At 36.0% G+C, this 60,948-nt stretch overlaps 1 protein-coding gene across 2 annotated transcripts; it reads left to right on the forward strand.

The window, feature by feature from the left end:
• Positions 1–11,508: 11,508 nt before the first annotated feature.
• PSMD14 (proteasome 26S subunit, non-ATPase 14) lies at positions 11,509–60,685 on the forward strand. 2 transcript variants are annotated; one of them, XM_074145152.1, is made up of 13 exons: positions 11,531–11,625; positions 15,106–15,157; positions 17,332–17,419; positions 20,397–20,448; positions 35,391–35,462; positions 35,779–35,898; positions 37,012–37,082; positions 38,039–38,189; positions 50,722–50,829; positions 54,184–54,258; positions 56,583–56,708; positions 58,000–58,062; positions 60,257–60,682. In XM_074145152.1, exons 4-13 carry the CDS (start codon positions 20,401–20,403, stop codon positions 60,353–60,355), a joined length of 933 nt encoding a protein of 310 aa, XP_074001253.1. In that variant the 5' UTR covers positions 11,531–11,625; positions 15,106–15,157; positions 17,332–17,419; positions 20,397–20,400; the 3' UTR covers positions 60,356–60,682. The 2 variants fall into 2 exon arrangements, with proteins under 2 accessions (XP_074001254.1, XP_074001253.1); XM_074145153.1 differs by lacking the exon at positions 15,106–15,157 and having other exon boundaries at positions 11,509–11,625; positions 60,257–60,685.
• Positions 60,686–60,948: the final 263 nt, after the last annotated feature.

The raw sequence follows: 60,948 nt of genomic DNA on the forward strand, positions 1-60,948 counted from the left end.
CTACTCTGGAATTTCTGAGCTTTAAAGACCTATATTGACCAAATATAGACCAATAAGACCAAATAATACCAATAAGACTGGTCTTATTCCTTGGGCATTGTAGAATGGTTTATGCCAGGATGGCTTGGGTCATATAGAACAAGTCTGTAACTCTTAAAAGGGAAAGACAGAAATATTCACAGTATTTCCTTGTGTTTGAAGATCTATCTTAACCATTTTTTCTAAAGAAATATACACTCCATGCAAACATGAAATAAATTTGTGTGCAATACTGCATAATAATACATGCCCTCCCCTCCTACTGGCATCAGCCAACATAAAATAAAATAAAACCATCGTTCTTTAGTAAGCTTTATGAAACAGCACATTTAGCATGCTTAGCTGCTTCTACAAAAAAAGCACCCTGCTTATTCAACTGGCAAAATGACAAAAACCTAAAGAGGCAATAGATCTCTATGCCCAAATTTAGACAGAGTGGATTCTGCCCCCTTAAAAATACCACTTCATTCAAAATATATAAGGGATAGCTGCTTTCTCTGTCATAAGAAAGACTTCATATTATTTAAGATTTTTATATATGTATAGTAAAACATAATGCTAGAAGCAACAAGGAACAAAACTTACCTACATTATAACGGCACATAATTATAACAACAGATAAGTAGAGTAAGAAAAACCTTACTCCATTCACGACATGAATATAATCCACATCTGTCAAGTATATCTGAAGCCAGTTTTAAATTACAAGGGAAGTATCAAAACTAGCTAGAATTTTACTGGTAAGCAGTGAAGAAAATTTAACAAATGTTCAGGAAATAAAGAAGAGCTGAAAGAAGTACCATAAAATTAAAAGGCCTACACCATGTTTATATCATAAATAGCTCACCAACTTTAAGTCTAGTGGTTGTTTGAAAACTACCTGAAATATCAGGTATTTTCAAATAATTATAAGCATGATTACTTTTCACACAGTGGGCAGCCTATTCTCAGGCTTCAAGACAGTAAGGGTGGTTTGCATTTACAAAATTCTTTGTCACTTAAGTATTTGTGTGTATAACAACATCAGTCACACAAAAGTGCAGATCTAGATTGGATAACATCCATACTATCAGCAAGATAAAAAGTTACAATAGCTTCAAATTGTTTTCTCAAAAATTAAAACTGGAAAACAGTTATTTAAAAAATGTGTCCCATGCAGGGGGTCAGAAGACATGGTTTAAAAGACCTGGGCTCTGTATCCAATTTTGATGATTATTTTAACAGATTATTTGGTAGTCTATGTGTGATGATCGCTACTGGGGATTATTTTTCTCTTACTTGAGAAACAAAACCATAAAAAGTTGTATGGAAAAAATCTGAATGAACTGGTTTTGAATGTTTTTCAGTGGGATGGAGATCCTTAAGGTTACCACTTATGAATACCATTAAGAATACATTTTGCTTTCTTCCATTACAAAAGAACAGAGCTAGTTTACCCACTGCTCATTTAAAGAATATTAACTATTGCTGTATTACTACTATTATAGAATCCTAGATCTATTACAAAGGACAAAGTCAATAGGTTAAGTAGAGCACAAAATTTGACCTTTAAAAATATTTGTAAAGTTTTCCTGTTTTTTAGAGAGAGAGAGACATACTTTGCTGAGTGGTTAATGAATTCAGATAGTGACCGTTTGACCTGGGTTTTTGAAAGTAATTAGCAGCTCCAGTTACCTGAAAGATGGAGCTAAGATGAGCAGGCAGTTTTAAATCAGCGCATTTCTAATTAAAAATGATGTTATTTACAGTCACTCAATAGAAGTTGTAAGCATCTGTGCTCATAAAGGAATATGGAACAAAGGACTGATGATTTTTAGAGGCTACCCACAGTTGCTCAAAACAGCAAGTGAAGGATGTTGAATACAAACGGTAATTGTTAGCTAGATGAGATTATCGTTCTTGCTTAAGCTTATTTTTTAGGTCATTTAATTAATTTCTATATCCAGGTTTTGTGGAGAAGGGAAACTTCTTCCCAACACTGAGCATAACACTAAACTGAAAGGAGCAAATAATTATATTAGCTTGTTGGACAAACACTGAGAAGGATTCTACAGAAAGGCCAAGGCAGTGGGAGTTTTAAGTATACAAACAGTAGTCAAAACCCCCAAGCTCCTAGAATACACAAAAATACTATTACAAGGCTCTGATGCCATGAAGTAGTTTCTAGGGAGTATAATTACTGTAAGAAAAAGATTCTTGAGACTAACAATTGCATTTATTCCACCTCAAATTCCCTATTGCACACATGCCATATGAATCATCATACTATGTATATTTCAGATATTTTAAACATTGTAATTTCATGACCTATATATGAAAACTACTCAGACTCTAAAGCATTTTCAAAGCTTTTTGCGATCTGTGGACTGTGGAAAAAAAGTGTCTGTGCACTAATTTTTCGTCCTCAAACTCTGCTTCTAAAGCAATCTGTGAAAGGCGATTAAGAACAACAGTCAGTATAATCAACATGTACAACATATCTAAAGGAGCCCAGTGACATTTTTTACGACTTCATGACTACTTTTATGAAAAGTATTACCGTATACTGACATAAATAGTTTGTTGAAATAAAACGAGACAAAGCGAACTTTAAGGTTTGGGCTAGTATCAACAAAGTCTGAATATTAATAAAGCTAGGTAGCAGATACTGAAGTCTTTCCTTGGACTTCAATAACTGGCCATTTACATCATGAAGTATGTGCATGAAGGTCTCCGGGCTATTAAACATGTTACATTGTTTTTATCAGGTAGATTGAAAAATCTGTAGTCTCAACACAAGTTAAGATGTTTTGCTACTAGATTAATTCAAATCCATTATCTCATAAAGGCTCCAAACCACATTATAGATTATGTACTATATCACATTTTAACAACTCAGCAACTTAGATACTGGCCATACAACATTTTTAAAAACTTAATGAAAACTTAATTTTTCATTTATTTAATTATACAAGCTTTTGTATTTACTTTACTTTTCAAACATTCTGCTTAACTGGATCTAGACTCATTTTTACCAGTGAAACAAAATATAGTCATTTAGACGGTGCAGTGATGACTAACGCTTTAACAGCAAGAGTAACCAAGGGAGTCCCTTATCTTTAGTCTGTGTTCATTAGCCCAGTCAGAGCTGCCCAGTGACTTAGGCAACACAGGTTTTTTATTTGGTTAGCTCTTATAATTTATCCGTTAGTCACTGTAGGTCAAGACACACCTAATTTCCTTTTTAGGAAAGGAACTTTTAGCAGAGGAACTAAATCTGAAATAAAACCATAAAATAAAGTTTAAACTAAATAAAATTTAATTTAATTTAAAATTAACATCAACTATTCACAGAACAGATCAATGATGCCTTAAGTACCTGATACTGAGAGATGCCTTATCAGTTCTCAGGAACTCAAAAGACAAATATGCACATTTTTTTATTAAAAATATTATGTGCAAGTGTAATATTCGCATCTACCTTTTCTGCAAGGGATAAACATGTCTTACTGTTCAATTATCTTAGCAAAAGATATCTAAAATAGATCATATTTTCCACCTCCTACCTTTGCAGAGAAAAGGCTTAGGTTCAATTGATGCTTGGACTGAACTCTGGACCTGGAATAGGATAAAAAAAAAACCAAAAAACATGTGTAGTAGTTCAAACTAAAAGAATTAGGACTCCCTAAATGAAGAAAAATTCTGGAATCATATAAATGGAAAAAAAATGGCTGAAAATAGAAATCTGGGCAGTATTAAGAGTTTCTTTAGATCGTTTCTACAATGGAGATTCAAACTGCCACCACATGGTCCCAAATATTCAGGCCTCCAAATACCAACTGTTACAACATGTAATTAAAGTCAGTGTACAGCCTTTAATCAACTGATTCAAGATAGCTAGTGAGAAGAGATAAATTGCTACTGTGTTTATTTATGGCACATAGCCAATACAACTAAAATAAACATCTTGCTTTACCTGAATAGTTTATTGCCAATTGTAAGTACTCTGCCTATTCCAATTACATTTCTATCAATGTTTGTAAGGAGCTTGCCTATTCAGCAGAATAAAATCCTGAAAAAATGGTATTTCTGACAATTCAGGTACTACAAGAACGAAACAAATCTTTTCTTATGTACTTGTACTATTTTTACTGTGATCAACACAGAGAACAAGACATGATCACAACTGTACAAATTGTGCATAGTTAGGAAACAATTATGCTGTATGTTATTTTTCTTTTCCTTCTACTAGTGCCTCATATTACAAAAAGCTGAACTGACTGAAATATGATGTATATGTTTAATTAATAGCTATTTTCTAAACAAACCGAGGAGACATATCTAAATTTATCCAGCTAACTGTTTATAATTTGTATTATCTCAGAAAATTTCCAAACACAGTAAAGATCCATCATGCTTTAGTGTTTGTAAGCATAGCAGAGAATATCTACTAAGTAGGACATGGAAGAAAGAGTCAGGGCAGTGAAGGGGAAAAATGCCATGGGGTGTATCTCGGTGAACTGCAGGAACTGAAACCCTCCTAAAGAGAAGAGTCAACATGACCTGACCAGTAGTTTGCATAACTCTGAAGAGAAAGTCTATGTGGAAGTCACGAATTTCATGTGTAAGTTAGATATGTTATTTTGTATTTAGCTCCAGTTTCTATTCAAATAGAAAGTACAGGTTCTTTCACTTTGTAGGTAACAGTGTAATCACAAATGACGAATAGAACATTGCTCTGTAGAGGCACCAGGACTGAAAATACCTTACTCTCTGCTATACCACTGTGATTATTAGAGTAATGTGAACTTTACGGATTTAATTCATTTATGGAGAGCACTGTGGAATGAAGCTATGTAGCAATTCTTCATTACTTTTGTTTTATCAGAGAATTTCCAAAATCTATAAATGGCATCCCTGTTTGTGAGGTAATTTCAAAGGAAAAAGTTCTGGCTGAGCAGAAAATCTGTTTTTATTGAATAGTATCATCCCCACTATCCCTTTAATATGTCATTATAATTACTTTCACTGTTGTCACCATTATGTCCTCCAGCAGTATAGTCGTGGATAGCTTTTCTTTAGCATATCTTTACAAGTTGAGTTGAAAGCAATCTATTTTCTGCAAAATGGCTGCTTTCATTGTATACAGGACACTGAACCTCTTGTGTGGGACCTTTTCACCATGTTGTGATTGATTTTACATCTATTGAAAACAAGTCTGGTCTCTGCCATTTGTTTACCCTTGTATTCTCTCTTTATGCTTTGGTATGCATTTTTAATTAGATACACTCCAGTTCTTTCACCACTAGCTAACACTTTTATTTGGGAAGCAGTCTTTACTAGCCCTGCAAATATCCGCTGTTCTTTGCAATGTCAAGTCCTTTTCTCACCTTGCTTTGACTTGGTTATCACTTATATCACAAGTAATTCATCCATCTGTTAACTGCTCCAATTCACATTACTTGGCTTTATTTTAAAGATCTTAACAATGGTCAATGGTCTCATCTGGCAGCTGGTTTCTTGTAAAAAATGTGCCTTTCCCAAGTGACATTCTTGTGAGGATCAAAATATTCAGTGAATGGGTTTTATCTAGCAGTTTACAGGTCCCTCAGGCTCCCCATAGAACATATTGTATATACCCAGTGCTTTGGGCATGCCATGTGTAGCAATGTGGAGGACTTCACCTTCTTCAGTTTCATTTCACTCTTCTCCAGCTTTCTGCCATGTCTTCTTTCCATACTGTGGGTTAATTCTTGCCACAAAAAAAAAAAAAAAAAAAAAAAATCTGACACATATCCTGCATCTCCATGAATGTTTAAGTTTGGAGTGTGCCTTTAAAGCAAAACTCTGTTCTGGTGCACTTCGGTGCTTTGGTTTGCCCCGTGATGCTGTCTGGGAGCTCTGGAAGTGGATTCTTTCATATGAAAAACTGCAGACCAGGAACGTGTTTAACACACTTTGGTTGTAAATGGGCATTCACCCTATGGGACTCAATTAGAGCTATCCAAAGTAAAAAATGCCGGAAAGAATACAGTGTGTTTGCCTGTTTAGCCCTACAGATTTGTTCCTAGTAGTCTGTATACTACTTCCTAACACAGACATAGCCACAGAAGTGAGTGAAATTGTCTTCATTTCTTTACTCTCACTACCTGACACTGGTGAAAATCATTATACCAGTTACACAGCACTTTTGTAAAGGAATGTTTCAGTCCAACAAGAGAAATATCTTAAGTACTAAAGGAAGTGTAAAATTTATTTTTATTGTGTCACAAATAAGGGGAAAAACTCCCACTGAATAAAGAAAAAAATAAGAATTAGGTGGAACATAGTTCCATCCCACAGTAATCCAGAAAAAAACCTCAGTATGTCCACTTTACATACCACCTTCCTCTTAATTTACAGTCTTCAATTTACAGTCTTCTAGACAGTTATTTAAATAATCTGTCTCTCACGGAGTAGCACCTTTGAAATTGCCAGGGACACAAACCCACTTCTCTGTTTCCTCATAAAAATTTTCCACAGACACCCCCAACACAAGCATTTCCAGCAAGACTGATTTTTTCTTGGCCTTATCTTCTCCAGATGGTTTGTAGATAGTTCTCACAACTCAGCCATCACTTTAAATAGACATAAAAAGACAAAAGTCCAGTTTCCTTTAGGACTATATATGAAACTTGTATTGGCTGGTGGATACTGAAACTTTCAACATAAACAAGATGTTTTGGCTCCAGTTGTGTAGGGAGATATTATGGCTCACTGTAGGGAAAGTTTGCTTCCTTAATATTCCCTGCCTTCTAAGCTGGGATGGATTACATCCAAATATATTGTTATCATGCTTCTCACCCAAATTAATCTGAGTTTATACTTGTCATACTTTAATGGACAGGTCTATGTTTTGGAAGAGATGAAAATAGTTTTGTTTGCATGTTTTCAATAATCATATGCTTCATGGTTAATGAAGCCTCTTTCAAATCTCTAACAGCCTTCTGCAGCTAACTGTAGAATTGTTGAGAAAACTTAAAAAAAAGTAATCTTACTTTTATATACTATCTTTAACTCATCTTGTAAAATTTTATCCATTGTCTGTGACAAGATCTGTTATTAATCTGGATGCAGCAAAGAGTCGATCAGGCATTTTACAAGCTGCTGGGGCTGTCACAGAGGTTATCGTAAGCACTTCTAACTGTTTTGAGTGCTTGCCAAGTATGACAGAAAAAACCGTTTTCCCATACACAGGTTTGCCAAGACAGAGCTCCAGTCCATTCCCAGGGTAAAAGGCTGCAGCTTAAGAAATTACTACTCCTCTGTGTTACTTTTTCAGTGTTTGACTACCAAACATAGTTCTAAGCAAAAAAAAAAAATTTAAAAATCAACAGTGTGCTGCTTCTGACTCTGTTATTCCCTCACAAGAATGATATCATCTCTTGTACTCCCCAATGCATATTAATTCCCTGTGCTCTGTTCTACAGGCTTGAACATAGAAAATATAACTGTCCACAACTCTAATGTTTTGTCCAATCCACACTGCAGCACGTACTCTAATCCCAGGCTTTCTAAAACTGTATCATCTGTTGGTTTTTTGTTGGTTTTTTTTTTTAAATACTATAACAAAGTCCTGGAGACTTCCTCCTGTCCTGGCACAAACAGCATCCTGTTGGACTCATATATACGATTTGCAAGAAAATTGTGGCCAATCACTCAGTATATTCCTTGTCTTTTACATACAACTCTCCAATTTCGCCACTCAGCTTATAAAATTAAACTCATTACTTACAGAGCTGCAGGAATATTGTTGCTTTAACCCAACCTCAAACAGACTTGCAGGAAAAAAATATACCAGGTAAGCTAGGAGTTAGGAAAAAGTGGTCTGATCTCTTAGCAAGTCTGATCCCTGTTGATCGTTTTACTACAAGCAAGGATAGGTTAATATGGGGAAAACTGAAGGTGGTAAGGGTCCAATCAAAAGAAGCTTTTATCACTTATGACAGCCATCCAAATAAAAAAAAAGGGAACAAATCTTGAACACTTTCATTCAGCACTGCATTTCAGCAAAACAACAAATAAAAATCTTTTATGGATTAGCGCTGGTTAGATGAAAACAATGAAGGATTCAGTAACATGCAAGAGAGTGCCCTTCAGATTAAATGACAATTTGGAAGTGTTTAACAACATATGGTCTCTTTTCTTTGACATACACGATTAAGAATATATCTTTTTTATATCAAAATATAAAATACCATCTGTCATAAGTACCAACTATGATACTGCCTCTATATATCCAATTAATTCACTATACTTTCTAATGTAAATATTTCTCTTATTTTCTCCCTTTTTCTTCTTCTGTAACTATATTTATTTATAAAATTTCAATAAATGTATATATTAAAAAAGTCAATACTATGACTTGAAATGTAATTAGGAATAACAATGAAAGTCTGTTTCACTTTGTATTTTGAAGGAGAAGGGCCAAATCTTCACATGGCTTAAAATGACATAGCTCATTTAAGTGAGTGCGTATAGGTAAATTACTAGGACCTAACTATGTTGCTTTTTCTTATTATACACATTAACCCAGAGGAATGCTGACTTTTCATAAATATTTTTGTTTCTTTCTTTTCTCAGAAGTTTGGAGTTCCTTGAAGACACATGACTGCAGAGTGAGAATCAAAATATAATGAGAATTTCTCATTAATGTGTCAGAATTCCAGTGAACACGGAGGAATAAAAAAGAATTGCTCTCAAAACCACAGTACAAATCAGTAAAATATATAGTGCATTTCAGATCACTGAATTAATACTTAAGCTCATTAATGCAGTCTCAAAAGAAAAGGACCTTTGACCATGTAATTATTTTAATGACTTCTGAGAACATTAAAATATGTAAATGTCTCAAAATACAGTCTCAAGACTGTAGGAGCTAAGTTTTGCCAGGTTAAAACAGGATAGAACATAACAGCCTGTTTGAAGAAAGGTGCAAGTTTTCTTTTGTATGAGACAAACACAGAGATAAACATACACACACATACAGACAGACATACATCTTTACTTTTTTTTTCTGAATAATGTGGCTGTGGGTGCAGCAATAAACTGCACTAATAGGTTTTGCATTAGTAACATGAAGAAGAAATGTCTGACAATATAAACTACATTTTAAGCCTTTAGCTTTTTAAAAATCTTTTGGAAGCTTTAACTCTTGTGATTTCCTCAGCCTAGTAAAGATCTGAAAAGGGATGGAAGAGACAATTATAGGAATGCTGTTTTTCAAAAGATTGCCCCTTTTAAAAAGCAGAATAGTAGGTATCTTGGTAATTCAATTTCTCTTTCTTTTGATTCAGTTTACACATCACAGTATAAAAAACTAAAACATTTGAGTCCGCCAAAGTGTCATGGAAGGGGTGAGTATGTCTGTCTGAAGTGATTTCAGTATAATTTATAATAGTACCTTTTCACCTGTTTCCACATAGTTGTCTGTGAGCAGAAAATGCTGACCATCTTCTAATACTACATTCTCGATCCTTAAGGGAGTTTTCAAAAACAAACCATAATGCTCTTCTTGGTCATTCATGGTAGAAACTTTATACAGTCCTAATAAATTGCTTTTGTAGGTTCTTAACTTGTCCAATGCTTTCTAGATTATTTGTAATATTTTATAGATATAAATGAACACCTAAAAAGTTGTACTGTTTTAGCCATAGTAAGTTTCTGAGGCACTGAGTTAGAATCATACAATCATAGAATGGTTTGGGTTGGAAGGGACCTGATTCCAACCCTCCTGTTATGGGCAGGGGCACCTCCCACTAGACCAGGTTGCTCAAAGCCCCATCCAGCCTAGCCTTGAACATCTCTAGGGATGGGACATCAACAACTTCCCTGGGCAACCTGTTCCAGTGTCTCACCACCCTCACAGTAAAGAATTTCTTCCTAATATCTAATCTAAATCTCTCCTCTTTCAGTTTAAAACTGTTACCCCTCGTCCTATCACTACACTCCCTGAGAAAGAGTCCCTCCCCATCTTTCCTGTAGGCCCCCTTTACATACCGGAAGGCCGCTATAAAGTCTCCCTGGAGCCTTCTCTTCTTCAGGCTGAACAACCCCAACTCTCTCAGCCTGTCTTCATAGGAGAGGTGCTCCAGCCCTCTGATCATCTTTGTGGCCCTCCTCTGGACTCACTCCAACAGGTCCACATTAGAGCCCCAGAGCTGGACACAGTACTCCAGGTGGGGTCTCACCACAGCAGAGTAGAGGGGCAGAATCACTTCCCTTGACATGCTGGCCACTCTTCTTATGATGCAGCCCAGGATACAGTTGGCTTTCTGGGCTGTGAGCACACATTGGCTGGCTCATGTTGAGCTTCTCATCAACCAACACCCCCAAGTCCTTCTCCTCACGGCTGCTCTCAACCCATTCTCTGCCCAGTCTATATTTGTCCTTGGGATTGCCCTTACCCACGTGCAGGACCTTGCACTTGGCCTTGTTGAACTTCATGAGGTCCACACAGGCTCATCTCTCAAGCCTGTCAAGGTCCCTCTGGACTTGGTCAAGGTCCCTTCAGCATGTCACCCGCACCACACAGCTTGGTGTTGTCAGCAAACTCGCTGAGGCACATGTTCACATATTGTCTGAAAAAGTATTTCCTCAGCCTTGTATTTTCCTTTTTTAATTTGCAAAAGAGTTTTTGCTCCTGTGCTAACATAAGGATAACAGAAATTCTAGTTTGCTTCTCTGCATCGTTCATCAGCATGCATGCTTTTATCTGATTATCTCCTATTTGTCGTCTTTGTATGGCAAGAATTCTCACTTTTTTCATTTTTGCTTATGCTGTTTGTATACATATGACCATTCTTATGACTCTTCTTTAAATCCCCTTATTTTCTGTAATGCTGAGAGGGGTACATGTAGTACTGTTCCTATGACAGTAATGATTCTTTTATTGATTTTATGACACATTTGTTGATTCTTATACCATCCTATTGTTTAGCTACCTGAGCACAGGTGCCACTCTGCTGCAATTTGATTCTGCGCTACAGAAAAAGTTAACCCACAGCTCTTTGCAGACAGGCAGTTTAAGTGCTTCAGTTCAGCATGTGCCACTTTCCACTCAGCATCACTTAGACATCGGGTCTCTCAGTGGCCGCAGGCCTCAGGCCGGCCACACCTCACCCTCTGACCTCACCGTCCCTGGGACTGGCCTGCACGGGAGGGACGAAGATCGCCGCGGCTGGCTGCGGCCTACGCGCCCCCGTGACGCCTGGCTCAGGCCTCCTTTCTTGCTCCGCCTCTCAGAGGAAGTCGGACGGCTGCAGCAGCCGGGCCAGAGGACAGTTTAACGGCCGGGGCAGGAGGACGGTTTAACGGCCGCAGCTGCTCCCGCGCGCCAGCGCCAAGCGCGGGCTCCCCCGCGGCACGCGCCGTTGCCATGGCTCCCAACCACCCCCCACCCCGCCCCCCGCTTCCCCTCCCAGGCTGCGGGACCGGAAGCCCCCGCCGCCTGCCCTTTGAACCGGGAAGTCCTCGCGGAGGCCTGGGCGGACTCGGTTTGAATGAAATCCGGCTGATTCACGGCGGCCTGGGCTGAGGCGGCGCGGCCGGAGAGGGCTCCGACCGCAGGTGAGGGCCCGGCGGGACGGGCGCCCTCCTCACAGGGACCCTCGGGGGCTCGGCATCGCCTCCATGGGCCTCGCTGCGGCCGTGGGGCGGCCTCTGCGTTGCGAGAGTGGGGCCCGCCGGGAGTGGGCCCGAGTGCCCGGCAACGAGGCGGGTGGTGGGGACGGGAGCGGCGCCGTCGCCACCCCAGGCAGGGCTGGTAGCTCCGTGGGAGTGGTTTACTCCCCGTGGGGCACTGGCCCGGTCGGGGAGCGCGCGGGGCCGGCGGTGCCTGCTCGCCTTTGTGTTGGTTGCGCTCGAGGAAAGTTTGGGCGCTTTCGGACCGCGGCGGGGCCGCGGACGGGCGGGGCGAGGAGGCAGTCAGGCCCTGGGGAGCGGTGCAGGGGGTGGCCCGCCGCCGGAGCGGGCCGCCTGGGCCTCGGCGCCTCACGGGCCCTTGAGCGGCCCTGCCACTTTCCTGGCCGAGAGAAGCCGCCGTGTTTCCTTTCGGCAGCGCCTGGGTTGGGGCCGCTTCCCGTCCCGTGTCTCGGGACGCTGAGTGTCGCAGGCGGTGCCTCGCAGCGTCAGTTTATTCTGGGGGCAGCAGCAGTCTGTTTCCCATCGGAGGGACTTCGGGGACTGAAACGCTGCTGCCGCTTCTGAAGTGAAGCGTTGCGGCGATCCCCAGCAGTGCGCGGCTCGAGTTTATTATGGAGTGGGAGGGAAGCGAGGGCAAAGCGCTGGCTGGGATACGTGAAGGAGAAGAAATCTTTAATCTGTGTAAGGAAAGATGAAGCAGAATTAAGTAGAAAAGGAGTGATAATCGAAACTAACGGTGCTGTTTCTAGTGTGCAGCAGACTTAAAAATCGTTTTCTCAAAAAGTTTATGTGATACAGTGGGATACTTGTAAACAGTTGACAAATCTGAGTGTGTGCTGATGTCATCTCTTAAAGTTGTACTTGTTTCCGGTATGCTGTAGAAAACCAGGATAAAACCCAAGGATTGAGAATGACTTTTAAAAAAAGTTTTATGCAAATGTATTTGAAAGCTGTACATAGCTGAAACGGTCCTAGGCAAACTGAAAAGTCTGAGAGGTTTGTATTAATCTTAAAGCTTTTACCCCCTGTGAGCCCAAGGTGTACTCTATGCCTTGGATATGGGGAGTACACTTGGAAGAAGATTCTGCTGAGAAGAGCACTGTTTGTGAATTTGTGTTATGGAAACAAGGAAAAGATTTGTGTTTGTGAAGAAATTCAGAAATTTGTTTGCAAATCAATTGCTTCTGAATCACTTGGCATGACTTTGAGCAACCAGGTTTTGCCTGTAGCTTAGTGGGAAGTTTGTGACCCATCAGCTGTCAAAACATCAGGGATATTGATTTGATATCTCTGGCTAAGAAAATGAGAAGCTAGAGCATACTTCAAAATTAAGATTAAATAATACCAAAATATCAATAGGTTTTTAAACTTTCTGGGAATTGATTCAGTTTTGACAGGCGTTGTGGAGTGTATACTAATAGTAGCTACAACTCTCTCCTAAGGTCTGGGATGATGGGAAAGGACAGGTAGTTAGGATACCCTGAAAAACAGAAAAACTGTGATGAGCACTTGCTGGAGTGGGTGACAGGGGGATAGTTCCACAGTAGTTGTGTGTCTACCCCACCTTCTGCAGATTTCAGAGAAATTAATATTTTTATATACAGCTTAAAATTAATTTTGTGGGTTTCTGCAGTGGTGTGATTTGTTAATGAATCTTCCCTTACCTGTAAGTTTGGTGTGGATATACTTAAGTAGCTTTAGAGTAGTCTGCTTGTGTCTGGATTGCTTTAGTAATCCCAGTTCAGCAATGAATGTAGTAGAATTAGATTTACTGTGTTTCTGGAGATCAGAAAGCAGAGCCTGCGAAGCTTAACCTGCCTACTTTCTAGTCCAGCTCAGGTCTATTGAGTTTCAGGTCTATACAGTCCAGAAACATTAGGTTTACAGAGCTGAATACATCACGGAAGCAAAATACTCATGTAGCTGTGACCTTGCACTACTGAGACTGCATTCATTCACAGCATGGTTAATCTGTAGTTTTAATGAACAGATTACTGAGACTTGGTGGTGATCTTTTTTTATGTTTTTCTCTTTTCATACAAAATGTATAGGAAGATAGACTTCCCTCCGCCCCATTGTCACATGTGGAGTCTCTGTTCTGGTTCAAGTTTCTTTCATTCTGTATTTGCTGACTTCACCTGCAGTGAGTTTTTGGGTTTTTTTGGTGAAATGATGTTTCTCTGCAAAATGCAGTTCCTCAACTAATTTACATTTGTAGCTGTTTATCATCCCTAGTGAAGTTGAAATTGTTATAGTTGCAGCAAAAACCTTAATCCATGTTTCTAGTTGCTGTTAATAAAATTGTTAATCGATCCGCTATGTGGAACTTCTCAACAAAGTGCTTATACAAAGCTTAGTATGTAGTCTCAGGTGGAGAAACTGAGTTCCCAGAGATGAAAAGATTTTCATGAAGTCACTCAGCGTACAAACTGCAAAGTTTGGAGTAAACTGCTGTCACCTGAGTCTGGCCTGATATTCTCCCCACTAATAGGGCAGTTTAGTAACAAGTAACAAGTGTTTTTTCTTCCATGTCTGTTGAAGCTGATTTTGACTTTTTTTTTTTTTTTTTTTGCCAACTCAAAAGTTGTCAGTCCAGGAGAACCCTCTTTTATTGAGGGATTGCATCATGGAGTGTTAATGCTGGATCAAAATAGTGCACTGTAGCGTGAAACTCAAGTGTCTCATGCAAAGAGATACAGTAATTTAAGACTGTTTCAAGTTGATTTCAAAATACCTGCTGAAACATGCCAAGTATAAGCACAGTAGCTATTGATTTATACCTATATATACATTTGTGCATAATGCATTTATATAATTTCATCCCTATGTTACCTAAGGAAAAATGTTTATTAAAAGTCAGCATTCAAGTCAACATTTAAGTGTCTTGAAAATAATAACCAACAACTGAATGGTGAACCAGAGCTCTCCAAATGTACAACTCTTGCCAATTACTACAGTTGCCTAACAGTAGTATTATGCATAAATACTAGACATGTGTTTTTAAAAAAAATTATGTTTTCATATCAGTTTTGAGGTGCTCCGTGTATACTTCCACTGCATTATTAATAACCATAGACTTTTCCACTTTGAGGCCAGGACAGTTAAAAGAAAATGGCAATGATGGAGGTTTGGGTTTTTTGAATACCATCTTATGACCAAGGTTTTTTGGCTGATGCATTTCAATCATGGACATACACAAGCAGAGAAGTTACTTAACTTTTTTAAGGCCATCGGTGATCATATTGATTTCTGTGAGTGTATGTCATCCAAATCCTGCAGTGCCCTAAAATACAAATTCATGATGATTTTAACTGGCCGGCTGCGATTTTCTGATACGGATATGATGCATGTACTCACTTTCCTAAAGCCTCACTTTAAACAGAGATTGTTAACTCTTCCTTGCAGACACAAGGAAATATTACCAAAGTACTTTTTGCTGACTTCGGAAGGAAAGGAGGTGAGATTTACTGTGAACTGTTTGTTTATTTTTCTCTGTTTTTTTATATGTATCTGTAAGTATATATGTGTATGTATATAGGGAAAAAACAGGTAAGTGCAGAATCAAAACTAGCCTTTTGTACTTTGCAGAAGAGAGGGGAAAAATTCACAACTATAGGTTACCATGTGCTGTGGAAACCAACAAAGCTCACAGAGATCTGTTTCTTTAATATCCTTGAGGGAAGTGGTGAAGGGAAAGCAAGATACCCGAACGGCTAAAAGTGAATTAAGTTGTAGCTCTGAAGCCCACTTGAGAGCTGGTTGCAGTTCTGTTGCAGCCTGTGCTAATGTAACTGCTGGCTGTTGTGATCCTGTCTCACCTTATCTCCCCTGGATCATTTCCTTGTGCAAAGCTGGCAGAAATGTAGCAACTCTTCTATTGACTTGTGAGTGGAATTCCACCCAACATGTCAGCACTGAGAAACTCGTTCTTTCTCTGCTAACTTTCCAGGAAGATTAAGACATCTTCCTTTGCTCTTGTACTTCTGTCACGGTTTAACCTCAGCCAGCAACTAGGACCATGCAGCTGCTTGCTCACTTTTCCATCCTCCTCAGTGGGATAGGAAGAAGAATAGGAGAAATAAGGAAAAATTGAGAGTTGAGATAAAGACAGTTTAATAGGACAACAATGGAAGAGGAAATAATAAAAGAATATGCAAAATAAGGGATGCACAATGCAATTGCTCACCACCTGGTAATCGATGCTCAGCCAGTTCCCAAGCAGCAATTTCTACCTGTCTGTCCCATCCAGCTCTCCCAGTTTATATGCTGAGCATGATATCATATGATATGGAATATCCCTGTGGCAACTTTGGGTCATCTGTCCTGGCTATGTCCCCTCCCAGCTTCTTGGGTTCTCCTCTTATTCTTGTTGGCCAGAAGCTGCTGACTTCTCATACTGGCCTGCTTAGTAACAACTAAAATATTAAGTGTGTTATATTATTCTCATCCTAAATCCAAACAGCACTATATCGGCTACTAGTAAGAAGAATAACTCTATCCTAGCCAAAACCAGGACAGCTTCCTTGAGATAAGGTTCAGAAGGGTATCTGTTAAATCATCTCAGTTACTTAAAAAAAAGAAAAAACAAAAACAACAAACAAACAAACAAAAAAACCCCACAAACAAAAAAAACCCAAACAACTGAAACCCCCAAAAACACCACCAGAAAACCCAAAGACATTCTTTGGGCAGCTTTAGCTTGAAGAGTGCTTTGACATAAATGTCTTCCGGAGTCTGGATTAGCGTTAGAAGCAATCAGCTCTTCCGAGACCTCTTTTTCTGTTACGCCAAGACAACTGTTTCTGGGATGCAGTGTGAATCCTCTCAGAGAAGCGAACAGGGTTAAACCCAACATTTTTGTTAGCCTATCAGTTTACTGCAGGGCTGCACAAATGGCTGTCCTGGCAGTACTGAAAAAGCAGCATCAAGTTGGTAAGCAGCGGCAGCAGCTTCCTCACTGCTCCTTATGTTACCATTGACATTGAAAAAAATGTCTATCAAATCATGGCCACAGATCATTTCACAGATCTTTTTTAAAACACTGCACTACAAATGATTGAGGGGATGCAGTTAGTGGGCAGTGTTCTCTGGGAGGAGGATAACACGACTTTTAACTCCTAAACTGAATGTGAAGCAGCCTTTCTCAACCTGAATTCAGGCAAACCTAAAGGTCTCTGAGTTTCCCAGTCACACCAACTGCTCTTGCAGAAATAGACAAGAAAACTGTCTGTGCTTGCAGACCGCTCTTTGCCTTTGTGCTTGATAAAATCTTCTAAAATGCTAATATAGGACCATAGTTTCAGTTTCTAACAGCATGTTAAATTATTGATTAGCTTAAATTGTTTAAATGAGTTATTAAAGTACTTTATTCTTCCATGTCATTTTGAGAAACCTGGAAACTTTTTTCAGTGTTACAGATATTTGGGCAAGATACGGCATGTACTGCTTCCAGGGATTATATGATACAAGCAAAGGAAAAAAAAAAAAACAATCAAGCATTCTTTGGGTTATTCTTCAGTGGTGCTTTGTCCTTTTGTAGGTCATCAATGTAACACTTCTTTTTACATGTGCTACTGTTTCTAAATTTTACTGGGTTTCTGCCCTTCCCCTCCTCTCTATTTCCTTCTGTAGGAAAGAGACCTACTGGCGTCATATTTATAGTCAGAAAGTGGGAGCTGCTGCTGAGTTTGTTCTGTGATCATCTCTTGCTGAGCACCAGGTTAGAAATGCATATTTGCTTTATTTGTAAATGCTAAAGTTATCTTAATTAAGGTCTAAAAATTTTGCTCAAGCTGTTTTAAGGTTTACAAAAGCATTATTTCATAAGCAAAATTTACGGCTGAAATAATATTTGGGCACAGTGGATTAACAAAAATTAAAATTAGTTTTCATTTGGATCGCTAACTTAAATTCTTCAGATGTTTATACAGAGTAAACAAATATGTTTAGGTCTAAATATACTATAACCTACTAAAATACTTCCATTTACAAATAAGAAAGTAAAGTATTAGTTGCCAAAACTCTAACCAAAGTCAAGCCATGGAGCTACTGAAATAATTTCCAGTGCATCTAGATTTTCTCTCTGTGCTACTGTCTTGAGAATCTGAACATCTTCATTTCAGTGGCTAGTCTGTGATAGGTGGGAAATGTTACATCCCTCCAATTCTGTGAGACAATGAGATTTTGTTTTTCCAAAACCTGGAAAGTTACTGTTTTAAAGTTAGATTAGACTAATTAGTTACACAAACTGATTATTTATCAGCGTAACTTTAAAACACTAAAATACACTTCTATAAATGATGTACTGTTCTCTTTGGTTAGATAATGGAATAAATTATGTGAATAAAATATTAACTATCTAGAAATATGTACTGCTTTTCACTTGCTAAAGTGAAATAAGAGTTGTTACTTGGTATTATTTCTTAAATGTGGGTAGGTAATACACCTCATCAGCTTATGGAAGCTGCTGTAGTTGCAGGAAAGGCCAAGTCTTATGGTTACCAATTTTAGAGACTAAGAGTTTCTTAGAATAAATGTACAACCATGATTGATTAAAATTATAATTTTGGTAGTTTAAGTCTACTTCTCAGCTACTCTTCAGCCCTCATTAGTGTCATGAAAGATGAATCATTGTGGGTTTCAATAGAGGAGTATATACCACAGAGAGGTAAAATGAAATGTAGTTGGCGTTAATTTGTACTCGTGACTGCTTTGTTGGAGCCATTTACCACGTGCTTACATAATAGCTTTAAACAGCAACTTAACCTTTCTGTGGAAATCCTACAACTTGATTTGGAATTTATTGTAGTTCAGGACAGAAAACTATATACACTTGGTGTGCAGCTTTTGCCTGTAATAAAGAAGCTTGGTTTCAATGAGTGTCTGGGAAGTGTAACCTTTGACCATTTAATAAACTCCTTTTTAATTTATATAGAGCCAAGGTATCTTTAAGAAAGTACTTATTGTTAGTTGAGGCTGAGGTGGTTTGGTTTGCATGTTCTACAGAGTGAAGGTAGTGAGTCAAATGAAGCTAACTAGGAAAGTGAAATTAGCAAATAGAGCAAGTGTTACTGATTCATGTGTCTTAAAATATTGTTGTTTGAAATGAGTGAAATTCCATACATGATTGAAGTAGGAGTTAAATAGTCTTGTTTAGTGATAGGCTTAAATGCTGCCTCTGTGTTTGTTAACAAGAAGCTTAAAATACTTGTTTTAAACTTAGACTGAAATAAAGCCTTAGTATCTAGCCAGTAAAAATATTAGCAGATTTCAGAAGGAATAATGAGATTATATTCACCTTCAACATACAGACTTTTTTATTTTTAATATACGAAGCAAATTTATCTCTTATGGTAAGTTCAAAGTTCTCTTGCATAATCAATTTTAAAGGAAGGTCTTTGAATTGGTATTGTTAATGCAGTCTGTTGAAATTATGTATATAATTCTCTAAGGTGTAATGTAACATCCATTTCGAGGATGAATGTGTTTTGGAAATACCATACTTGCTCTTCTCAATTGCTTTTATATCAGCTGAATGTGCTTTATTGTGTTGTATTAAAACTTGTGCGATTATGATCAGAGTTTCTGATGCTTTACTTTGTATCTTCTATTTCACAAATAAAATAAGCCAGTAAAATCTACTAATTTCTGTAAGCCTCATAACTGGCTTGATTTGATGAAAGCAGTTGTTTAAAAAGTAATATTCAGTAGTTTTTGTTTATTTTATCACTTAGTTTTGTTGTATAAAAGCTAAGAAGTTGAAAAAGCTAAGTAAACAAGATGGAGGTCTGTTACAGCTGGGACAGAATCTTTACTTAGATACCCACAATTAAATAGTAGACTGCTTTTCAACAATAGAAAGTGAATTAACGGCAGACAAACAGTGTAATATTTTTTTTTTTTTGTTGGGTACCTTAACAATTCTTATTCCTGGAGATCACCTATTTGAAAGTTGGAAGATAAAAAAACCCCAAAGATAAAAAAACCAAACAAACACTTTTCTAAGTAACAAGTTTGTTACATTTATTGGAATAATCTTACACTAAAGCAATGGCACGTGCAACACTGGAAATATATTAAATGACTGTACTGTCACTAGTGTTCTAACTATATACACATTAAATGTTTACTTTACAGTATTTCTTTTAGTATAATGAGTTCATTAAAAAAAAGCTTTTGATGCTAATTCAGAGATCCATAATCTGCTCAGTGTCTTTCACATGTAGTTTTGATGATAACTGACAAGCTGTAAGTTAATTAGCGCAGAACTTACTAATGAGGATGCTAAAAATCTTACTTTCACGTTTTTATTGATGCTTTCTGAAAAAATTGGAGTAAACTTGATCGTATATCTAATAAGTTTTAGGCACTTCCTGGATGTAGGTGCTGTTCTTAAGCAACAAAAATCTCCCAATTAACTGAATGATAGGAAAGTTTTGAAAAGTTTGACAAGAGTGCTTGTCTTCAGAAATGGGGATAACCCAAAACCAAAGCAATAAAACAAGGTCTGTTAATTAGCATGGAAGACAGCTTCTTGAATTAATATGTGGTGTTAATTAACAGGAAGTCTGATGTTGTGTTGTAATTACCACCAATATTTTTGACATACTGAGTGACTGAAGGTGAATTATATAGATAGCAATTTAGTAAACACTTCAGAGCTTGGGAAAATTTTTCCTTTGTTTCTGTTTTTCTAGAAATATGGATAGACTTCTGCGACTTGGAGGAGGTATGCCTGGGCTGGGACAGGTTAGTATATAGCTTGTCAATATCTTCTCTTTAATATTAATCAGTTCTGGAGTATTCCTTTTATTATATCTAAAAACAGCATCAAAAAACAGTTCATATTAACAATCCCTGACTCTAGAGATGCTGTGTAAGTGTATGCAAATCATTGCTACAGCCTGACTAGGGTTTTTTTTGTCAATATGAACTCTTGTGTTGGCACTGACTTTACAGAATGTTTATAAACCTTTCATTTGGTGTCTGAACACTTTAAAGTTTGGATTGAAAAGCATTGGAAACACAGAATAAAATTAAAAAATCAATTTCCAATAATACAGATCTTCAGAACATGAAGATTGTTCTGAATGGCTGAGCATAATCACTTTTTGCCCCTTCATAAATGATATATTTCAGTCTTTGAATCATTATATGATACTGAAGTGTATATAAATTTCAGGAGGTAATTTGAGTTGAATTTATCACTTGCAGGTAGTTGTAGCCACCTATGAGTGTGTGTTACTGTGTCTTGTCTTGTTCGCTTTGTCCTCACTTCTGTAACTGCTGAAAGCAAAAAGGCCTCCCTGGCGACTCTCCTGTTCCAGTGGGAGACTACACACACTTAACAGCTTCTCCTACCGCTGGAGCAAGTCCTAGTGCTTTTTTCCTTGGCCAATTGGTGTGGCCAGCAGTCTTCAAAAATTAAACCAAGCTAATCTTATTACATTGTGCTGACTACTGTGGATACAGGGGAAAAAATAATTAGGAACTTCTTTGTCTGAGGCTTGTAGGAAGAGTTATTTCCTTAAGGAAAGGGCTCTAGTGTAACTTCCTTTGTAGTCTTGGCTGGCCGCAGTACCTGACCTTTCTCTGCTTTCCTCATCTGCCTCTGGAGCTCTGTTCTAAATTGAGAATCCAGACTCTTGTTCTTCTGGAGGAATCAGTTCTGTTTGTATTAGGCTTCATGGTGTGTGTGTGTGTGTGTGTGTTTGCTTCTGGGATGACTGAAATTGCTAAACTGACAGTTTTTTGGTTACATGTAGTGTGTTTATGTCCAGTATAATTGGGAAAGGAGTGGTTTAATACTGAAGCATTTGGTGAAATATTGTAAGCTGATTTACAGCCTCTAGGTGTTTTGCCAAATAAGCTGTAACTTTTGGTGCATAATTTTTTTCCTTTTTATAGCTAAAATTCTATTCACGCTCTCTTAGTGAATCTTCAAGCAGCCCTCAGTTATTTTTAGTTTCACTTTCTTAAACAGTTATTTCTCTTGTTCCTCTGAGCTGCCAGCCTGCTTCATGACTCTTCATTTTTTTAACATCTGCGCAGTCTAATCACTCAAGCTTTCACTTCTTAGGCCTCTCTGAACTTGACGCATATCAAAGCTGTTTTTCAGATTTACAGTTAACTCTCTCTGCTGCTTTCTGAATTTCTCAGCTTTAACTTAAAGCTTGCTAGAAAATTGTGGCAGACAATAGAACATAACATTCAGAAGAAGCTCGCTGAACTCCTCTGGCAGCTTTGGCCTGCAAAGCTGCGCTGTGTTTGTTTAAATATGGAATTGTCTCTTAAGTGAATTGATGAGTATGTGTTGGATTAAAAAAAAAAAAGGTGGAAAACTGAATTGCTCTTTATGCAAGTTGCTGGTTTTACTGGGTGTCTTGACTACGTTTGTAGTCTTTTGGTTTATTGAATCAGCAGGAAGACTTTTCAAAAAGAATCATTTTATAATCTTAAAATATGGTGTTTCAATAGACCTTCAAAGCTCACTTCTTTTCTGGATATTGATTGATTGATAGTTGAGGCTGACAGATGATCCAGAGTGAATCCGATGGCTTTGAGATGGAAGAGAGAAGTCAGGTATTTCTTGGACATACTTTGTCCTGCTAGAAAGTAAACAAAGTTATTACCATTTGTTTGCACTAGACTGTTCTAAACACTGTACAAAGCTTTTTGTTTTTCTTATTACTGTGTCACAGTTGTTCTGTCTTTGGTGGTTTTGCTTTTAAGGTTGAACATAGTAAAAACCATCTGACTGAGTCATTCTTGCTAACACAAGAATCATCTGTGTGTATAGTCTCATAGAAAAAGAGAAGCATTTTCAAAGTAGTTTTATAACTCAAATTGGGAATTTTTTTTCTTGTAGCTAGGGCTTCGCCTTGAAAGAAGACTGCATCACATAAGGTCTGCTAACAGTCTGTTTGATTTACTTTGTAACTAATGTTCAAGTAACAGCAAATGCTTGGTCAGCACAGTTCCTATTTGATGTCTACCAAGGAATTCTTTCTCATTGACTTGCCTTAGCTTCTTCGACAGCAGTTACTTGGCTCTTTCCCTTTGGTAAAAGCACCTCTTCTGTTTATTATCTTGTTTGGGGGTTTTGTTTGTTTCTTTTTCTTCATTTCCAAACTCAAGTATGTTGTCCCAAGTGCTCTTTGGATTCATGTTTTTACAATTTTTTTTTTTTCAAGTCCTTTAGTGTCTCGTATTCCACTTGAAAACTGCTTTCAGTGAATTCATGGTCCTTCTAGTTTCTTACTACTTGCTCCTTCAGCATGCTATTGAGTGACTGATTGGCCTTCAGTGTTGAATGTTGTGGCTGGTGCTAAATTCTATTGACCCTAAGCCTGTCATCATATGGCTAATGAACAAATCCTTAAGGACGTGATCTTAAAGTGATGTTTCAAAACTAAACTTTCCCTCCAGTGACTTGTGGCTTAGAAATTTTAAGTCATTTCCTCTCTTTTAGTCTTAGATGGACAAGAACTGTCTTCATGGGGCAGCAGGTGGACAAGAGAGTAGGGAAGGGAATCTGATAGCTTTTGGCATCACATAAGTCATCCACAGTATTTTCTGGTAATGAGCTTGGTCATTAACTTTGTGTTCTTTGTATGGGAAGGTACCTATGTTTAGTTTGAAGTTGATGCCATAAATAAGACCTTTGCAACACTCCTACATGCAAAAATTGTTTGTCTTACATGCTTGGTATTGTAGGCATTTGAGTTTCTGCTCTCATGATATACGTGTAAGAACAATGAGTGATTCAAAAAGATGTGGGGGAATGGTTAAAGTTTGAAAGTGTTGTGAGGTCCCAAACAAAAAGCTTATTACTTTAATTTCCTTTCTGTAGTTCATGGGAGTTCAGATTTTGGCAATGCCCTTGTTTTGCTTCTCTTGTATGGTGTCCTCTGCCCCTTGTCATGTGGTTTTTTTGTTGGGTTTTTTTTTTTAGTTATTATCTTCACTTTCCTGGTTAATTCTTTTCCGTCTCTCCCTGTTCATCCACCTGGAATACTGCCTACCACAGAGTTTCACTAGTGACTTAATACTTCACTTTGCGTTGTACATTTGCTGCAGAGAAATTAACAGGCTTTGTGGGGTACGTAAGAGCATTCTACTTATGTAGCAGGCAGGAATTTGGAGCAACACTCCTCTTCATTCTGTACACAGAACTATTGTTTGCTAGTGAAATCAGTTTCACATATGCCTCTATTAGGCAATCCTACTGGATACGTTTAAGAGTGTGAGCAAATGAAGTACATTTTTAGCAGAGCTCTCTCTCCCTAGCACTTTTAGAACAATAATCCAAGCTATACAATTTCGTGTCCATGCTAACACATCCTGTCTATTTTTCTAAATCCAGATGTGCTTGGAAGCAGTGAAATAACTAATGAGACTTTTAAAATGGTGTTGAAATAATTTTTCATTACTTGACGAATTTTTTTAAAAAATATTCTTTTACGTTGCTCTGTTGATGCAGACAACTGTTCTAGTGCAATAAGTGGAAAATAAAACTGATTCTGTATTTCTGAATTAACATATTCGATGGCAGAGGAAAAGGGAAAAAATCCAAATGGGAAGGGAGGGAGAGACAGAGAAGTGACCTGTGTCTTATAAGGAGTGTTTACACCTTGACTTGGAATATAGAAAATAGAAGTGCAGATAGCTATTTTATTTGAATAATGGACTTGCCAATTAGCCATCAAGTGCTTCCATCTGTGAAATAGTTGATCAGATGGGTTAGCTGGGATGTTTCCAGATTAGGGCATTGTAAATGGCACTTGAAAACTGTCACTTTGATTATGAGGTTTCAAGCATTGCACTGCTTGATGCTGTGGAACCTTTTTCCCTCATATTATCATGGTTTTTTAGAACATGCTGATCCCATTTAGTAAATCTGTGGCACCGTGGGAACTTGGGAGACCTGCCACTGATCTAAAGTTCTGTTTCATCTGCTGATCTAGCCAGGATGGTTATTAGAAAAGAGCACTACTGGCTCAGTATTTTGTGGGGCTTCAGAATAAGAGTTGGTAATCTGGCAGGCAAAGGAGGGTCAGGAGTAGTGTAGATCATACCCAATTAACAATTAAATGCAAGTTTCCTTGAGTTACTTCATTTAGCTGATGTGTCTCTTGAAGTAAATGAGGTGCTCTCTCTGCCTAATCTGCATCCTGAGATTCCCTATGTAAAAAAAAACAACCAAAAACCTCAAAACCAAACCCAGACAAACAGCCCCATCCTTCCCCACCCACCCCCCAAAAAAAATTCCAAACCCTAAAAATCCAACCAGAAAAAAACCTCAACATCTTGAAAATTGTTCTGGTTAATTGATTCTTTAAACAGGCTAGGTTTTAGTTTGAAGGGTGCAAATGTATTGTCTTTAATGAATTTCTTTTTCTTTGGAAAGCTGTAGAGTGTTTTGGTATCTGTTGCACCTGCATGACTTTTTGCTTCCTGTGTCTCCTGAGTGTATTTGCTTTATGTGGTTTGAATTGTGGTGATACACTATTGTCTGCTTCTCACATGTATTTGAAGCTCCAGATACTCCTTCTGAGAATAGTCTACCAGGGGAATAAGTCTGAATTATAGCTCTTTAAATTGTGCATCATTTCTGTGCCATTGCTTCTGAGACATTTTCCAGTAAAGTTCTCAAGTACTAAGAACGTTCGTATTTCTAGAATTTTAACATACCTCCCAGTAGGTGAAATGGTGTCCAATTTGGGTGGGTTATTCCAGTTGTACTTTTTTTTTTCCTCGGAAGGTATCAACCCATTTAAAGAGTAGAAGAACTTTCTTGGTGACAAACATTTTTCATTCATTAAAAATGTCTAACATCAACTCCCATAAAAAAGTTCAAAAGATGTAATGGATTGCCTGTGAGATGTAATTGATTGCCTGTGAGACTTTCTATTGCCTGTAGGAAGTCTCAGTGTCAGTTTATATATCCAAAATACATTATTTTGTTTTACGGAGAAAAACCCAACACCTTAGATACACTAAACTGTGCTTTCATTGACTGGGATGAGTATTTTACTGCATTGGTTAGTGTTTCAACACAGGACTATTCAACCAAAAGCTTCATATAAAATTTAGGGTACTGGTGTGGCCTGGGTGTGCTTACACTGGAGATGATGGTATCTCCATGAGTAGTGGAGGCTTATTTGAAAGTTATTGGGGGTTGTTAAAGGCTGGGTATAGTTTTCTACATTTGAAACACAGTTGAGTGATTGTAATGTGATTTATATCCGAAAGTGCTAATGGGAGAGGGGGAGAGAAACATGCTAGAATTGGGTTTAGGAACAGTCCTATGATTGTACTTAGAACACATTATGTACTTTGTGTTATAAAAGCTCCCTTAAAGTAGGATGGGCTGCACTATCATAAACAAAACTAAAAATAATAAAGCTAGTGGGTTGTGCCTGAGCATTATCAGTTTCCTCTGAAATACTATTTTCCTATAAACTCTGGAGACTGTTTTTAGGTGCCTTCTCTTGGCCTCAGATCTTAAACTTCCTTATTTCTAATAATTAGGCAATTAGCTTTGCTCTCCTCAATTTAATTGCCAGTGCAGTCCAGCCGACTTTCCCCAGAAGAGACAAAGGAGCTTGGACAAGGAAATGAGTGTAGCCATAATAAGAAAGAACAGGAAAAAAGACTAAACAAGAGCAGACATCTTTGCCTTTTGCATTACACCTGTTCACTTGAAATGTTCATTTCTGTAAACAGGAAACAGCCTCCATACAGTGATCAATTTAATTTATTTCTCTTAGAAATTGTTTCTTCTTTCAGAAATCCCCTACTATTGAATATTAAGTTGCAGTGCTACTATACAGCACCTTTGAACAAGGGCTTCTGTTGTCTTCCTGCGGTGTAAAAGAATCCTCCTCAGATTTTCCTAGAAGTTTGAAGTGTTCTTCTTGTATTAATAGTGGTGTGTGGTTTATTGGTTTTGTTTTTTAAAAGTGTTGCAACAACTAACCTTCCTGCATATTGCCACTGAGTCTCTCAGTTCACCTGGTTGTGTCCCGAGGACGGCCCCTTCACAACAGAGAGCTTGTAGCCATATAGAACCTGCTGCATTCTTTTACATATTGAGTAATCCCTTTTAGCTGCTCTGCTGCACAAAGTGTATTTTTAGGGTGACCTCAGACAGCACCCCCTGAGGGCTACCTTGCTTTCTTGGCAGAACTGTCTAGAATAAGGTAATTAAAAATCTGCATTAGAGCAAGACTTCTGGAGGCAGACAAAATGTATAAACGGTGACTCGTTATTTGCCTTGAGGCTCATTTCTAAATCCCGATACCTTCTGTAATGATGATGGGAGTAGATAATGGGTTAGTCCTGGTTTTATTCTGGAGTGAAACTGAGCTTTGTATTTTCTGGATTTTCTTTTCTTGCAGTAGCTTGAGGTTGGGGAAAAATAGTAGTTCTTTTTGAAAACATGTACAACGTTACTGAGGATTTGTTTTGTGTCCATGATCCTATGGCTTTTTGCTAACCACAGCATTGTCATAGAATTGTAGAATGGTTTGGGTTGGAAGGAACCTTTAAAGGTCATCTAGTCCAAATTGTCCTTATGCTTGATAATAAGGAATATTAATTGCAGTGATGCAGCATACCTTCCTTTGCTTTTTGCACGTCTCAATGAATTTGTAGATTGTATGAGGTAAAGAGAAAGGAAACACTAGAAGCAGGAAAGATTACACTTAAGTGGCCATTTCATGCAACGGTTGTGTTGGGAACATTGCAGCAAGTCCAACTATTGCAAATTGTGTCAAGGTGATATATGTAAATAACTTCATATCATGAATACATGTTAATATTGGGTAATACACATCTATTTCTAGAAAAAATTAGATGAAGTAGAATGACTTTCTGTAAAGCACGTTTTAGTAAAAGTAAGCTTAATCTGACCTCAAAATAAATTCAACTAGCATACTAGCTGGATCCTGATAAATATATTTTGTTCCTTAGTAAACTTTAAGCCTCAGTCTTAAAGAATATTTTTAATGGTAGTATTGGAAAACAGGAGTGCTGTTTTTTTATAAAAGACCTTTTTGCCAATTTGGGGCAATTAGATGAACAAAACGCATTGCATTCTACAGGTATATGGGAAATCCTGCATGTGCCCATGTTGGTGGATTAATATACATCTGTAAAACTTGTAGTGGTGCAAGAGAGATTATTGGTAGATGGATAGGATAGAAACATAAGATAAGTCTTTGTGGCTTCCTTTCTTTTTTTATTTTCTTTAACTATAAGTCTGGCCAGGTTCTCTGCGGTGTATCCCAGTGAATTAGAGATTATTTTTTGTTTCAAGTTCTGCTTAATTAAAAAAAAAGCCAAACCACAGAAACAAAAAACCCAAACAAACAGGAAAGGTAGGTAGTAAAGTTTTGGCTCTGCACTGATGAGGTGTTTGCAAACTGGTGTTCTCAACCCGTTTAACCAACTGCTCAAAGCTATACAAACTTCTGTGTTCTGTAATTTTGGTTTCTGAAGAGGAGTGGAGATGGGAGACATTGTGTATTTCAAGTCCATCTATATTGCTGTTTATGGAGTTCTGTTGTAAATGTGAACCTGGATAAACTTTTTTTAGGAGGCAGGATTTTGTGGAACATACTGAGGTGTTTTTTTTTAATCTAGCCTGTTAAGGTTTTTTGGCAGATATTTTTAATTTAAAGTAGCAATTGATGCCATAATATTTCCTTAGTATCTCTACTCCATTTTGGAGGCTATGAGACTGTCTACGAGACTAAACATATTACTACAATTTTTATTTCATCTGACATATGGTGTAACAAGACAACGTGATCCTTTCAGAAATCTAGGCTGTTTGTTGAGACATGGTGTTTTGTGGTCTGTTATGTATGCTTGATTATAATTGGTATAAAAATGGGCCTAAACATACAAACTGTTTAGACATAATGCTAGCTTCAAAATATAATCCTGTTGATGTGGAACTAACTGTAAAATTATGTGTGTACTAGCTTGAAAATTGCAATAAAATTTCAAATTGCTACTAATTAGTGTGTGATTCACAGTGCAAAAATAATGTATTTTTCCCTTTTTATGGACTCTATGACTTTTTGAATTTTTTTATGAACTGGATCATTTTCTGTGTCATGACTGATCATGTTAACTTCCTGTACTGCAGAAAATGCAGTACATGGCTTCTGGTGCTTGTCATGACAATGTTGCTAGAACCATTGAGAACTGGGAATATGGCTTAGTCCCTTCACCCCTTTCACTGATGGAATACAAGTTGGCATTTTCTCTAGGTGTATTGTCTCTGCACAGGAAAAATTGTTCCACAATCACAATTTTGTTTAGATTGTTAGGCTTAGTAATGTGTGAAAAGCACTGTGCTGATCTAAGAAATCTTATAGTCCTTTATGTCACTATATCATCAGGTTATACCACTTACTGACAAAGGGGAAGTCGAGAAGAGCAGTGGTACTCTGGTGAACTTCTAAGGTCTTTTTATTATCACTAATATCTCTGCCGCTTCTACACACTTGCTTGAGTTTGTGTCCTCTCTGCAGGTAGTATTCTGTAATGGTTTTTTTCTCTCGTACAAATCTATAGGCACACTATTGGGTTTACCTCCATGAAATAATAGTTTCAAGCTCACTTTAAATGCCCGATCTTTCCACACATCCTTTAATTATTGTTTTATAACGATTGTCATTGTATTCATGTCCCAGTTGCCCTTCTCCCCCACACCCCATAAATGTCATGATTATCTGAAACACTTCTTTTGGAGGAGGTAGAGAAGGGAAGTGAAGAAAAAATGGGGGGTGAATGGGTGAATAGTTTTTAAATTCAAAAGTAATGCAAGTTTTTTGTCTTTTTTTTAGTTAATCTTTCTCAATTGTCTTGAGATATAACAGCTGAAAATATGTACTGAAAGGGTTAAGTCGGCATGAAAGAATTCATTTCCACTTTAATGACCTAGCCTTGCTGGGTTAGGACGATGGGGAACATGCTTCTGACTTGTACTCCTATTGCCAATTAACACCTCCTATAACAGGTTGCCTCAGCTAGTCATTGAAGCAGAGGCAGTAGAAATAGTTTACATGCAGCTTGTTTTTCACACTAGTTGTTTAATACTCGCAAAATTAAACTATTAAAAGGTTCTTTCTTAGCTTACTGGGAAAGAAATAAACACTATAGCGGTCAGTGTTCGCTTGTGTGTCCTATGTTCATGTTTAAATTGTTCCAATTGCAAAAATAATAAAAAAAAAAAGTAGTAGTGATTGTAGCCATCCTTATATTTTACACAGAAATATGTTGTTTGGTGCAATAAAGCTAAGATTTGCTCTACAGCGCTTTAGTTCACTGCCTTTTTATTACAGTTGCTTCTGCAAAACGGGGTTTCTTTGTTGAAACAGCTATAATGTATTTCAAAATGATCTTTTGTGCTATTAACATGACACCAGAGCAGTGTTTGAGATCCATTTAAACAATAGACAGTGCCTCAATTTGTGGAATATTTCTCAGTTGCTTGTGTAATTAATTGAGTCCACTTTCTGTACCTATTTGAATAAATGTAAAATAGTACAAATAAAGAGCAGTGCTCTAAAATGACACTTTAGTTCACATTTAATCAGCAGGTATTTTAATAACATGATAAAATTGGCTAAATAATTGATACCAGTTCACACTAAGAGAAAGGTGGAGTAATATACCTACAAGTGTTAACAAATTTGCTAAAAGGCCTGAGTAGATAACACTTCAAGGCGTTAGTTTTTATCCTGTTAGAATGGCAAACACCTTTAACACTTCATCAACAAGGGCTGCCCAAGTAAAGGGCTTCTTTTTATATTGGATCATCTCTTTAACTCTTTGAAACAAAAATAGTATCATGCACAATTTAATATTACAATGTAATCTTCTGTTCATAACTTGAATGTGATTCTTTTTCCATTGCAAGTCTTACTGAAAAAAAATAAGCAAAAGTGTATTTTAATAGTGGTAACTTCATTTTATCAAATATTATTGAAATTGGGATTCTGCCACTCTAAACAAAAACAAAACCAGAGTTTGGTTGGGTTTTATGAGATGGCTGGCTATCAGGCAGCTCATTTCATTGACTGACAACATGTATAGTTGATTCAGAAGAAACATCCATTTTCAGTAAGTAGCACAGTAACAGTATTTTTTTTAGAACAGTTTTTGAATTTTAATAATTACTGTATCCAGCTTATACAGTAATGCCTGGGAAAAAGAATGTTGAATATTCATTGCAGTTTCTAAATCCCATTTTTCCAGTTCCCCAAGAAATTATCCTATAAATCTGTGGGCAGGCAGAATGAAGGCAGTATTTGCTGTTTTGCAGTGAGATGGACAGTCTTACAAAGCTCTGTGCAGTGGGAGAACTGTCTGACCTTCTTTGAATACCGTAATGTCACCAAAAGTACCAGCAGATCTTTTGTGTTACAGATACAAACGCTTTTTTGTTTGGGTTTCTGACACCAGTTAATTTAATTTGGTGCTCTGTTTCATAAGGATGGTTCTCCTTTGCTAAAGTTGGCAGGCAGTGAAGTTTATGAACAGTGATAATAGCACATGCTGTGGAGGGTCAGTGTAAAATACTTTGCCTCCATGTAGAGATTAGCTAATAAAGTCTTTCTTCCTCTTTGCTTCATGAAAGAAATGCATAAACTTCTGTGGAAGACTAGCAGAAACAGGCCAAAGAAATCTCAAAACGTGTAACCTGTAGCAAGCTCCCACATACTGTGTAAGTAGCACACAGAAGCTGTGGCTGTCGCTCCAAAACTGTTAGATTATCAGCCATTTATGGAAGAGGAAGTGGACAGATATGGAAGTAAATTGGATCCAGTTTCAAAATGCCTGAGTTTTTTTCAAATGGCATCATCTAAAGCCAAGTAAACTACTCAAAAGACCCAAGATCTATTCTGGGTTTATCTGTTAAATCTGTAAAAGTTTTACGTTAAAAATTTGATGAACTTTGGGTTTGTAATTTTCTGTATATGCCAATTTGTCTTTGGTATAAAAGTAATGTGAAATTAAATCCATTATAAAGGTAGATTCTGGACAGGTTTTGACCTATGGATCCTTTCCTCTTCAAAATTCCAGAATTGGTACATCAGAATCACTTCAGAACTCTTGAGCAGTTCGTTCTAATCTATATGCAAAATAGAAGAAGGAGTATTAACATGAAAATTAATACATATAATTGGTACAGTGCAGTGAGTTGGTTCCTTTTCTCATAATTTAACTAGTAATTGTAATCTATGAGGAGAACAGAGCAGACTGAAAGAAGATAGTGAGGTCTTCACAAAAGAAGTGTCTGTGACCTAGGAAATAACTGGTATGTGCTGTATTTTATAAGACGACTGAGAATTAATAAACCTACATTATATTTGCATAGTATACCATCATTAGTTAATCTTTAAGTATTCAGGTAAATTGGTTGAACTGTGTGAGAGGAGTGGAAGCTAATCTTTAATATCTTCGCTATCTCAGGCATGTGCTTGAAGTGAAAGGTGAAGCCTGCAGTTAATTTCTCCTAACTCTTAGTGTAGTCACTTACACGTATATTTAAACTCGCATTTAGTGGGCAAAGTCACTCACAGTGAATACTATGGCTTAAAAAAACAAAACAAAAACCAACAAACAAAATGTGCTAAGCAAGTTGATTTACAGCAATGGAGCATTTCTTCATGAAGTAGCAACATTTCCTATGCTGAAAAGGAGTTGTTGGCTATGGGTGTTGGCAACTGGAAAGATCTTCTACATAACTTTTGAAAACAGGAACTCTTATGTCATAGAATGGCTAAAGGATTGATAAAGTGTAATCTCTCTTCTCACCGAGGTAAACAAGCATTTGAAAGCTCCAAGGAATATAGAAATAAAAGAAGGAAAGATTAGGAATGAGTATAGCAATTAAAGTAGCGTAACACTCTTCCTACCTTTTCTTTAACTAAAGGTAATTTAGTTACCTTGTTACAGAAACAAAATGTTACAATGTTTGTCTCATCACTGACTGATTTTAAAATGGGAAAGTTATGAAGAAAAATTAAACTCTTACAAGTTGTGAACACAGGTCCCTAGCCAGGGGATAGAGATGTGATTAATGCCTCCTCAGCTGCAGGAAGGGTGTCCGTGTTACCTGGCGTCTTAAACTGACGTTAGCAATACCATATGGGAGAGCCTATTTAAGAGCCATAGTCTGTGGAATAAACTTCAGTTGAAGCTCCTGATTTTTGCGAAGCTAGTCTCAATCAAACACCAACATTAGTCTTCCAGAAATCACAGAACTACTTATGGCAGTTTGGGGGAGATTTTTTTATGCTATTCTATATTAAAAATATACTGAATGGTGTAATGGGATGCTTGTTCACAGTGAAATGTTAAACCAGATCTGGGACAAATGTGGAATGTGTATGGTGATTACAGCGTAGAAGTCATGGTTCTTGCTAAAGCAGAAGGTTACTGTGTTTGTACTTTTGCCCTCATTATTTCAGACTCTTTCCGGTCTAGAACTGATAGAAAATTGGAAGAGAGCTTTATGCATGAAGACAGGGGTTATTGTCAAACTCATAAGGTGTTTTGGGTTTTGGTTTTTTTTTAATTAAACCCCAACTTATTTCTGCTTTATTCTTAGTGATGATTAAGTGGAAATATAAGTCTTTGTGCTTTCCAAAGTATTAAGACTTCTAAGTGAAAAAAAAATCATTTAGAATAGACTTAAAATAAAGCAGGAGAGATACAGTTAAGAAAGTGAACTTACTGTTACTATGTTTTTTTCTCCATAAACATGTATCAAAAAATAATTGGGCATTTGAAGCTCCATCAGTCAAACAATTTAGTTGTAGTAAATTTGGAATAAGTGATTCAGGTGCCCTGTGCATCTGTTTCTGTGAAATGTTCTGAAGAACTGCTTGTAGCGTTTTTCATGGTAAGTGTTGGAGGAACTTCTGCGCTGGAGCATCTCACTGTTGGGCTAGGGGTAGTCTGGGAAATACTTGATGAAGAGGTGGAATTGATTAAAAATGGACCTTTGGTGAGAATATTGTAGAAGATGAAAAGTTAAATCTGCTGGAAGATTGCTGGTGGAAAGCCCAAAGTGTCAGAAGAATTAGCAATGAGTAGTAAAAAGAGGGGAGAGCAAATACCAAGACATGATAGTCAGCAGTATTAAGTTGGAAATAAAGGTTTGAAGGTGTTAGGAAGCAGTTGTAGCTGACACACAGATCCATGCATGTATGTGAGTTTCCAAATATAAACATTGCATTCAAAATATAAGGACTGGGTCTGGAGCCAATAGAGCAGGAATTCATTGACACTAGGGTGAAAAAAAACAAAACTGAAATTTCTTACTGTTTTTAAACCATTCTGAAGACTGGATAATGTTGTTCTGTGTGCGTAAAAGTGAAAGTATAGAAAAAGGACAACTACTTAATTTAATATGCTGATAACTTAAGTTCCTGGTTTTATCTTCAGGAGGTGATGGCGTGTGTTGATGACTATCTTTTCTGTTTGATGTCACATGGATGCACATTGTACTGAATTTTTTCACTTTAACTGAAAACTCAGTAATTTACTCAAAGTTTTTCCTTTTTTTGCCCGATTTTTGTTTATAACTGTGGAATCAAAGTTCTAAATCTACAAAATGTTTGCATAAAGGCACTGTTTTTTCCCCTCCTTTAACTTAATGTGAAGTATCTTTGGTTTTTTTCACCTTACTCCACAGTTGCTTTGTTCGCCCTTCTAAGTTTACATCACTTTCTGCAGCAGTAACCTTTTGTCTTTTCAGTGGAAATTTGTTGTACACAATGTGGTAATAAAGTAATGAATGTACTGTTAATTGGCTGTAATGAGGTATGCTGATACAGAATTCTGTATATAAGAGCAATGTCTCTTGCTTCTTGAGAAAGGGACATTTAAACTGCTGCCTCCTGTGTTTTTCATTTTCAACAGTACACAGAACCTGTTTCAACCAATCATTCACACCTGGGACAGTTGTGCTAATTTTTGAATAACTACTCATAAGGCAAAGAGCAAAGTATTTTGTTCACAGCTTTTCCACCTAGGGATCGGAGGTCCGTTTTTTCTCTCACTGTACCAGTGTATCTGCAAAGTACTCCCATAGCCTTTATCTGCAAGTCCTCTTTAGCTGAAAGCTGATGAAGCAAAGGGAAATTGCTGTTTGTGTTGGTGCCAGTTAATCATGCTAGCCCAGCAGCATTTACATTCACACCACTGTACGAAACACATAGTTAATTGGAGAACTGGCCGTATTTTACAGCTGACGAAGGTTAGCATTGCAGCAAGGCTGACTAATGGAAACTTACCTGACTCTTAGCCTGTATGTCTTGTAGCAGGTTTGTACCCAGTGCAATACTTGCCAGTTTTTTGTTTGACTGATTCTGATAAGATTGCTCTTTAGATTGGTATTGTTTTGGGGTGAGGGAGACAGGGGAGGATGGCTAGGTGACTTGCATTATAAAATAGTTTAGTAAAGGAAGGTGCTGTAGAGAAGTGTTTGGGGTTTAGGTGTGCTTTTTGGGGGGTTTTATTTGTAAGAACTGCATCTAACACACAATTGCAATTATATATGCATTTTTTCTGTAAGTTTTGCAATATGGAAAACAGAAGAAAATTTTTAGAAATTGCAGAATAATAATGGTGGAGAAAATAATTATTTATTCTTTTCATAGGGACCACCAACAGATGCTCCTGCGGTCGATACAGCGGAACAGGTTTATATCTCTTCCCTTGCACTGCTGAAAGTAAGTGTTCTCTGTGTACAGCATCTGTGTATAGTGCTGCAGATAGAGCGCCTGGCACCTATCCAAAGTTTATGGACTTGTGCTCCTTAGTTGCTGGTCAGATTAATTTCTAAAATAAATTAATACTGTTTGGAGCCCTCAGAGGAAGAAACTTCTTGTAATTACTTTCCTTTTGTTACTGTTTTACAGTTCCTTACAGTTTGCAAAAGTGCTACAAGTTGCAAATTACCTATAAATCAGCAAAGGCTGAAAGAACTATCCTAAGTCAAACTCAACCTCCTGTTAAACATACAGTGTCATTTGGTCTTAATTCCAGATGTTGAAGCATGGTCGTGCTGGTGTCCCTATGGAAGTTATGGGTTTGATGCTCGGGGAATTTGTTGATGATTACACTGTGAGAGTGATTGATGTTTTTGCAATGCCACAGTCGGGAACGGTGAGTTCTTTATACCTAGACTTTGATCATTTTGTTTGCTTGGGGTTTTTTTCCTTATGGTTAATATTTTTTAAAGATTTTTCTGTTTTGCCTTGTTTGTGCAATCTCAGTCTTAACCTACTAGGTATAATTCAGACATGTCTACTGCATTTAAGGGTTTCAGTAAAAAAATTAGTTAAACCAGATTTATTTTATTTTTTTTCTTTTTTTAGCAAAGACTAGTACATAAATATGTATATCAATATATGGAGATGTTATATCTTTATGTATGTATAAAAATATTGGTATAACATCACTTATAAGATTTATGAATTGATAACTTTAAGAACTCGTATACTATAAGCCAGGGGAAGAATTCAAAATGTAAAAAGGTTGATGAGAAGTGTTTCATGCCCTTAATTTTGATGGTGCTATAAATATTCTTCAAACTTGCTCTCTTTGACAGATCTTACAGTGACATATCTCTTAAATGATATTTTTGTGATGTGAAAAAAAAATGTATTTTAATTTTGAGTAAGAATATTAGTGTTATGAAGAGATACTTTAAAGAGACGATGACCCAATGAGTATAATTGGAATTTATGATGGGGTTTTTGTGTAACTTAAATGAAATACTGTTCTTAAAAGAAGCATGGATCCCTTTGTAAGTCAGCTGCACATCAATGAATTTTTTGAATTCTTTTGTCCTGAGTTTATTCTCTGTATGTACGTAGTATAAGTAGAATCTGCAAAAAGCTAGTATGTGATATTTATCTTGAATAAAAGCTGTAGAGCTGAACTTGTGAGAAACAACAGGCCAGATTTGCAGAACAAAAAGAAGAGGAAAAGATGAATTCTTATGCTTATTTAATCATGTTTACTCGTAGTAGAGATGCCTTAAATAGCAATTCAAAATCTTCTTTCAGCGTTTTAAAGTCACATTGAAATACATTTAGAAAAATTGTATTTTACATTTAAGGGTGTTCGATCAAGTAGTTCTTAAGTAGTCGGTTTGCCCTTTTAAACAGATGATTATGAAAGGTGTTCTATTTTTTGTTTGTGGAAAGTAACAAGTTAAAAGATAATATTGCTTTATGTACAACTACTATGATTTTTGTCTGTATTCTGTATCAGGGTGTCAGTGTGGAGGCAGTTGATCCTGTATTTCAAGCAAAAATGTTGGATATGCTGAAACAGACGGGAAGGTAAGTCACCCTAAAGAGGGCTGACAGTAACAAGTACTCCCTGCATGTTGTTTAGAAGAAACAGCTGGCTTCCTGCAATACTGGTGATCTAGGGGCTATTAATAATGTTTAAAAAGAAATAATTGGCCCAGAAGTCAGGTGAGTAGCATAACATGTAATTGAGTCCACCTCACGCGTTTCAATTGTCAGGAGATTGTCACTCATGTTAAACCTACAGCTTTGATTATTGAACAGAAAGGTTAGAATGCTGCTCAATTTAGTATAGGCAGTTACTAGACACTACGTCCTTAAAAGATTGATTTTTTAATTACTTAAGATTAAAAAAATTACAAAGTTGTAGCTTATTTATGAGCAATTTTAATGAAAAGGGGAAATAATTTTGTAAAAGATCCTAGTATTTAAACAAATCTTTATTTCACTCCTACCTCTCAACAGTTGTCGTCTGCTTTCTCAAATTCTTTTACTGTGGGAAAAACTTCAAAATTAATGTTAGCAAAAGGCTCAGCAGCTGAACAGAACAGTGCAAATTGCTTTTTGACTGAGTTCCTAGTTCTACTGCTGGTTTAATTGATATTTAATGCCTTCCCACCATTGGTTCCCGTTGTCCATGTCTGAAATGGACTTTCTGCCGTGAAAATTCAACCCTCGGCGCCAAGGAGTTAAAGAGTAGATATTTACTCAAGTGCTGAAAGGGTAAAAACTGGTTCAGTGAAGGTGTGGTAACAGGGTGAAAAACTGAAAGCATGATCTACCACTGCTAATGTGCATCCCTTAATGATAGCCCTCTTTTGCCACATTTATTCATGTCCATGTTTTCACCATACTATGGTGAGTAATTTAAATATTTTTAATGGTGTTTTTTTCACAGCTCATCCTAATTTATACGCTGATACATTACTATTTCTTCTTGTTACGTGTTTTTATTTTTAAGAATCTCAATGTCCTCTTTGTTTCAGACCTGAGATGGTAGTTGGTTGGTATCATAGTCACCCTGGCTTTGGCTGTTGGTTGTCTGGTGTAGATATCAATACTCAGCAGAGCTTTGAAGCCTTATCAGAAAGAGCTGTTGCTGTGGTGGTGGATCCCATTCAGAGTGTAAAGGGAAAGGTATAGTACACTGGCTTTTTTTAAATTTTTTTTTTTTTAAGGTACTTTGGTAAGATTTAATATAGAAGCACTGTAAATATGTTTAAGTTCTTGATTTTTTGGAGGCCCATTCTGCACTAAAAAATAAAAATAAAAAAAAATCACCTTGAATATGAAAAGATCATTTTTTGTGTATTCTGCGTCTTACATCAGTAGTCCTTAAACAGGCTGGAAGTCTTTGATATTGTTAATATACATAACCAACCATAATCCTCCTTTAATATTTTGCTATTCAGATGTCACTCAACATGTTTGCAACTAATAATCCAAGTATGCATTGTTTCAGATATTACATTTTAGCTACAAAATCTAAGATCAATTACTAACAGATTGGAGTAAGTTCAGCCCCTTAACGTGGGTACTAACTAAGGCGGCATCGATTTATAGGCGTTGCATATGATGGCTTTTCATATCATTTCTATCCCAAATGTTTTGGGCAATAAAACTTTACAGAAGACTTGGTGTCAAGCATTTGAGTTTTTGAGAAGTGTGCAGATAAATGATTAAGTATGTTAAATGATTATGAAAAGAGATTAACTTGCAAAGCATATTGGGTTATAGTTGTCCTTTGTTGAAATCTCTTTTGTTCTTGTTTAGTTCTCTTTTTATTTCTTTCTAGCCCCATATGCCATTTTCCTATTTCCTGCCTCATGACAGCAGGGAGCAGCTCTATTATCACCTTCACAGAGCTGTCTGCAAATGTGAGAGGCAATTCGATTTTGCTCAACCACAGGGAGAGTGGATTAGAAAAACTACAGAACGTACAGAAATTGGCTAGGTGGTTTACTGCTTTAAAATACTGCTGAGGTGTTTTGTTTGAGCATGCACTCCCATTGTATTGTAGAATAATTATTGAAATGCGTCATGGTATATATGGATGATATTAATGTAAATTTATAAATATTTAAAAGTAAGTGTTCATCTTCTGTAAAGCTGTAGTACCGTATTTCCTGTGAGACAGATCATATTAAAGCTACCAAACAATTCCACTAAGGGTTCCCTTAATTTCATAATAAAATATTCTGAAGCTACAGTTGCATTTTCAGTTGGGTTTTTTTAAATTCTGATTTTTATAGCAAATTTGTTTATGTAACAGACAATTGAAAAATTAATTGCTTCTGGTTGTTTGGAAGCTATTAGACGTCTGAATTAATTTTGCTCCCTTTTAAATTGCATAAAGAATAGACAAAAATTTAGGTAGTTTTTGTGGAAAAAACAACAAAGACATAGTAGAGTGTTTAATTACTCCTGACTTATTTTTCCTAGAACTTTTTCCTTTTGCTTTCTCTTATTTTCCGTCTCTGATAGAAATGTTGAAATAGGATTCTTTTTATTTTGTCAAAATATAGTTTTCAGGTCTATACTAGTAATTAATTTATACCTTGCTAGCTATTAAATCTGTTAAGGAGAAAAGCCTCACAGTAAGTCACACTGCTGTTATACCACACTTGCTCACTAAGTGCTTTTTTTTTTTTAATGTATTTTTTGCCACTGTTGTTTGACACAGATGTCATCTTTGAGGGTCTTTGTTCTCTTCAAGAAAGTAATCTTTCGCATATTTATTTTGACTGTGAATAAATTTTTATCTATCTAAAAATTTCTGGAATTTTTGTCCATCTAACAATTTCTCAAAGACAGCTCTTATGACATTGCTGCCAGTACTTGAGATCACTGGAAGTCTTGCAATGTTTGTTTTTCATACATGTCTAGCTGCTACAGTCAGATTAAATTACATTCTCAGGTTTCATGTTAAAAAAAAAAAGTTTTCATCTGTCGTGTTTCCAGCAAGTGCATCCTTAAAAGCTTAGAAATAGAAAGAATCTCCCAAATTATGAATACCACTTAGAATTAATTTTTTGATTTTGTGGGTGAGATTGGGCTATGGAATATGTATGACTTTTATGATTCTGGCTGACAAAATCACTTATATTAAAACGTATTTTGATTTTAGATTAACTGAAAGAAGAAAAGGTATATTAGAGCTCAGGGGGATTTCTTAGGTCAGGTTTGACTGCTTCATGTACGTGGCTGCCGTAGTATGGCATCCAGTGCCTCTTCGGATGTTAGACAACTTGCGCTAAGCCTATTTCAGGCAAGTACCTGCTTTTTCTCAGCACCAGCAGAAGAAAAAGTACTTGCAGAGGTTATTTTGCTGGTGCAGTAGTCTCTATACTGGTGGGCTTTTGCTCGTGTATGTAGCTATGTGAGTCCAAGACCATTACTCGTTATACCTTTTACTAGCATAACTGTCTGGCAAAAAATTATAGTGAACATGTGGCATAGAAGATTTTAATATGGTGTGTTTTGACTGAGATTAGATGTATTTAAAAAACAAAGTCCAAAATCACACATTAGCTAATTTCAAACCTGCCTCAGGGCAGGTCCATGCCCATATAAATTGCTATGGCTTACAGTCAGTGAAGCAGTTGTGGTTGTGCAAGTGAAGAATAACTGGGGCAGAGGTTATTTTCATGTGTCAGGAAGTTGAAATGAATTCTGATGAGGAGCCTTAGGTTCACCTTGACTAGCTAAAGCATTAAAAAGCAGTTTGCCCTGGCACTGGTGGAAAGCAAAAACTTGTTAACTTCTTTGTTAGCTGTCCTTGTGTTCCAGACACTTAACAGGACAAGGATGTGTGATTGCAGTTTAAAGAATACATATAAATCTCATCAGTTTAAAAAACATAAAAAAAAGACATTTTATGTCTTCATAAAGCCAATGAGCAAAAATAAAAAAATCATATAAAAATAAAACCCTCATATAGATCTGTGGATTAAATGCTAACTGCTTTTAATAACCATTTTAGGACTGGGATATTATTACATAAATATAGCAGAACACATGAAGGACAAGTAATTCTAAATACTGATCTTAGTACTTTATATATGTCTTCTTGCACATGCAATATGCTTTTTCATGACTGTGTACCATATATTGCAATTTTTAGGTTACTAACATTCTAGCTGTCTGTAAAATAAACTCACAACAGATCGGTGAATTTTGTCTGAAGATCAGTGTTATCAGAACCCAGAGAGAAAAAGCTTTATGTTTTGGATTTATCTTTTTTAATTGATTTCTGTGAATGAAGTCAAAGTAAACATGCTGAAATACGGCCAGTGAAGCAACCTGGGTAGCTGTTGCTTCATCTTGTACTTACTTATAAACCTTTCTTTTACCCCCTCCAGTTTTTCAGTCTGTGCAGTAGAAGTTGTAATACATATTTAGAGTATTCCACAGAAGCAATAATTTCATTAAAGATCTGGATTAAAGCTAAATATTGACATTTCATATTTATTTCCAACATACATTTTGAAATGTCTGTACAGAGAACTACATACCTTTGCCAAATGTTAAAAATAAATTCTTCTTTTTTTGGACCTTAACTTAGCAGCTGTTCCTCACCTCTTAAGGAAAATATACTACACTAAATCCACTGTAACATAGTATCTTCAACTCCACAAGCATTAACTTACTGTGTTGCACTCACATATGTTAAATTAAGAAAAAAGTGGTGTTTTCTTTTTTGAACTGTTTTAAACTTTAAATCTTTATTATAAAAAAGTCACCATTTAAAATGGTTTGGTTTTCTGAGGCAGTTCATGGGTTTCCCTTGATTAATAATTGCTGGCATAAGGGTCAGTAAAATATCCAAAATTTTCAGAAGTCCGTTTTGTACATCCGAGAAGTTTGTTGGCGCTTGTGGTGTTTAGTAGGATATGTAGCAACATCTCATATTAAAATCTCTTATTCATACAGGAAAATTTCATGTCCATTATACCGTAATTTTTCCTAGCAAGGCACTGTCAGAAGTATTTGTAGGAAGATCTGTTGGTTTATGGTAAAAAATCTTTTTTTTTTTTTTTTTTTAATTGTTTGCTGAGGAAAAGATTTGTCTTTGCCATAACTTGCCATAAATTCTACTTTGCATGTAAATCACTTCCTGACAGATAAAAGCAAATATGCCACAAATCTTAATCTTGTGCTTAAACCACATCCTGCCACTTTCACAAAAGAGGTTTTTTCTATGGTATTTTATCTTTAGCTTAATCTCATTCAGATGGAGTACAAGGAGAAAAAAACATTTGGGTAGCCAGGTAAATCAAAATAACACCAGTTGTAAATGATCTCAGGACATCATCTAATCCAACTTTGTCCAGAGCAGTGTCAATGTTGAGTTAAGACCAGCTTGCTTAGGATTTTGTCCATTTAAGTCTTGAGATGCAACAGCCTCATGGGATTACCTGTTCCAATACTTTATTATTCTTGTAGGGCTGTTTTTTTTCCCCTTGTGTACAGTCAGCAGCTCCCTATTTCAGTTTATTACTACTGTCTCCTGCCAAATAATTCATTGGAGAACATTATTCTGTCGTTTGAGTAACCTCTTCTGGAACTGGAAGGTTTGATACTTCTAAGAGTAGCCAGAATGCGGGCTGTAGTCTAAAACCATTTTGTTCAAGCAGTTTCTTTTCAGTGAAAGTTGTAAATTGCTTTATTTTGTTCAATTTATGAGATCTTTAGGATTTTATTCTAAAAGGAGTAACAAATGTGATGAACTTTATCATTTGTTCTTTTACTCATTTTGAAAGTGTGAAAAAAAATTCTTATCATGCTCCTAGAAGTCCCAAAGAGGGACAGTTATACTGTATGTTTTTTAAAAAAAAAGGAAAAAAAAAAGAAGAGGAGAGTGTAGCTGAGCTGCTGCTGGAGGTCCATAGTAAGTTTGTGTCTGTCCAAAGCCAACGTCATCTTGAGCAAGGTGAGGGTCTCAAAGTCTTTTTGAGCTGTTAACAAAGAAAAATAATATCTTTAAATATTCAAATTTCTCTTTAGAATGATAAAGCATTCTGTGCCTCATGTAAAAGCGTGGTGGCTCAAATACTATACTTTTAAATTTTGTAGTATACCAGCACATTTTTAATTCTTATTGTGCTGATAAGATTTTGTCCACTTTTCAAAATGGACAAAATTTACATAGGTGTAAGATAAAACGCCACCCTAAAACAAATAGACCATATGGTTGAACAGAGTTTTGTTTTTCATTTGCTGGATGACCTGTTCTGGTGACCTCTTTCATAAAACACTCCTCTTCCTCTTTTTTGGCCCATTGATATTTCTAAATTTAGGTGACAATCAGTGTGTAATTAGTTATGTATATGAGCAATCTGGTTTTATTAATACCTGGTTTCAGTTTTTAATTCTTCAGAGTAATAGATGGTCATTTTGTTGAGTGCTGACCATTATAATAGAGATTTGCAAATAGTTTTGATCTCTTCTGCTACTTTTACTTTCCAGTTTGGATTGAATTTTCTATACACTACGTTATCTCAGCTTGTTGATGCATGTGGGGAAAGGCAGCTGAACTTCTTTTCTGAGTCAGTTTTTGCGTTGCAGATCCTCCCAACCTATCAAGATAAATATGTATGTGAATGCTTTTATAACTTGGTAATTACTTGATAGTCTGAAGGAGTGAAATTGAAAGCAGAGATTTAACAATTACTCTTCTGACTGTTGGAATTGCCATCTAGCCTCAAGAATTTTCTTCAACTGAACGTCTTGCACTTGTTTTCTGAAAGATTGCATGTTTTTAGACCTCCACTCTTTTGTCAGAGTGCTATTATTTTTCCTTTGAACCTGTCCTTTTCCATTGTTTGTTTGACTTAACCACAGGATTGGAGGAGGTGATGACTGTTTTTAAAGAAGGAAGAAAAAAAAGGAATCCTTAAAATGAGATGTGTGGAGAGATGAGTGTGATGCCAGAAATTTGAAATTTAAAATAGCCTGTTAAGAATTAAGTTTTTGAGAACTTTAAGTGGATTGGAGGCATCTAACAAGATTTTCTTTGTATACCCAACTCCCCCTCCCCATTTTGTGCATTTGTCTTAATAACCTTTATCTTAACAAATCTTCCCTAGACACAAGTGAATTCAATAGTCATTAGGGTATACAGCTTGAAAGTATTAATTAAAAACAACTAAACAAACAGTAAATTGACTATATTGTCACTACTGCTTTGAGACATGTCTGTTTATTGTGAATTATTATGCAGGTAATATTTTACAAGAAAATATATTTTAAAATGTGACACCTACAGTTTTACGTCAGAATCTTTTATATCTGGAACAACTTTCATTGTTAGAACTGGACTTGCTAACAGTTTTCTATTGCAGAGGGGAAAATTCTAAAATAGAGAAGATAACTTTACAATGTGTAATTCTGGTTGAAATTTCAAGGGTACATTTCTGTACATTTTGTACAACGTCTAGTACACTTAGGTACTCTTACAGTACTGTGATATTTCTTAACATTGACCGAACAGAGCTTTTGGTGCGGTAACCTGCGTATCAGAGACGGAAATATCCTAATTTGATCTAGGCAAGAACTGAGTTTCAACAGGAGCCTGATTGGGAGAATAAGGAAGTAGATACCTTTGCGCTGGGTTTGATTTCTGTTAATTCAATAAAGATTAATGCTCTTTTTCCTGAAGAATCACATTTGTAAAAGGTGAATTGCATCTGCACAACAGTGTAGACCACTTGATGTTTTCAGTTCAGGATATGTTTTTCTAAACCTAGTCATAAACTACAAAGTATTGAACTGTTTTATTACTGCCAGTATACCACTGTTTTGTTTGTTACTGTTTTGTTTGAAACCCATCATTTTTATAGTAGTTACACAAATTCAGAGTAACATATTTTGCATATTTTACTTTCTAATTTTTTAATGGGATGCCAAAACCATTAATATCAGTCCTGGTGTTCTAGAATTTGTTATGCCACATCCTTTGGACTTGCTGTGATATAATTAAGCAGTGTATGTTGTATGGCGTGGTGTGTATGGTGGTTTACCTACTAAACCATTTACATAGGTTACTTCAGTTCATGCCCTTCCTTAAAACAAAAAAAGGTTCCAAGAAGACTTTTGGTTGAAAAGTATTAAATGTTTAATTTCCTTTTGCCGTGGTGGATGTAGAATAGTCCATTTATCTTCATTAAGGCATATAGCTTTAAGACTTGTGGCTTTGCTAGTTGGGAGTTATGGATGCATGCCCTCACTTGTCAAGATGAATGTATTATACTGTAGTTCTCTCCCCTCCCAGTATGGATATTCAAGTTGTACTGTGGATTTGACCACAAGTAAGCAATTCTCTAAGGATAGAGAAGGAAAATGCACATACTCCTAGGAATATATTTTCCAGAGCTAAAATTGACATTTTATAAATAATTTCCATGTTGCAAACTTCAAACTCAGAATCACAGCAATTCAGTGATATGCATTTGGCATGAGTCAGTTTCAGTTCTTAGTGCTTTTCATTGGAAATGGCATAAAAAGTAAGATTTCTTTGAATTTTTTATGTTGTGGGCTTACAGGGGACAGAAGATGTTCTTCACTTGTAGTTGTCTAACAGTGCATGGCAGCATAAATAACGAAATGGTCATAAACCTGAGCTGCACTTCTCAGGTCACATGTTCCACTTCATTTTTAAAGAATCTAGAAACAAACTAAGCAGTTGATAACAGGTCAGTTGCAGGTGATAAAAGAGATTTTAGATGGGACATTACTTCTTTTTCCACACCTGGCGTAACCACATTATATCCTTCGCAGAGTTGTCTTTAAGCACTGGTATGTTTGTTCATAAACATATAGCATAAACAATACATCGTTATTTGAATTCCAAGGACACAATACGTTTTTAAAGATAGTCACCATATGTCATAGATTCTTCACTGGAAAAAATATTGATGTTAGACTTTTTTTTTAATTTAAACAACAAAGGCTGACTTGTTTCTAACTGAAGTTTACCATTAAAATGTCGTGGGTCTTGCAACTTTCAATATTGTTTGTAGATATGATATTGGAGGGATTTAATAGAATCGAGTGTGTAAAATATTCTTGAAATCCTGTTAATTTTTTATTATTTTTTTTTAAAGAACACCCCATGAAATTATGAAGACTGTCTTAGAAACAGTGGTAATATATATATGGCATTCGCACTCTCAGAAGAAGCTAAAACAAGTCTGGCTGCCAAGCATCCTAAATTTTAATCAAGCCATTATTTTTAATAACTATGTGGAGACTATAAAAGGCTAGATTTTTATCTAGTTAGCAATTGAGGAGTCCAGCATGTGTCTGTAGATTGTGAATAACTATGAATCATATTAATTATAGCTATCCTCAAATTTATTAAGTACAATGAAGATAATTGTAAATTTTCTTTCTAAAAATACATTATGCGGGCTCTACTGTGGGTTGTTGACCCCGGGGAAATGCTTTAAAAATGCTGTATAGTTATTGTTTTTTAGATTATTATGCTTTTTGAAGCTAAGACAGATGTACAAAAAGATGCAGTTTTTATTTTGTATTGGCAGCTTCCAAATATTTAGTATCTATTTCCAAGAGCTGCAATTAGTAAAGCGTCCATGGTACTGAAATCCACACATCCCACAAGCTAATTATATTTGCAAGGTCAGATTGAATACATATTTTCAGAAAAATAAAGGGTTATATAAATGTGTCTTCTACTTGGCTGTTATATCACAGTTTGTTGATCTGGAGTATAATGTGTACAATTCACAAATTTGTCTGATAACAGAAAGTGGTGTGTGATTGTGTTTATTTTACTAACCAGTATATTCACAGCAATCACTTCCAAATATCTCTCCAGTAAAGATGTGTTAATTACAAAACAGACAAGGTCTTCTATTATATTAAAGCTACTAACAAGAAGACAGCAGGAATCACACATGTAAATAGCATCATCAACCCCTATTTTAGTCCTCTGTTTTGATCTGTGAGTTGCGCATAGACCAAAGGTGCTATTAAAGACTCAGTATATGAAATAGGCAGCATTATATGAACAAAATTTATTCAACAAGAAAACAGACCTTTAACATGAATTTAACAAGCCTGAGAAATTATAAACTCTCATATGCTGCAGATTCATGCAGTGATAATAAACAAAAAAGGAAAGTAAGAGGTTTCCTTAAGCTAGCCAAACTGCTAATGGTTTTGTTATAAGCTGTCTGCTGTTGAGATGACCTCTGAAAAGTCTGAAGACATTTGTACTAGGAAAAATTAAATGGTCAGAGCGGTGAAAGAGTTACACTATGGAAGTGTATTTATAAAAAAATCTACCTTCATGTTTCTGGAAAATATCCCAGTGACATAGGCTTTTGTGTAACTTTTTTATGTCTTTACAGAGAGGGAATTTAGCATGAAGCTTGGAAACTCTAGTTTTTACTCTGCATCTAGTTTTACGCTGCATTAGGTAATTTAAGTATATATGTAATGAAATCTTAAAATTTTTGGATGGGAAATAGTGACTTCTTACAAGAAAAACCTAAGTAATAGAGTGGGGTTTTTTGCTGCTTTTAATTCATCCTTAGAGGTTCTTTGTTCAGAATACTGTGTCTAAAGTTTCCATCGTAGAATACGAGGGACCATGTTGCTGTCATCTGATTGCATCATGCTGTACTTCAAAATACACAAATGTAGAGAGGAGACTTCAGCTTGTACACACCTCCAAGTGCTCACCGGGGCTTTTTTCTTGCGTCTTACTGTGGCATAATTAACACCTACTTCACCCGTTGCTCATTAGTACACTGGACATTAATGAGTCTATTTATTTTGATATAATCCTCTAAAGGAGGGACTGACTTGTGCTCTCTGTGAAAAAAGCAATTACATTTCATAGAAATGAATATGTAGGATTTGTTGTTGTATTTATGTTTTTATTGCGTATTAGGTCTAAATTTAGCCTCCAGGTTGTTGAGCATGTTAGTTTCTTTAAGATGGTTGCTATAGTGATAGCAGCAAATTCCTTTAATCTTAGTGTAGTTAAAGTATTTAGTTACCATTGGTCGTCACAGTGCAACCAAGACGAGAAATATTGTTCACATGCGTACTTTCTATACCCTTCTGAGATTGTAGAAATTGCAATTTTATCCCTTTTTAAAGCTTAGGATTTGTGATTTTAATATTTCATACTACTTTCTGTTAGATTGCTGTTAGTTCTACTTAGGAAATACTTGCATTTCATTCCTTCCGGGGGACAGATTGAGCGGGTAGTCCTTTCCCACACAGGTAGTACCTGAGACATAATGAAAGTTGCTTCTGGTCTAGAATTAAAATGCTAGAGAAATATTCAGGATCTCTTAGAAATATTTTAGCAGCTAGTTCTCATATTTTAATGTGAAATTTATCCAAACATAACCTTGAGAACACTGACTGAAATGTTGAATTTGTTATCAAAACGAAGTTTAATCAGTTTTTTATTTTGGATTTCCTTTTTATTTCACATGACTCGGTCCCAATCCGGACAGTGCTCTTCGTTCTTGGATAAGCTCAGCATTGCCTAGGGAAGCTCTCAGTTAAACTCAAATCACACATGGCCGTTAGGAAGTTATAAAGCAGCTCCTTGTGATTATAATATACTGCCAAGTTCATGTTTCTTGCTCCTCAGGGTAAATTTTTACTTGCTTGGGTTTTTTTACCCTTACCTAGCTAGTCTCTGGAGAACTTGTGGTGTGGAATTCTTTTGCTTTGCTTTGACTTTTTAATTTATACTGCCTGTTTGTTATGGTTGGGCATTTCCAGGTGTTCATAAATTAGAGCATCTGGTTAAAATGGAACATAGAGCTACATGCAAAAGCTTGTTATAAGTGTTTTGAGATAGAGAAAAATCTGATCATGATAAAAAAGGAAAAGACTACAATTATTTTGTATCTTACCACAAAGAATGCATAGATGTATAGAAACTGTTTCAGATTTTTTTGAGAATTAAGGTTTTTTTTAAATGTAATTCCTTTTTCTGTAACATTAATGTCAGATGGCATGCTTCTGCTGCATATTAATAAAACCAAAACACAATTCAGATTTATTGTTCTTAAAAAAATGTCACTGTTAACGCAGTTTAATTGGGTCACAATCTAACATTGTTAATAAAGCATATTATTTTTTGTACATACTGCCTGCAGTTTAAGACATGACATACGCAGATGATCTGGCCAGTCAGCTGAAGGTCCAAGCAATAGCCCTTAGTGGCACTGAGTCATTCAACATGACTGAAATAATTGGGTCTCAAAAGCAAATACAACAGGTGATAAGTTATTAGGCTTTTTCAGCTTACACTTTGATAATTTTTTTTGTTATAAATACTTGCTGATTAATTTTGTTTCCATATGAATTACTTCAATATTTATATTGTACTCCTAATAAATTGTATATTTATTTAGTTATTAATATTTCTGCAAATGGAGAGCAAAATGTTAGAAGAAGGTGGGAGACTCGATGTCGCTTTCTCTGCAGACTATCAGTGACAGCGGTTGATTTCTTGTTTGTTCAATAGAAAAGATTTGGTTTGGGTCTAATTCCTCAAAATATCAAATCAGCCGTATACATATCTGTTGTTGTCCATCTCATAGTACGGAGAGGAAGAGAATAAAAAATGATTGTAGAAGAGCTGTTAAAAGGAGATTTAAACTGTTTCGTTTAATGAACTAGAATATCTCTTCAAACATGTGTAGACAAGATGCCTGCAAAGTCTGCCTGGTACTATTTCTGTGGGTGTACAAGGCTGTACATGCACTGGTCCAGTTAAAAGACCGGGGCCTAAACAAGAAATCTTATCCTGCAGTTCTGAATCTTTAATGGCGAGTACCCAGTAAGAGTGGGTTTGAGTATTGCTGGTGTGTTCTCAGCTCTGTTCCACCTCCCACAGGTGTTGGATAGGGGTGTGGGTTTTATTGTATGGGGCCATGAAATACTATTTCCAAAGATTTTCGTAGACAAATTCAGCACAGGACAGAATAAAAATCAGTGATGGTTTTTACGTTATTTGCAATGAAATAGCACTGAATACTACCTACCATGTACCTTTAAATCATAAATGACCTTGGTTTTCTTTTACTCTATTTTTTACTCCTGAGCATGACACTGACAAGGACTTTTTAATCCATCAGACAGTTTATAGACCCTTTCGTAGTCACAAGAAGCAAAAAGCATCTGACTAGAAGGGAATACATGGGGCAAGTTCCTTGCTGGCTATAATTTTGTTGTCATTTCAAGTATTGTGGTAGTATAATTGATGTGACAGGACTGGGCTTTAGACTCGGTCCCTTAGCTTGTGCTCACTTTCAGTTTTAGTCTTTCTCTGTCATTCATTTTGATTGGATAAGATTTAAGTGACAAACATATGCATACCTTTCAAGCTTAGAGTAAGCGTACATAAAAATTCAATGTTATATGATGATATCATGTATATAAAACTTAGAGCTCCATGGAAAAGGTAATAATTGGTGTCATCTTACAATACAAGGTAGTATAGTGTGCTGATAACATAGCCAGCAGGAGGCTCTTTTTTATTAATATTATAATTAAATGATTTTCTGGATAAAGGCCAAAAACAGATGAGAGTTGATTGTGCCTTGTCCACTGTTGCTTGGCACTATTAGTTGCATTTTCTAAAAAGAATTGACTTGACATCTTGTTTTTACAGGTTGTTATTGATGCCTTCAGATTGATCAATGCTAATATGATGGTCTTGGGACATGAACCAAGACAAACAACTTCAAATCTGGGTCACTTAAACAAGCCATCTATCCAGGTAAACCCAGTGTTGATAGTCCTGTAAATTGCAAGATTTATTTAGCAATTTTGGGGAAAGGTACCTAAAACCAGTAAGCTACAAATTGTTTGTTGTTCTCTCTGTAGCATTTTTCTGCATGCATTTATAATTGATGTGATTCATCAATGGAGTTATAAATGTGAAGGGTTTAAAATTGAGACCTAAATTAGCTACCTAAGTGTGAATGCATGTATAAGTATATACCGCAAAGGTTAAAGTACAGATTTATGGAAATGCAAACTTTTAAAAGCGACAATTGATGTCATACCATGTGATGCAAAATAGGTAGTGTTTTCACTACTGCAATTTAAAATTTGTTGCTTATTAACGTCTCTGTTTTCCTAAAGATAAATTATTCTGAAGCAAATTATGAAAAAAGTTCCCTCTTCATTAATAATCTTTCTTTCTTTTATATGCTTATATAGGTTCTTGCTTAATCTAGATTTAACCTTGTATTGTGTCTTAAATAATTAATCTCTGATTTTTATATAATGCAGTAATTTTCTGAAAAAATGGTGGAATTAATTCAGTGGATAAATGGGATGTTTGATCGGCTTCAACTGTAGTGTTGCTTTTGAGCATGTTGTCTTATATTTCTTTCCAAGCATTTCTGAAACTAAACATTCAAAGTTTGATTTCTGAAGTTGACTTTCGCTAAGAAGACAAAAATATTGGTCTTCAACGAAGCAAACCTTTATTTTGAGAAGTAGCTTCTGTCCTGAAACAAGTATCCTCTGGAGTGATTAATGCTTTTACCTGTGTCATTCTTCTGCTTCAATGTTTTTCCTTTTTTCTCTCCAGAAAACTCTTTTTCCCTTGCTGTGCGTTCTAAAATGCATGTACACTTGCCACCATGAAGCCTAATTCTTGCTCTTTTGATCTGTTACTTGAACAATAAAAGTCATATTTGCTAGATAAACATCCCAAGATAAAGACCGTACGCTACTCATAGTAGAACTGAAATAAGGGCTAAACTTCTGCTGTAAGAGAGCTATCCTTTGGGAGTTACTAGATCACCATACCCCCATCTTTCCAAAGATCAGTTGTTTTTTATTATTAATGCTTCGAAGCCCTTTATTATTTCTAAAAATACTAGCCAAAAAAATCAGATAATTAAAGAGTGCTTCAGGAGTTGCTGTGTTTTACTTTTGATTTTTGAATCGGTAAAACCTGCAAATTATAATGAGTATGAAATAAGCAGCTAATACTCTTGATTAGGTATTGGCAAGCCCATGCTTGCATGTTTCAGGGCTGGTCTAACTGGGCTTTTCTGTACTGTGTGTAATGACCTCCTTTGTAAACCCCTGTAGTATTGTTCGACTTCATTATTTTAATATCACTGTCACTACAGCATGGCATACTTTAGCCATGGGAGTTTTGGGTTTCTGTTTTTACAGTGGATATTTTTTGTTTGTGTTGGTTTTTTGCAAGTTGGCAGTGAGAAGTTGCAAATGTCAGTGTTAAGCTAAAAATCATAGTTTAAAATTATATTCAGTTCTTAAAACGGCAAGGGCTCTTGCAGTGTTGTTTTGCTTTTATTCTGAGGTCATGAATATAAAATTCTGACTCAGTTGGGGTCAGCAGCAAACTTAATACTGATTTCAGCCGGGCTAGAAGCAGGGAATTTAAGACATTCCTTAAAATCTCGAGAATAAGAATAGTATGTGGCTTGACTTCATTCCTTTTTTTGTGTTTTTACTTGTGCTCCCTTATCAACAGCTTTTTTTACTTGCTCTTTGTGCATCTAATTTGCAAGGCTTGTTGGAATGATGGTTTCCATTTGAAAAAAAACACACTAAGAACAAGCTCAGCTTTGAAGTGTTTTATGGGTTGTAATTTAACCTGTTGCAGTGGCTAAACTGCAACTACTGTTCAGGTTTGAAGTGGAACAGTTGTTTGCCTTCTACATTTGTCCATTCTTTTAAAGAGTGACTTCGGAAGGGGAGAGGAAAGAGAGAGAGGATGGTGGGGGAAGGCAAAGGTGTTTGTGAAATTTTAGGAGCTTTAGAGAACTCGCTAAATATCTACAACTGAGTTTAAACACAAACCCCAAAACCTCATGTGCAATCATTTTCACTGGGGTAAGAAAATGGCAGTGGAAACTACTTATTGCTAATAGTTTCAACCATAACTTACTTTATTAATGATAAAACCTGTATTTTACAATTTTAATTATAATGAGTGACACAAGTAATTGTTGTCTGTAACTGCTGGTTCTCGTAAATGTAACCATTCAGGTTGTTTTGTATCTTTGTATATGTGTTCGCAAAAGAAATCTGTTTAAAATGTATGTATGAGAACATTTTCAGCTTTCATACAGATAATTTTGGAATGCTGAAATATTAAGTTGCATAAGATACAGTCTGTATAGTTCTAAAGACTATATTTAAACATAAATAGGTGGAATGATTGAAACATAAGAAATATTTGCCACTAATTCTGCATATTGTATGTATGATTTATCATCCTATTTCTAAATGTATACTTCAAATGTAAAATTTTATTTCAAAAATAGACAATGTTGTTTAGTTGTGATGAGGATTTATCATAGAATTTTCTTAACTCCCCACACCTCCCAACTATTAATCCAACTCACCCTGGAGTCAAAAATGTTAAAAAAATAAAAGAGTAATGTATATGAGCAAAATTGACATCTATATGCATGTATCTTCTATTAACCTAATCTCAGTCGACCAGATTGTGACATACAAGTTTAAGGACAAATCTGAAAAGGATGTAGATGTAATGAGAAATGGTTTTTTTCATTTAAAGTTAAAAAAGAAAATTAGCTTTAATATCCAAGGTTAATTTGATGCACGTAGTCTAACCGATACTTGACGTGTTTAATCACTGCTTCATCTACTCTCTTTATATTGTGCTTTAGAGAATGAACTTGGGAATGTTGGCAGTGCATGTAAATAAATAGATAGCCAATGTCCTTTTGTAACAGAAAGAGCCTTATATTTTAATAGACGTGACAACGAATTTATTGAGAGAGGAAGGATTTGAGAGAAATATGTTTGTGCATATGTATTGGTCAAATGTTTGCAGGCAGTTACCACTGTTTCCTATGATAGTTGTTACTGTGTGAAAAAATCCATGGTTTAGAAATAGAAAGTATAACTGTCGGTTAATGAACACTGAAAGAGAAACGAACAGATATTTACTTGATACCTACTCATAGTCTCTGTGTGTGTGTTTGTTTCTTTGCAGTTTTTCTTTTATTTAAGTGATGTTTGAACATAGCTGTTTTTAAATCAACTCTTTCCTTCCTATATTTCTTCATTTCAGTGGTGGAAAATTTTTATGCAAATTTTTCCCTGAATTTTACAGGCACTAATTCATGGACTAAACAGACATTACTATTCCATCACCATCAACTACAGGAAGAATGAACTAGAACAGAAGGTAATTGTTTTAGCTTTTATTCAGAGGGTAAAGAACACTAAACAAACTCTTTTTGTGGCAATATTCTGATTTCAACTGCTGATACCTTCAGTACTTGTTTTAAGTCTCCTGGAGTAGATGGCTTCTTTTCCGAAGGCACTTAGATGTGTAGTCATGATAATGAAATCTTCCAAAACCATGTTCCAATATTCATACAAGTAGTTTGACAACGTTTCTGTCCATGTGTTTTGTGGAAAGTCCTCATGCTGTTCCCTGCACTTAACAGGTTTGTACAAAGTTTTCAGTGATGAAACTGGAAGACGTACAGCTGCCTTAGATTTTCACAGGCTGGAATTCCTGAAGCTAGAAGACCGTATTTTCTAAAACGGAGTTGTATAACGAAAGAATGTCATGTTTTTATTGGCTGTAATTGCTTTGACAGAAAGGTGCTTCCAGTTGGTATGAGTGGAGCTTCCCAAGACTTCACTGAATATCAGGAAGTAGTGACGTCCTGCATTTACAGAAAAAATATTGTTTGGTTACTGACAACAAATATTGTTAGTTACGTTTGTATCAAACTTCCTCAGCTACAAGTAAAATCTAGTTTGACAATCTCAACCAGGAAAACAAACAGGAAAAAAACAGAAAAAAGCTTATTTATCGCCTGCAGAAGTTAATTCTTGAAAAGCCAGATTCTGTCCTCAGTTATGCCCATGTATGTTCATGGCCTTGTTGGGGTTATAAATTGATCGTTTATGATGACATGGTCAGAATAGTTTTCTCACTTAATTTTGACTTTTAGAGCGCTAGAAGTAATTAAAAAAAAAAAAATTTTGAATAATGGAAGAATGTGCATGCAAACCAGGGAGTTGAAAAGAAGTTGTGAAATGCATAACCCTTTCTAAGACGGTGTCAGGCTTTCAAGACCTCACTGTTACTTAAAAATTCAACAAAACCAGCTCTCTCAGGGAACGTCCATGAAGCTTCCAGAGGTTATTGTTTCTGTTCAAATCCAACAGTCTGGCCAATCCAGTCTTTTCTGAAATGCCAAGTGAGTATTTTCTTTAATGGCTTGACATATGTAAGCTGTTACCTTTGCAAGTAGGAGAATAATCTTGACCAAGTTAGGGAAACTTTAATCTGTGAAGCAGCAACTATCTCCACACATCTTTCATAAGGCAGGTTCATACATATCTCAACCCTCCCTCATATGGCGGTGGTGATCTGTTATCTCCATCTGTAGTAAGAAGGGTACATGCTTCATGTATTAGATGAGGAGCCCATCACACCAAACCATAATTTTAAAATCCACATAGCCTAGCTAAACTGTCCATATGCAGTTTGCCTACAACTCCTTCTGTCAGTAACTAAGATCTTGCTAATACAAATTATGACACAAACTTTCGACTCAGTTCGTATGTTCCAAAGCCAGGTTTCTTTGGAAGCTGTACAGAGGATGAAACAGGCACTTTTATTCAGGCGATAGCACTTACAGGGCTTATGGCTTCTCAAAGACATCTGTAGTAAATGTTTCTAAATGGAAGGCAAGCTGAAACTGTTTGCTGAAAGGGTCCTCCCTGCAGTCCTCAAGTGTGCAGAAGAGCCACAAAATATGCTTTCTTTATTCATGAAAATCAGGAAATTGCCTTTATAGCTATTCCTTCACACTTTCAAGAATGACATCAGAGTGTCAAGTTAAACATTTCAGATATTTCTAATAGTCCCCATGTTTATCACCATCAAAACTCTGCATCACTTTATCATGTTGTTTTTAGGGCTGTTTACTTTGTAGGAGGACAAACACACACAAGCTACGCTTTGGTTGCTTTTGAAGTTCATTTCATCACAACTGTGGCAGCTGCTTGCATACAGTTCAAGATAATCAGTGAAGCCTAAATAACTACTTCATACATTTAATCCAAGCATTAAAATATTTTTCAACTGTGTCAGGGGCCAGAAGCTTCAACCATTCCTTATTTTGCAGCTAAACTATTCACCTTTCTGTTAGCTTTTCTGCAATGTAATTGTGCATTCTCAACCTAGAGCAAAAGTAAAAAATTACAAAAGAAAAATGTGAGTATTCCTGTCGAAGTAAATGTGCCTCTGGTTTCCACGCCTCATCTTCATATCTGGGGTTCAAGAAGTTTGATCTTTAAAAACTTATGCAAAAATCTGTTGTCTGCTGTAGCAGAACAGTTGATTGTTGTGTTTCCTGTGTTTAATAATTGTAAGATCTATAATTTTTTATTACATTCTTACTATTATAAATTGTTTTTCTGTCTGAGATCTTCATAGTATTATGAATATATTTTACAATGAAGGTTCTAAAGAGTTTTGTTTTGCAGATGCTACTAAATTTGCATAAGAAGAGTTGGATGGAAGGTTTGACGCTTCAGGACTACAGTGAACATTGCAAACTCAATGAAACAGTAGTGAAGGAGATGCTAGAATTAGCTAAGAATTATAACAAGGTATTCATATCCCATAATAGTATAAGTGTAGCTGTGTTTATGAATTTATTACTTAATTTCAGGAGTAAGTTGATTATCACAAGCTTTATTCAGAATGACTTGTAAAGGGCTAGACTGTAAAACAATAAAAACAATTGTTGCAGGAACTCTTTTGGACTTTGGTGGCTATTTGATTTGTATAATCTGTTTTCAGGAAAGTTTCCTGAAAGTTTTCCATTTGGTTGTTAGGCACAAGCGTGGATTTAATGGCCTTGTAGAGACTTGTGTTTCTTATTAATCAGCCGTGTATCATTTCTATGTGAAGTCACCTATTAGTTCTTCAGGATTTGCCACACAACTTTTTGCCCTAGACTGGCAAAGCGTTCAATTACATATTTTGCTTTGAAATTTGAGTAATCACATCAATTTTGTATTTCTACTTACTGAAGAGAATATAAGATTCCTGTAGATCAAAATAAGCAGTTGATTGTATTCTTCATTCCTTCAGTCAAGGACTACTTGACCAGTATAGCAGAATAAAGGTTATTTTTCTGTATCATTCCAGCAAATGGACAGTAAGTATTTAGAACACATTCTAGAGCCCAACTCAATGTTCTTTTTAGATAAAGATAGTATTATTGGTGTTGTAAGAAAGAGGAATCACAGTTATTTGTACTGTTTAAGTACTGGCACTTACACTTAGAAATATTTTTTATAAATACTACATCTTAACAAGCACTCTATTAGTAGTAAGCATGTCAGTCATTCTTGATAAGTGCTATTTTTTTTAACTTCTAGGAAGTCCTTAAAAACAAAATTCAATTCTTCATTCATTAGTTAAGTTAGTGGATTTACTTTATAAAGACTCTTTGAAAGCAACAGAACACTATAAAAATGTATTAAAATAAGTGACTTTAAACAGTGTAAAAATTTATTGAGATCAAACCTCCAGTAGTTGAAACAATGTAAGTAATGTTATTTTTTATTCTGCTTTACTCGGTTAACTATCTTCAACTATCTTTAACTCTTGATACTGCTCATTTAAGATTTTTGCTTAAAAACAGTCTTGTGAATATCTGGCAATAAAACCATGAGTATTTGCCTTGATCTTTTGCACTAACACTTAGTAATTAAAACCACGTCTGCTGAAAAGCTGAAGTACCTTTCCTTTTGACTTTCTGAAATGTGTTGCCGTTTGATTTTTTTTTTCTTTTTTTTTTTAAGAAAGAGAATTATATTTTGAGAATCTTGTGGCTTGGGGAAAAAGTAAATGAAATCTGAAACACTGACCTTTTCTGTGTTTCTTTCACAGGCTGTTGAAGAAGAAGATAAGATGACACCTGAACAGCTGGCAATAAAAAATGTTGGCAAGCAGGTGAGGTGTGATGAATTAGAGTGAGGTGGAATGATATGCTTCGTTCATTCTAAATATTAATTTTTTCACATGTGCATAGGTGAATTTTAGTTCTACGTGCAAGATACTCTCAATGCTCCAAATAACGAATTTATTTTTGTTGAAGATTGTCGTGTAAGGAGCCAGGCTTTTGACTATAGGTAGTCGGCATAATATCTGCAAGTTGTGTTCTACATGCGTTTGTATTACATGCTGAGGAGCAGTGTTGAGATTTCGTAGTTTTTCTTTTTTTTTTTCTAACTTCTTTCCAAGAAGAGGCATAAAGATATTCAAATCCGTGTCAGAGAGGCCAAAACAGTGGAGACTTTTAAAAAACGGTAATAATTGAAAAAAGGTGGGAGTGTTGTTTATGCATTATCGTGGCTAAAGAGCCAGCTCGCCCCTCTTCTTGGTTCATGAACGCACTGTCAGTGCTTAGCTCCAATACACACGTATGCAAGTGAGCTGCGGTGCTTTGTATTGCTGTTGGAGGAAAACAGTTTAGGACTGTAGCTGAAACTGAGAACACCCACTCAATTCTTTCTATCCCTTTGCAATATGAGGATTTGTCTTTACGATGTCTTTATAGAAGACTCGACAGAAAACTATTTCTACGTTTGATTTCAACATGAAGGTTGAGGAAGTGTGCTTTGGTGAGGGAGAGGAGAGCAAAACAAGTTTGTAAGAGGTTATGTTCAAATTCAAGAAAGGCAATGGAAACAAGAAATAGCTTTAAAAATATACAGCGTGTCCGTAAAGAACCAGTATTTATTGTATTGCCAGTAGCAGTAGAAGAATTTAAAGGCTTCTGGATTGCTCTTATGTGTCAGCTTCTAGCAGCTATGTCATAACACATCTGCACTATTGTTCAGTCACTCGTGTATTTCTGTAGCATTCAGAACAATGGAGTTTATGCACACCTACACATACATAAATACATATATAAAACAAAACATGTAAGAAGGATTATATTTTAAGGCTTATGATGTCAACTCAGAACTTCAGCTTCACTAGTTGTTTAAACCGTTATATGTGAAAAAGATCTATTTTGATACAGTTTTTTAAAAAGAAAATAATTTTTTTCCTGATAAAATTATTAAGTTTTCTTTAAATTACAAAAGGGTTAAGTAATTTCCATGTGGTTTTTTTAATGCAACTTATATAAAAAGCATTGTAAAGAAACAGCTGCTCACAATAGGGATATTATGTTATTAGGCTAGGAACATAATTTCCTAGGAACAGAGTGAATATTGGAGAACTATATGATCTTTGAAAATGAGTTATTTGAGAAGGACAGCTTACACACATTTTTCTAGTACACTTTTATGTAAACTCAGATGAGTTCATTAGATTTTGACAATAGTTGTTTTTTTTTTAAATTAAGATTTCCACACATGATTGTCTTCCATTTTTAATGTCTTTACCCACAAGAATGCTACAATAATGCTACAGTAAAGTTTAGGGATGTTTTTTAAGTGTGCCTGATAATTTTGCAGTATTTGGAGATTAATTACTTAATCTCAATTCTGAAACTGAAGAAATGTATGTGTGGTTTCCAATCAGAAATAATCGTATTGTTCTATGCAGATGCCGACAAATGCCCACATCAATTGAGTAATAGTGTGTGGGGATGTGTATTTTCAGAACACTGCTCAGGCTTAACATTCAACTTTTCAGAACATTTGAACATAGCATTGTGCATTTTTTTATTTTTATGGGTATAAATATGCTAATTTCTTTGCAGTCAACACAACTATTCAAAGACTGTGTTAGATCATGCTATAATCTTTACAGGATTAGAACACTCATTTGTACTAAGATCTGAAAGCAAATTGCAATGTACCAGAACTAAGATTAAAATATTGGCCTTAGTGAGATGCATAGTAAATTCCACATATTGTGTGTTGTCCTTAAAACTCACAGCTGTCATGGTCAGATGCTGGATAGAAACTTACTTCCTAAACGTATCCTCAACTTATATGAATGATAGTATGGACTAATAAAATATTTTTAATGGAAATTCAGTTATTTGCTAGGTCTTGTTAGAACGGAAAGTGCAGGAGCATTACTAGCCTGTGTGCCTTAACTCACAATCATCTTAAAGAGACCTGAAGTAAATGAGATCCTTTGGAGATGTGTTTCGGTCATTTCTCTCATGGCATCCTTTGTATTTCAGGATCCCAAACGTCATTTAGAAGAGCATGTGGATGTGCTGATGACCTCAAACATTGTCCAGTGTTTAGCTGCTATGTTGGATACAGTTGTATTTAAATAACCAATTTCCTGTTTGTGATGCTTTCTGTGTATATTTGTTTATTGTTTCTAATACTCACAAAACAGAGACTGATGAGGCTATATTTGATTAAACAGAGACATCTGACTTCATTTGCAGTGTAAGTGCAGCACTATAACACCTTTCAGTCTCTAATTGTGCGGTTGCTTCAGTTTCTTTATGTCAGGGTCTTTACAGATTCCAAAGCATTCAAGAACACAATGTGGGCAAAAATGTATTACATTTTCATTTAATATTTGGGGGAAAAAATCAGTAGTACATATATATTTTGATTGTTGCAACATAATAAAAATACATTTACAAACCTGTCTTAAGTTCTGGATGGCCTTTTTTGAGAAAATTATCCGTGTAGGAAAAGTGTTGGTAAATGTTTATTCCTGTCTTCTGTAAAACTACTGAGATATTAATTGCTAGGACAGTAAAAATTCTCTAATGAAATTCGGCTCCCATTGATTACCAGCTAGTCTCATTGAAATTTAAGAAAAAAAAAAAAAAAAAAAAATTGTAGTAGTGCTGAATTCTGAGTGTCTACAAAAACCTAAATGCTGAAAATTCCCCTGCCAGCTCCCTTTCAA

The sequence above is a fragment of the Numenius arquata genome, chromosome 3 (genome assembly GCF_964106895.1).
Source record: "Numenius arquata chromosome 3, bNumArq3.hap1.1, whole genome shotgun sequence".
NCBI classification, from domain to species: domain Eukaryota; kingdom Metazoa; phylum Chordata; class Aves; order Charadriiformes; family Scolopacidae; genus Numenius; species Numenius arquata.

Excerpts from the sequence above, each read along its gene's own strand:
- PSMD14 (XM_074145153.1), top strand. The coding sequence starts at position 20,401 with ATGGATAGACTTCTGCGACTTGGAGGAGGTATGCCTGGGCTGGGACAG. Across the intron at positions 38,190-50,721 it reads TTCAGAGTGTAAAGGGAAAG|GTTGTTATTGATGCCTTCAG; the intron begins GTATAGTACACT and ends TTGTTTTTACAG. Across the intron at positions 54,259-56,582 it reads AGAATGAACTAGAACAGAAG|ATGCTACTAAATTTGCATAA; the intron begins GTAATTGTTTTA and ends TTTGTTTTGCAG.